Here is a 72,089-nt window from a genome sequence, read left to right as displayed (position 1 = left end):
GTGTTTGGTCTTCTTTTAATCAGAAAAATGTAAAGAATCTATTGGTAAAAGTTGGGTCTCGGAAAAATCAAAAATAAAAAAGTTTTATATTTGTATATGTACTGCTTCACGGATATACCCGACCCCGGATCATGTTACATTTCTCAGCGATCGAGCTTCAAGGCGTCTGAAGGGGTCTTCCGCCCAGTGGTGGGGATAACTTTGGTGCACATATCGTACAGATCATTTGTGCACATATCGTACAGATCATTTGTGCACATATCGAATATTTACTGTATTACCGTGTTTTACCTGATCGAGAGATCAGCAGGGTCGTAGGCTTCTTGGTTTTTTCATCAGAATATTTTTCTGTTCGAGGGTGTTTTATGATTTTACCTGGTAAAGTATCTAATGACTAAATACATATATCTATTGTTAGTCACAGTGGTCATTCTGTTTTGTGAGTTCGAAGTGTTCGTATCATGAATTTAATTTGAAAATATAGTGAAATTGGAAAGATGGAAACCAGAAGCGTTGATGAAATATATTTCTTAGGGCACGACGAAAGCCAAATTATTGGCTCCAAATTACCAAGCAACGGACAAGTTTTACATGTTCCGTTTCATAATGTACGTAAAGTTAAACTGGAGCTTCGTCGTAGTGCAGCAATAGTAATAAAGTAAGCGGAAGTTTTCTAGAATAAAGCACGCATTCCTACCGGAACAACGTACCACATCATTGATAAGTTATTAAAATTACATAATAGGGATAAGTGATGTATGTATTTGTTTAACTAATTTATACATTCAGGCCTGGATTAATGCATCAATTCCCGTAAAAGTGCCATTATAACATCTAAAATTCCTACAAAATTTATACTTGTGTTCTACAGTTGATAATAATATTGCCAGAATAGTGATATGCAAATTTTCCAACCATTTATAATACCTTACACTAGAGAACGTCGCATTATCCTTTTTCGATGAGATAATACTATTGAACACAAAAAGGAAAATTATTGAGACTCTAAAAAATGATAATCCGGAATATTCAATAAAGAAACTTGGAATACTTCCGGAAAACGCACAAAATTGTATAAATATGAATACTGATAGCTTCATTTCTACTGAACCTACAAAATGGTTTAACAGATACAATATACATACAGATTTCATAAAAAAAGACTCTCCCTTGTAGAAAAATGATATTTCATATCAAAACGGTTTAAAAATTGTAAGAAAAAGTGGTACACGATACTGCTGAACGTGGTGTTAAACTTATATCTGAATATGTATAGTAATCTGTAGACCAACAATAAGGAAGAAACACAATAAATTTTTAGAAGTAATTGAGAATGATAAATATCTGGATGACATAGTAATTTGCGCAAGTTCACTGCACGAACACGAAGTTAAATTCCACAAACTGATGGAGAAATTAAGAGACGCCAACCTTAGCCTGCAGCCTGATAAATGCGAATTTTTAAACAAAGAAGTAACATACTTGGGCCACATTATCGACGATAACGGGGTAAAGCCAGATCCCAAGAAAATAGATGCGGTGGAAAAATTCCCAGTACCAGAGACAGTGAAGAATACAAGGCAGTTTTTCGGACTCTGCGGATACTACAGAAGATTCATTAAAAATTTCTCAAAAATAGCCAAACCACTGTCAGACTTGACTAAAAAGGAGCGGAAATTCGAATGGACTAATCTCCAACAAGAAGCCTTTACGATCCTTAGGAAAAGCCTGTGTAAAGAAACAATCCTAACGCATCCAGATTTTACAAAACCATTTAATATTACTACAGATGCGTCAGGGATAGCAATTGGAGCCATTCTCAGCCAGGGTGAAATTGGAAAGGACTAGCCATCTCACGCTTCAAGAGTTCTTAACCCTGCTGAAACACGGTACTCAACTACGAAGCGAGAATTACTTGCAAACGTTTATGCAGTACATCATTTCCGCCCATACATCTACGGAAGAAAATTCTTCCTCATTACAGACCATAAACTGTAACGAGGCATATTTTCATCTAGTTGTTTAGCTTTTTTTTATGCCTCGTTACGAGGATCCCCGAATTGCCGGGCCCACTCCTCCGCCCAAGCAGACTCCTCGCTGCTGGGGCAGGAATGAGTGAGGAAGAGTGCTTTGTCTTTTTTCTAATTGCGCGCATTTTTTTTTCTTTTTTATATTTATTTGCCCGCCACATTTTTTTTCTTCCACAAGAAAAACATGGGATGAATGGCTATCACAAGCAATGTTTTCCTATAATACCAGCATCCACGAAGGTACTAGATTCACTCCTCATGAATTGATATTCGGAAGAAAAGCACGACAGCCATCGAATTTTCCAATAGAAGAAACAATATGCACATATCCAGATTACGTCGACAATTTCATTACAAAATTACATAATTTTCGAAACACCGCACGAAATAATCTTAAACAGACGAAACACCGTCAAAAATATTGCTACGATAAGAAGATCCGTCCGATTCACTACGAAACAGGCGAAGATGTATTCCTCCTAAATCTACCACGGAAGAACAAATTAGAGAAGGAATACTCGGGCCCCTACAAGATTACGAGAACCGTAGGAGACAATAATATAGAATTACGAATAGATCACAGGAACAAAAGGAGGATCGTTCATAAGGACCGAGTTAAGCGGGCCTATTTACCAATCATAAATCAGAGACCAACAATAAGATGAGCCCTAACGCGATCGAGAAATTTCGAATCACGATACTCATTCAATCCTTAATCACTAAAAGTTAGTCAGTCGTCAACCTTTGAATGGTGAACATAAAACCAAAAGTGCTTAGAAAATGGACAGCCAAAGGATCGTGCCCATCCAAGATGGAATTTGCGTAAGGGATTGGGAGTACACCTTCTCCTATAAATTTAATATAGAAGTCGGAAGACTATGCACGGCCTGCGCAACTAGCGTCTGCCAGGGGGCCAGAAGAGAATGGTGGAGTTTAGGCAAGGAAAAGAAAATTTCCTTGAGCATTGTCTCTAAATAACGGCGTGATCTAACATACATATGTACTTATTCATAGGCTTTCACCACTACGATATCAACGAGGCAGTGTGGAGGATAATGCGCTGCCTCCGTTGCAAGAAAAGGCTGGCGGATACCAGGCCGGCGATCGCGTGCACCACGTGCAGGAACAAAATCCTTGAGATGAACCAGCGAAGAAAACGAGGCTTTCGAAAGAGGAATGTTAATGGACGCCATAACGGAGCCAATAATAGAAAGCTGAAAGAACCGAAGCGATTCGAAGTTCTCGATTGGAAAGCGAGTATACGCCATTTGGATACTTGATCGTTGGGTTGGTTTAGCAGCTAGCGAACAGCAAGCTCCCCGTTCAAGCGGTCTTGTATCTGAAACTCCGTTAGGAGAGTGCTATGCTTAGCCCCAAAAAAGGCTAAGACATCAAAACGAGAGCTTTCAGCTACTCATACGTAATTTTTGTCGAATTACTAACTCGCCTTCAGATTCTCGGAGCTCGCTCTGGGTAGTATTGTAGCTAGCGTACAGCAAGCTCCCCATTTGAGCGGCTTGGTCTCTGACGCCCGTGTTTTTTGAGTGGCAGTTAAGTAATTACAATTTACAAGTAGAGTGAATTTTCGTATACTGTTCATCTGACTCTGGGTCGTTGGGTTGTTTTAGCAGCTAGTGAACAGCAGGCTCCCCAATTAAGCGATCTGGTTTTGGGTGTCAGTGTGCGCTCTGACAAAAAGGGCCATGGACAATTAGTTGTCGAGTTAAATTATAAAAAGAGTAATTGTTCCAATGAAATTCATTAACTTTCAACAAATTTTGGAATTTGAATTAATAAAAGAATATTGTTCTGTCACTAGCGTATTTTCCGAAGTCGACTACACCACGTTAGATAATAGATAAAATTATTAATCTCTCTAACTTTGTGAAAGCGTATTTAGATACACTTAGAGAATCACACTTAGGTCGCATTCCTCGCTGCGGTACACTATAACGCGGTAATATTATTAATTTTGCAAAAGCACATTTATATCAATTCGGAAACCGAATCACACTTGTTAGATAGGATTCAGTATAAATTATAAACGTATTAATCAAGTGAAATCTTATCATTGCGATAGCTTCGGAAAAGAGAATCGGATCATACAGAATATCAAATTTAGTTAATTTTATAAGAGCGTAGTTAACTTTATCCAAGAATCAGACTTAGGTACGATTTAACATAAAGTATTAACTAGCGAATTACACTTTGTTAAATACAATCTACATTCTCTAACTATTTCGTTTTGAGTTCTTGTTATTATCAATCAAAATCTGTTTAGTTTCTTTTGTTCTAATTAATCATTTATAATCTATATACTTTTCATTATTTTGTTGTTATTGTTATTTGTTAGTTTCATTTTTCTTATTGTTTTATTGAATAAACCTTATTGTTGAAAGATATTGACCTGTGGATTTCACTCATTAACCGTGCATCACACGAATCCCGCATTCTTTACATTTAGTTATTTGCGAAAAACGAGTCGTTCAATAGGTAAAAGCCGCTCTTTACCTCACGAGCGCTTGCAACATGTGAACCTAGGTTCCAGAGTCGTTACATAAGCATCACATCTCTGTTTATATCTGTAACGCACAAACTGCTTTGCCTATTTCTTCTCAGCAGGTACCTTTCCCGCCATAGGAAAATTGTAGAGAGGAGTACTCAACCCCTTTTGGTCAATTCAAGCAAAGAGATTCATTGCGCTCTAACGTCGTCTTCCACTATTTTTTCGTTGTCAGTAGTGCTGGCGACGGCGAAGCTCTATGTGTAGTCGGAAAAGGCACAACGAATTGTTCTGTGAGCGTTGATTGAGCCTTGCTCCGAAGTTTCTTTGGTGAAAGAGAGCGTCGTCTAACTACTGCAACTTCGCAGAAAACCTTCCCACATTTCGGTGACTGGAGTCGGTAATAGGAATACCCGGACAAGAGATATGGTCTCTTTAACTGTATCGTCACTTCTGGATAATGTAACTTCTTATACGCTATCAGCGTATATTCCGCCTCAGTTGTCTACTTATCAACCATCAAGATTAAATGGGTGCACTTCTTTGCCCCATTTAGAAGGGTTAGAACTAACCGATCCGGAATACTAGTCGTCCGACAAAATAAGCATAATTCTTGGAGCTAAAGTTTATGCTCAAATTATTAGACCTGGTCTAAGAAATGGGTCTTCTCTTGGCCCAATAGCGCAGGCCACCTCGCTTGGGTGGATTGTAACTGGACCTTTTTTGAAAGCTCGAAAGCAGAGGAAAAATAAAAGCCCGTAACTTCTTTGCAGTGCTCCACGGCTGAAAGCGAACTGGCGGAATCGGTAGGCAAATTCTGGAATATAGAGGAAGTCGTAACTACTCAGCAAGCTATGTCTGATGAGGAAAAGTACATATCGTGAGTGTTGAAAATAGCAAAAATAAATATACAAGTATGTCGGTAATTTGTCAATATGTCGGTAATAAAGTTTGTATATTTATCTACTGGCTATACGATACCGCTCGTTTAAACGAGACCCTCAAATGTTAAAATAAAATAATATCTAAAATATTAATTCTTCTCTGTTCTCATATCGATTACAAGATTGCATTCGCATATTAAGAGTTCTTGCATAAAGCTTCCTTCCTAGTTACAGTTTCATATTTATAAAATAAATTTGTTCAAAGTTTCAATGGTGTTAGTTGTGTTATATTTATATTAAATAGTTTTTCAATATCATATTTTAAAAACTATACTCCCATTTCTATCAGTGAGGAATATTTTCTCAAAACACACTGTTGCAATAAATCTGGAAGGTACATATGTGGTGCGGTTACCTTTGTCTACTTCGCCTCAAAAACTAGGAGAGTCCAAATCAGCTGCGTTAGCTCAATTTAAATCGCTCGAACGTCGCATGAAACTAAACGCGGATCTCAGAACAGCTTACGGAGAATTTTTACGGGAATACGAGCAGCTAGGGCACATGGAATTAGCTACCGATCAATCCTGCATTTCAGGACTTAGTTTTTTCCTTCCTCATCATGAAGTTTTACGCGAGTCTAGTAGTACAACGCGAGTAAGAGTTGTATTCAACGCTTCACGAAAAACGAACACTGGCATATCACTTAACGACATTTTATATAAGAGCCCTAACTTGCTTCCGGATATTTTTTCAATACTACTTCGATGGCGATTACACGCTATAGTTTTCTCAGCTGACATTGAGAAAATGTATCGCCAAATTCGCGTCGCGAAGGAAGATTGCGAATTTCAAAAAATTATCTGGCGGAGAAAACCAGAGGAACCCATTTCTGAATTTCGGCTGCTAACTGTAACTTGGGTTAGCATGCTCTCCGTACCTCGCTATCGAAGTTCTTCGTCAATTATGTCACGATGAAGGAAAAAACTATCCGTTAGCTGCTAGCTGCATAAATCCGGACGCTTACGTAGACGATCTAGTGTCAGGCGCTAATTCGATCGCGGAGGCTGAACAATTAATGACCGAAGCTATCGGATTGACCAGGGCAGGCGGCTTTAATTCGAGAAAATGATCCTCGAATACTCCTGAGCTATTACATTGCTTACCAGCAGACGTTGTCGCTAAACGGTCGGAGTTGTCCTGCAATTTTGAGGAAACTTCGTCCTTACTGTGCCTCAAATGGCATACCGAGTCGGATGCTTTTCTCTTTTCGGTAAAAACTGAGATGAAACAGGAACTGTTACAAAACGAAGCGTCTTCAGGAAAATCGCTAGACTCTTCGCTCCCTTGGGTTTACTGGACCCAGTTATAACTTTCGCAAAGATATTCCTCCAGTCACTTTGGCTCTTAAAACTGGGGTGGGACGATCCGTTGCCAAGCCTTCATGTTAACTTTTGGTTGGAATATCACGCTGAATTAAGTACGCTTTCTTCGCTGAAAATCCCTCGATGGCTCAACGTAAAGAGCAAAGAGCATTTGAACTTCACGGGTTCGCAGATGCTTCAGAAAAGGCATACGCCGCCGTCATTTACTTAAGAATACTGGGTAACTCTACTCCTCTGATCACTTTAGTCACTTCCAAAACGCGAGTAGCTCCGTTAAAACAAGTTTCCCTACTGACAAGACTTGAACTTTGCGCAGCAACGTTACTTGTTCATTTAATGCTAATTGTGAAAAATACGCTCAACTTATCTAGGTGCACACTGCATCTCTGGTCCGACTCCTCCATAGTGCTAAGCTGGCTGCAACGAAGTGGAAGACGTTCGTTGCAAGTAGGATGGCGGAAATACAAACTTCGTTGCCCGAAGCGTGCTGGCGTCACATTCGATCGGCAGAGAATCCGGCCGATACTGCATCGCAAGGGCAAACTGGAAAATTAATTTTAAATAATACTCTATGGTGAAAAGGATTGACTTTTCTTTCAGAACATTCTTACAATCTAGAATCGCACGTACTAAAAAATTTACTCACGAATCACGAACTTCGTCCGCACAAACTAACCTGCTTAGCAATATCCGGAATCTCGTTTTGGGAGGAATTGATAAACAGGTTCTCGTCAATGGATAGACTATGTAGAACAGTAAGTTGGTGCTTACGCTTCGCGAAAAACGCTAAAGGGTCGACGTCATCAGAGAAAAGCTCTGTTTTATCAGCACAGGAATTACATTCTGCTAGACTTACCGTTCTTCGCGTTGCTCAAAAAACGTGGTTTCCCCAGGAAAGGCAATCCTTGGCGCAAAACGTCTCCGTCTCCCGAGGTCCTCTTGCGTGGTTGGCACCATTCTCGACCCACAAGGGCTTATTAGGGTTGGCAGTCGAATTAAGTCACTCCTTGGTAGACGATCGCGAAAAACATCCCATTGTTCTACCAGAACACGGACAGATAATCATTTTATTAATACGAGAGGCACATTTTAAAACGCTGCACGGAGGAATTCAACTCACCTTGAGCACTTTGCGACAAAATTACTGAATTTTGTGTGGTAGACGTGCAGTAAGAGACTATATCAACACATGTACAATTCGCTGGCGTTGGCATGCTAGACTCGAGCGTCAACAAATGGGAAATCTCCCCGCTCCCCGCGTACAGCCTTCTCGTTCATTCTCGCATTCCGGTGTGGATTACGCAGGACCGTTTCTCACAAAAATTTCGGCTGGTCGCGGATTTAAGACGCGTAAAACTTATGTCGCGATATTTGTCCGTTTATCAACACGTGCAGTTCATCTGGAATTAGTCTCAGACTATACCACAGAGGCCTTTCTAGCAGCTTACCGTCGTTTCACGTCTCGCCGGGGTAAATGCACGTCCATCTATAGCGATCAGGGCACTAACTTCTTCGGCGCCAACAGAGAACTCCGTAGTGTAAGACAAGGTAGAAAATGAGTGAAACGCTAACTAAAAGTTCGATTTCAAAAATTCTATATATATTCTATAAGCCGATTCCGTGGGCGAAGTAGTGTCCTCGAGAGAAGAATGTCTTTCAAAAGTCTGTAGAAGAATGCCCTCCAAAGGTCTTTAGACGAATGTCATCTTCCCGTTTCCTAGTCCCCGCGAAACTTGAGGTCCCAGAGTTGTTTTATGGCCCGGACGACACAGCGTCAGGCCTCTACCCCGCGGTGGTCGTCGTAGGACGGCCATTATCCCTGCTATGCCCGTTATCCCTGCTTTATTGGGAATTTACTGGGAATTTTCTAACATTAGGCTTAGTAATTTTGTACTTTTGTTAAAATTACAAGTGCTCGTCGTGAACTGGTTATAAAATATGTAAAATTTGTGTAAAATCTACCTGTTTAACTCTGTACAATTTTGTGTTAAAAGGCTTGAGTTATTAAATTCTGTATTCGTGTTTTCTAGTAATTGTTTAATTTTGTTAATCATGTCCGAAGGATTGGCGCCTTATGCAAAGATTCAACCGAAACAACAACAATAATAAAATAATATTAAGATTACAATAATAAATTATTACATTACGGTAAAACAATAAATAAATCATTTTATTTACCGATGGAAATTGTCGAACATAGTCAAGAAAACAATACAAGAAAATATGATGAACAAAAGGAGGAAAAGGAGGGAAACCAGAAAAATGATAATAAAGACAGCAATAAAGAAGAGGCGCGGCCTACGGACAACGTAAGTTAACACATTGTACGCCGGCCCCGCGAAAACGCGGGATTCAAAGTCTATCCAAAGTCTATCGCTTGAGCGCCGGCCCCGCGAAAACGCGGATTTCGAGGTCTGTCGTTTCAGCGCCGGCTCTGCGATAATGCAACATTGTTTTGTTTGGTGATTTGTTTGCTGTCGTCATGACTACGCCGATCTGCATTTTTTATTACGTCGAAACAAAATGTATACGATGGTTCAGGAACAAGTACAAACAACAGTCACTCTTGAGCATCGTATTCCGTAGCCAGTACATCTTTCATACCCTTACGTTTTTAGTTGAACAGCATAATAAGCCTTCTTATTCTGTGCATTTTTACCGCTCTAATATGAGTGAATTTACTGACTATATTGCTGATCCTCTATCAGATTATTCAATACAATCAGAAGATTCTGATATAGAGGTCGAGGACAGTGATAGTGATGTGATGCCAAGAAGAAGATCGACAGCTGTTCCATTACAGTATTCCAGTGATTCCGATGGTCTGAGTGATAATGAAATGTTTACAGAATCACATAGTTATATTGAATCATGGTCAAATGTTGATAAAGTTCCTAATGTACCAGATTTTATTGCGCAATCTGGTCCAAAAGTTCTTCCTGCTAATAAGCAAAGCATAAAAGAAATTGTGGAAATGTTTATTGGCAATGATTTATTTCAATTGATGGTAAATGAATCAAACATCTATTATCACCAGAATAAGGACAAGATGTGTAAGGGTAAAAAAATGCCTAAGTGGAATGATGTTTCTCTAGCCGACATAAAGAAATTTCTTGGTTTGATTATATTGATGGGCCAAGTAAAGAAAGATAGAAAAGATGATTACTGGTCCTCAGAGTTTTATACCAAAACACCATCGTTCTCCACGATTATGTCGCGTAACAGATTTCGTCAGATTTGGGACACATGGCATTTTTCGAGTAATTCTACAACAGCTGGTTCTAATAAGCTCGAAAAGATTCAACTGATACTAAGTTATTTATTAGATAAATTTAAATCAGTATACACTCCCAAAAAAGAGCTTTCGCTTGACGAATCCATTATTCCGTGGCGTGGAAAATTGTCTATAAAAACGTACAATCCAGCAAAGATAGTAAAGTATGACCTGCTTTGTCGTATGTTATGTGAAGCCAGAAGTGGATATATTTGCAACTTGGAAATATATTGTGCGGACGGCAGAAAACTGGACCAAACTATAATGTCGTTGCTCGATAAAAATATAGGTTTGGGATATCATGTATACATGGATAATTACTATAACAATATTCGTACCGCAGAATTGCTTCTGAAAAATGGCACACGAGTTTGCGGTACAATTAGAGCGAATAGAGGTGTTCCAGAATCTATGAAGCATATCAGTTTAAAAACTGGAGATTATACATTTAAAAGAAAAAATGAAATTTTAGTACAGGCATGGAAGCCAAAACGCAAAGTCGTATACATGGTTTCTACAATACATTCGGGAGAATTAACAAACACAAAAAAAGTACATTGGAAAACAAAACAAGAAATTATAAAACCTCAATCGGTCATAGATTATAACAAATATATGATGGGCGTAGATTTGGCTCATCAGTTTTTATCATATTTTTCCATTATGAGGAAAACCGTAAAATGGACAAAAAAAACAGTTTTATTTCTTTTAAACTGCGCGTTGTTCAATGCATATAGATTATATGTTGAATTCAATGGTAACACTATGAAATATCAGAAATTTTTACATGCTGTTGCACTTTTGTGGATCGAGGAATATACAAGTACTCAAGATGTACCGAATGTTTGTGGCGAACAACCTTCTGTATTAGTTCCTACACCTCGCACGCCAAAATATGATCACCCTGAGAGACTATCGGGTGATATGAAGAAGCACAACGTTACTCGAATTATTGGATCCGGGAACAAAAACAGATATGTACGTCGTCCATGCAAAGTTTGCTCTGCTAGCAAAAAAAGAAGTGAGAGTAGCTTTATGTGTTCTCTTTGCCAAGTACCTTTACATCTTGGAAAGTGTTTCGAAAAATACCATACATCCATTAAATACTAATATTTTTCTTTGAGTTTATATTATATATATGTAATAACCAATCATCAAATAAAACAGGTGTATTTTTTTATAATAAATTAAATTTTTTTTATTTTGCTTCTATTTTTCGTTATCCTTAAATTGCATATAATGAATATGCAAACCAAATTTAGTATTTTACCATAATGTATAAAAATTTTACATATTTTCTTCACATATTCATTAGTCATCAACAAGCGAATCATGCCGGCGCCCAAGCTTTAGACGGTTGACACGGTGCCGTCGCTCAGACTTTGAATGTCTCAGATGCCACCGGCGTACAATGTGTTAAGTATTTGACATTTATTTATTACGATTTATTTATTTATGATAAATTAGATGTTCGTAGAATATTATTATTACTAACATATCGAATTGTGTCTGCAAGTGTATGTCTATGCTGTAACGAGGCATATTTTTATGCCTCGTTACGAGTGGCCACTAGGCCCGCCGGCCTCTCTCCTCCGCCCTGCCAACCCCTCGCGGCGGGGCGTATGCAAGGAGTGCGTGTTTTTTTTGTAGTTCTCGTTTTCTTTTGTTATTGGGCCCCCCCCCCCCCCCCCCCCCCCCCCCCGGCACCGGCACGAAGACCAGCGGCCCAGCGAAGAGGCATCCGCGGCCCCGGGCGCGGGGAAAACCCCAACCTGAGAGATGGAGGCGCGGGACGGGGCCCGAAGATCACCGCCGCCTGCTGACCGGTCGCCGAGCCACCCGTCCACCTCCGCGGGGGCGACCGGCAGCCAACACCGAGGGACGCCAGGCCTGGGGACGAGCCACCCCAGCTGCCACCCGAAGGGGCCCCAGGACCTGGCCGAAACACCACGTGGCCCATCCCTGCCGCCGAAATCCTCGGGGAGGGGGAACTCCGCGCACCGAGGACCCGAGCCGCGGATACAGAGGAAGAAGCCAGCGAGCCGTGGCGCGAACGTGATATCCTCCGTCTTCCGGATATATATATATATTTTTTTGAGTTCTTTTTATTGTGTGTGAGAGAGTGTGAGTCCGCTGACAGCCACGTACGCCGCCCAGGACAGGCTGAGAAAAGGTAGGATCTTTGCTTTTCTCTTTTTTGTTTGTGAGATCCAGAAGCGTGTGTGCGAGCGTGTGTGCGTGTGGGTGGTTCCTGGCGATAGGACCACCAGCCCCGGCGACGAGGACCCTAGAGACCGTATTCGCGGAATATCTTTGTATCGAATTGTGTTTTCCGGTTCCGCGATTCTGGGCCGCTGACCCCAGTTCAGGTCACCATTTTCCCTTTTTCTTGTATTTTGCTTTTAGGTCCAGCGTTCCCTTTGTTGTCCACGACCCCCAAGAGGGCGTGCTCCCTAAGGCGTACCACACTTTTCTTTTCTTTTTTTTTCCGATTTTGCATCACTTGCGTGTACCGTGGGCCCTCGTGTCGCGATATCCTCACCGCAATTAGCGAACGCGACCCTGTTCCTGTTCCGAACATTGTACCACGAAGGGCTCATTCTCGTTGTTCTCGAAGGGCTAGCTTCGGCCCACAATAAAGCCAAATTTATCGTAGCTACTCGCGGATTCTCTACTTCTTTTCTGTCCCCCCCCCCCCCCCCCCCGTGAGTACCGCTCCCGGAAGAGCTGCCGGAAGGGCGATTCCCCCGGACGCGTGCATTGCACTGGCGCCCCTTTAAAGAAATCGTCCGTGGATGTGCGTATCGGGTCGTGGAGGACCGCTTTCCCTGGCCGCCCTCCACCTCAGGGACTTTTCCTTTCGTCCCTCCCACCGATCCGTCATAATGCTGATTGCTCAACGAATTCGTGAACAAACGAAATAGTGGACAAACAGTTGGCAACAATTGTAGCAGAGTACTACTGGTTTTATATGCCATCAAGTTTGCACAAAATAATATTCCATGGTGCAGATATAATAGAAAGTGCTGGTTTGCCCATTGAAATGTTTTCTGAAGAAGCAATGGAGGCACGAAACAAAGATTTTCGAAATATTACAAGAGACTACACATGAAAATTTTCGCAATTAGAAACAATGACGGATCTTTTTCAGACTTTATTATATACGTCCGATATTTTAATATCTCCAATTTCAGCAGGAAACAGAAAAATTTAGAAAACACGTTCGCGTTTTAATATTTTCAAGGATGAAATAGAAAAATTAATGTTACGAGAAGACCTGTAAGACGATGACGATGATACATAAATGATAATAAATAAATTTTAGATTAATAAATTAATATATTGTAAAAACCTGCAATAATAACAGGGCTACAAGGCGGTTACACAAAATATTGTTGTTTTTTATGCGAGTGGGATAGTTGAGCGAAAAAGGAACATTATAAACAGAAAACTTGACCAACAAGGTAAATTTCCATTCCAGGCGAAAAAAATATAAAATATGAAACACTAATTGATTCGAATAAAATATATTTACCTTCGCTTCATATAAAATTAGGTCTAATGAAAGCGTTTGTAAAAGCTGTAAACAACAACAGACCAGTTTTTGAATATTTAAAAGTGAAATATCCTGATCTCTCAGAAGCAAAGATAAAAGAGGGCATTTTCGTGGGACCGCAAATTAGAACTTTAATCGGAAACGAAGATTTTTTTAATATAATGGCGCCATATGAGAAAAGAAAGTGGATAGCGTTTGAAAATATATGCAAAAACTTTATTGGAAAACATCGGTCCACAAATTATATACAAATAGTAAAAGAGTTAATAGACAGTTTTCATAAATTAGAATGCAGCATGTCATTGAAAATGCACTTTTTATATTCACACTTAGACTTTTTCCCGTGAAACCTTGGTAACGTGAGTGATGAACACGGCGAAAGATTCCATCAAGATATTTCCGTTACGGAAAACAGATATTGTGGCAAAGATAGTGCTGCAATGCTAGCAGATTACTGTTGGAATTTAATGATAGAATCACCTACACCTCGCAAACGTCAGTCCAGCAGAAAAAAATTCTAGGTAAGTTCGCAAGTTATAAATATTCGTTTTGTTTCACTTTTACTAGAAAAAATTGTTTAATAACAAATAAACTGACAGCAAGGAATAAATAATATAATATCAAGATGAACAATAAAAACAACAACAATAATAATATTAATAATAATAACTATAATAAACTGATGCAGCTTATTAAAGCGCTTGCATCGCGTTAATACGTATAGGCGCGATACGGAACGGCCGCTCTGATGCGGAGCACCACTGGCCTCGTCTCGTGTCGCGCGTTGCTGTTGTGCTTTCTGGCATCATAAAAAAAACGATATTGCAACTTTCTATGGGTGCATTTTAAAGGTGAAAATTTGCTCTATCGCGCGGTATAGCTCAATTTTCCACTAGACCCTTACTTCTTAAGATAAATTGAAAAATATACACAAAAGTTGGTGCAAAATTCGTGTCTCTCGGCGTTCAATGGCCATTTAAACATGTTTAAACATTCAGAATACATAAAACGCAGATATCGTTGTATTCGGGAAAGTCTATAGAATCTTTTGATGTAAACAGAATTTTAGTATCTTTTATAATTACCTCAAAAAATTGGTTCAAATTTTAAAAATGTGTTTTTTTTTCAAACTCAAATTTCTCAAAAACTGTACGTACTGGAGAAAAACGGTTTGCAGATTAGTAATCAGCGCGAAAAAAGCTATAAGAATCACTGAATGAAAATAGAAACGCCAATTGGCTGTTGGACAGTGTAATTGGTACACAATCGGTGACCTGGCGGAAAGATTAATTCATATGCATACACATTTATTGGGTACCCCACGAAAAAACCGGCGCGGCAATTCAAAAGACGTAGTGGCCCAAAAATTAAAACGTGGAGATGTTATCGCGCGAGAAAATAAAAATGAAGTAACTATGTTAAAATGAAAAGATAAAATAGATGTGTTGATACTAACTACAAAACATTCAGCAAAGTGACAACTATATAGAAAAGTAACTGTTCAAAAGAAAAGCCAGAAATGGTAGTTGAATATAATTTAGGGAAATCTTCAGTCGACTTATCTGATAAAATGATTGCTTATAGCTCACCACTATGTAGAACTATATAATGGTACAAGAAACTGGCAATGGAACTTTTACTAAATGCTTGTATTGTAAATTCAATAGTCTTATTAAAACAAGTAACCCGGAAAAATATGGCAATTCCTGATTTTAGGATGACATTAGCAATGTATCTAATGAAATGCTTCGATAATGATTGTATTTTTCCAAAAAAATGTGTACGGCGCAAACATCGTCATGAATTAAAATAAAATAATTTTCAGAAAAAAAATACACCGAAATGCACTAAAAAGTATAAAATAATTTCTATTTCCCAATGAAGTAATTTCTATTTCATTGAATCATACAATTACGTAACAGATATGAATGAAACCTACTTACTCGTTAGGTAGTATATTAAATACATTTCAACTTTTTCGGAGGCGGCGCAAAATTAAAAATACCTCAATAAACGTTCCTGCCAATAACCAGTTGATTGTGGTATGGCGTATTGGAAATTAATAAATCCTGAGAAAGAATACGAACCATTATAGATATATCTGGTAATATACGTAAATGTAACGACTGCATCTTCATTTCGTAACGTTTCTGATATAAATGGAATTGAATGCAGATGGGCTCTATCTTTATAGCATATGCGGCGATCGAGTCTTTCCGTCGCATACTCTATGAATCTATCCCTTTGCGGACTACCGCCGCATATATGCGTTCTGCGTAAATCATCAAATTGGCCGAAGAACTCATATATGCGTTTGGCGAAAACAATTGATTAAGCCGAGAAACGCATATATGTGTCCCACGTAAATGCGTGGCTATGGCCGAGAAACTTAATTATGCGTTCCGCGAAAACAACTGATAGAGCCGAGAAACGCGTACATGTGTGAATGCACGTAAATCTGTGCATGTATATATAATATGTCCAGAATTTGACTTGGATTGCTATGAACGAAAACCGCGTTTAAACAGAAACAACATGCGCTGGCAATTTTTAATGACTATCCTGGCAGGAGCTCGGCCCCGCGGTACGGTTCACTTCGAACCGTCCCGTCCGCAAAGGGCTAGATAGACCATAGTTACATTCTATACGCACTAACACCTACTTCGCGGCGTGCTGCCGAGTTATATGTATAGAAAAAGAAATAGCTATACAAGCATTGCCTATGTTCGGCTGTCCAAAGGTTGACATGTTCAAGAAAAGCTTTTAATTTTGCGCCGCCCCCGAAAAGGTTGAAATGTATTTAATATACTACCTAACGAGTAAGTAGGTTTCATTCATATTTGTTACGTAATTGTATTGATGAATGAAATAGAAATTACTTCATTAGGATATAGAAATTATTTTATACTTTTTAGTGCATTTCGAAGTCGGCGTATTTTTTTACTAAAAATTATTTTTACAATTTCATGTATAGTGTCCTCAATGTTTATTGTATGTCGATGGGTCTTTCCCTCTCCTTTTGGGGTCCCCCTCCTTATTCCTGGTGGTGGGGATGATTTCTTCGCGTGTCGCTTATATTGCGGGTAGGGGCACGAAACAAAAATCATTTCTGCGTCAAGCGTGGTACGGGTAAGTACGTCTCCGACATTTCTATTTATTCTTCCACTTATTTCATTTAATTTTTATCACGGCATTATCCATAGCGTATTAATTAAATGATCTCTTTTTCTTTTTTCAGAAAATAATAACAATAGAAAAAAAAATTAGAAATGGAACCACTCGGTGGAAATGGTAAGAATATTCGTTTACATGTATTTGCAGGAGGCCAAAAGCTGATGAAACATATTGTAAATTTATATTGAATTTTTTATGCAGATGAAGTATACAGGCCAAGGCCTGAATGGTGGCCGCCGGGAGCCTGGTGGCCAGTGCGCCCTGGTTGGGTGCCGCAGCCGCCGCCGCCGCCACCAGCAGCAGAAGCGCGTCCTGCGGGACCACCGCCACCGTTCCCGGCGGGACCGCCCCCGCCCCCGGCGATGTGGTTGCCAATGGGGGGACCAGGGGTGCCACCTCCGACCCCGTCCCCGGCCCCCGCCCCGCGCCTGCCGCCAGCACCGGCTTCTGTAAATTGAATAACAATTTCTCGTCGCGTTTTTCTCATTAAGGGGTAACACCACTCTACGATTTTCAGAAAGTCGATTTTTTTTTTCTTTGCTAAAACAGTACTTTAGGATCTTAAGAACAGAATGCTGTTTGATTTATAGTGGAAAACAAATTTTAAATGGTTCAATTATCAATTTTGCCGCAGGGCCTCAGAGCGCACACTGAGTACTCGCGCGGTATGTTGCAATTCATCGCTTTCGTATTATTGTTATTATTTAAAATAATAAGTTTGCTTGGTACCTACCACACAAACAGAAGTATCCAGAAAGCTACAGAAGGTGGCAAACACTGATCTGGATCGCCAAATGTATAGTACAGGCATTGCAGATTAGCGGTGGCTAGAGAATTTAAGGATCAAAATATTCATAAAACTTCAAACGCGTTTTTCTCGAAATCAGTTTCTTCATACTGGGAGGACGGATTTCTCGGTGACTATTGTATGGATTGAATTGAAATTCTTACTGTAGCTTCACAACAATATTGTCTTTGGAAGTACGTAGCCGTTTTTTGATTGAATAAAAACTTTTTTTTTATAAACAATTTAGTGCTCATTTTTCATGCAAAAAGTCGATTCATTCCTTAAAAAACGCATAACTTCCACAAAAATTGATTAATCAAAAAACCTCTACGCACTTCGAAAGCCAATTGTATATAAATTATAAATTCTTTTGATTTTTTATCCCACGACTCATACATAACGAGAAATCCGTTCTCCCGTGGCGGTGTTTTTCCAAAACGTGTTTCCGACGATGTGCTCTGTCGACGCCATTTTGTACGAAACTGACAATAAAAGAATATTTTTTTGTAGTTCAATATGTGTTAAATAAACTCTCTGAAAAAAAATTCTTTTCCGTTTGTAGTTCTTCCAAAATAAATTGTCAAAGTTAGACCTCTTTTTCGGGCTCTAGAGTGGTGTTACCCCTTAAAATGCCAGCAAACATGATATAATGGAGATCATAATTATTTAGAAGTCAAGTTAGAATAAATTCGTAACAAGTCAAGTTAGAATAAATTCGTATCTCTGCAGTAAATGTACAGTTTGCCGTAAGTGTGAAAATCCGAAAATTGTGTGGTTTACCACACAAGTAATTATTGTCGTAAATATATTGTGCTTGGTGTCATTTTAATCAGGAAAATGGAACGAATGCGATTGTAACAGTTTTTGTGTTGCTATCCTTTTCTACGTTCGGCTCATTACAAAACATGTACAGTATTCTCTCCGTAAATGTTACTTTTGCCGGTCTCGATTGTAACATTTACGGTAGAGGTCCTACATTCTTTGTAGTGTGCCGAACGTAAAAAGAGACAACCATACAAAAGACAAAGAGGGATAGAGTTTCGAGCGTTCGGCAAACATGAACGACTCGTGCGTGTTCTGTCTTTTAAATTTAAAAATAAAAATTCTTTATTTTTGGTTTTTCGTCAATAGAACTTTTACCATCGTATTTGTCTCGTTTTTCTTATTAAAATGACACCAAACACGATATGATTACGATCGTAATTACTTATGTAACAAGTCATAAAAGTTTAGGATGTAACATTTACGGTAGAGGTCTTTTTAACATTTACGGCGAGAATACTGTAGTACCTATTGTATAAATGTGAAACTCCAGACCCAAAAATATGTTTACACCTCATTATTTTTATCTTGTTGCAGAAGAATAGGCGCCAAAGACGAAAGATGGCGTCCGCCTTGCGACGGGCAGCAAAGCTTCTGCCGCCGCCGCCAGCTGATCGGCGGCACCCACAGCGCGGCGGTGGACGGGGACGCGGTCGGGGAATCCCTGGTTTCCCCAATATCAGTAGCAAATATTTCTCAATAAACAATTATAACTAATTATGACTATATTATTTGCGCGTATACCTTCCCTTATAATTAAGTCGTTAGAAATAAGTATAAAATAAATATAATAAAATAATTTTCAGAAAAAAAATACACCGACTTCGAAATGCACTAAAAAGTATAAAATAATTTCTATTTCCTAATGAAGTAATTTCTGTTTCTTTGAATCATACAATTACGTCACAGATATGAATGAAACCTATTTACTCGTTAGGCAGTATATTAAATACATTTCAACCTTTTCGGAAGCGGCGCAAAATTAAAAGATTTTTTTGAGCATGTCAACCTTTGGACAGCCGAACATAGGCAAAGCTTGTATAGCCATTTTTTTTTCTATACATATAACTCGACTGCACGCCGCGAAGTAGGTGTTAATGCGTATAAAATGTAACTATGGTCTATCTAGCCCTTTGCGGACGGGACGGTTCGAAGTGAACCGTGGGGTCGAGCTCCTGCCGCGATAGTCATTAAAAATTGCCGGCGTATATTTCTGCCTAAACGCGGTTTTCGTTCATAGCATTCCAAGTCAAATTCTGGACATATTATATGTACATGCACAGATTTACGTGCATGAACACATGTACGCGTTTCTCGGCTCAATCAACTGTTTTCGCCAAACGCATATATGAGTTTTTCGGCCAATTTGATGATTTACGTAGAACGCATATATGCGGCGGTAGTCCGCAAAGGGCTATATTCATAGAGTATGCGACGGAAAGACTTGATCGCCGCATATACTATAAAGCTAGAGCCCATCTGTCGCAAATTTGGTAATTCCCGCGTCGTGGGCTCCGTTTATAGGTTCTTAGATCCATGGCTTCTACACGCGAACGAAGTCGATTCAATTTCATTTATATCAGAAACGTTGATCAAATGAAGATGCAGTCATTACATTTACGTATATTACCAGATATATCTATAATGGTTCGTATTCTTTCTCGGGATTTATTAATTTCCAATACGCCATACGACAATCAACTGGTTATTGGCAGCAACGTTTACTGAGGTATTTTTAATTTTGCGCCGCCTCCGAAAAAGTTGAAATGTATTTAATATACTGCCTAACGAGTAAATAGATTTAATTCATATCTGTGACGTAATTGTATGATTCAAAGAAACAGAAATTACTTCATTAGGAAATAGAAATTATTTTATACTTTTTAGTGCATTTCGAAGTCGGTGTATTTTTTTTCTGAAAATTATTTTATTTCACGCTTTTTAGTGGAATGGGAAGAATTGTATAGGATACTGTGAGGCAGTTCTTCCGGGCTTTTTTTTTGTTTGCGTAAATGCCATGAACATAATTAAGTAAAAGACAACATGGATATTCGTTTTTCAACTTTTTTTGCAACAATAATCCTTTGCAACTAAAAAATGAAAAAATTTTTAATAATCGTATCAATGGGGAGTTTGACTCCACAAGATGCGAAAGGCTTTGTTCCGATCGGACCACCCACCTAGGAAAAACCGCCGAACATGCATAGAAAAAATAATCCTTGCAACTAAAAAATAAAAAAAATGTTTGTTAGAACGGTAGGGAGACTGTACCAAGCAATGGGAATAATACACCAACGTCAACATGAACTCATCTTGCTGCATAAGTTGTGTGTCAAAGCGGCAAAGCTTAGTTAGTGTTTTGGTACAGTGCATTGTAATTGCACTTTCTTGTCTTTCCCGTGCATAGCACGGGGCGTTCCACTAATCATAATAACAATAGTTATTCGCTAATATCACGAAAACTAAAGTTTTCCGTCAATTATGCATAAGGAAAAACTCGTTTAGAATCATGCTACTAATAACGTATTAGAAGGACATAAAAATCGTTCGAAGTTGGCTTCAAAAGTTAACAACAATTTCTGTAATATCTCGAAAACAAAAGCTTTCCATCAATTTTGCAAGAGGAAAAAGTTGTCCAGAACAACGCCCCTAAAAACATATTCAAAGGACATTAAAATCGTTCGAAGTTGATTTCAAAAGTTAACAACAATTCTTGCTAATATCTCGAAAACTAAACATTTCGGCGAAATTTGTATATGAACAAAATTGTTCAGAACCATGCCCCTGACAACATATTAAAAGGACATTAAAATCGTTCGAAGTTGATTTCAAAAATTAATAACAATTTTTTTCGCTAATATCTCGAAAACTAAACATTTCCGCGAAATTTGTATATGAACAAAATTGTACAGAATCATGTCCGCGATAAGATATTGAAAGCGCACTAAAATCGAGAAAAGTTTATTTTAAAAGTTGCCGGTTTTTCTGCAATAACAACACTTTGCAATTAAAAAATGAAAAACTTTTTATTATGGTACCAATGGGGAGTCTGAACCCACCAGATGCAAAAGGCTTCGTTCCGATCGGTCAACCCAGTTAGGCGAAATCGGCGAACATACATAGAAAAAGAAAAAAGTTGCCGGTTGTTTTGCAATAACAACACTTTGCAATTAAAAAATGAAAAATTTTTTGATAATGGTACCAATGGGGGGTCAGCACCTACCATATGCAAAAGGTTTCATTCCGATCGGTCCATCCAGCTAGGCGCAATGCGCGAACATACATAGAAAAAAGAAAAAAGTTGCCGGTTTTTTTGCAATAACAACACTTTGCAATTAAAAAATGAAAAATTTTTTGATAATGGTACCAATGGGGAGTCAGCACCTACCATATGCAAAAGGTTTCATTCCGATCGGTCTACCCAGTTAGGCGTAATCGGCGAACATACATAGAAAAAAAAAAAAAAAAAAAAAAAAAAAAAAAAAAAAATATACTTATCGAATTGAGTAACCTCCTCCTTTTTCGAAGTCGGTTAAAAATACAAGCTAACTTAACCGGAATTGAAGTAATTGTAGGATATATATATCAAGAAAGGTTATTGATAGGGTATCAATAATTCGTGGGCGATTTTAAAGTAAATGACTGCGATTCTTTTACTGACGTTTTCACGACGAAAGTCAATACAAGAGTGCCTTCATTGACACGATCCTGTCTGGAGGACACCCCCGTCAGCGTGACTGTTTAGGGCACTTGGGCCCAGCGAAGTTCCCTGAGGGAGGGGAAGTGCAATGACAAAGAGCGGATGGCCTGTGTCGACTGTTCGTTAATTTCTATTTTCTAACATAATTTTAAATAGATTCGCATTAATAATTAATAAAAATTATATATTAGGTAAAGTAATAAAATTCATTTAATTAATTTTACATCGTCGTCGGTTATGTGTCGGAACGTAAGACACTTTTCTAAGTAACTAATTAGGCAGTAGGTTAGCAGTCCTGCCTCGTAATCTCTGCAACTTCTTTGTCGCAGGTTCGAGTCCGCTGGACTTGGTTTTTTACATGTTACGTTTTTCATTTTTTATTATTATTTTTACGGTGTCACTTCGTTAACTTATTAGTATGTTAATTTCATTGATTGTTCGTTATAATTTCCTATCCGTTTAAAAAGAAATAATTATATATCATAGAATAGATCGGGCAAATTGTTAAAAAAACATAAAACATAACTAATTTATTATATATTATTTCTGGAATTAATATTTTGTGTTTGCACATGATACATTTGAAAAGAGAATATCATGATACGATTGTTATTAGTTTTGATGCAAACTGTTTTTTAATGCTGGGCCCTTTTAGCGATACCCTGTGGGGTGCCATATGTATGTACGTATAGCCAGGCCTGAACCCAGTCAGCATCAAGCAGCGCGATATCCCAGCGGCCATGTTGTTATTCAAACGGTTTGGATGTATTGAATTACGCTTGCCAAAACGCCTCTGCGAAGAAGTAATATTTCGACATGATTTCTTTTGCATACTATTGTCAGAAGTTTAATCTAGGTCGGTCCGCGGGCCGATTTTGCAATTTTGTCCAAAACAATTTTATGCACTGAAAACTAACATTTCTTATAAAAGAAAATTTTTCACGTCCCTTTTTTCCAAAATCGGCCCGCGGACCGACCTAGATTAAACTTCTGAGAGTAGTATGCAAAAGAAATCATGTCGAAATATTACTTCTTCGCAAAGGCGTTTTGGCAAGCGTAATGCGTGTTTTTTCGTAACATCATATTTACCGTCCTTGTCTCTCTAACCAAAAACACAGTAAATAGACAGAGAACATTCGACGAACTTCACACCATTCGCTTGCACTCTATGAGGGCGCCACGATCGTTTTGGATAGAGGGGGAAGCTTCAAAGAATATGTTGGAGAATTTCCGTTTTCCCCTATGCGCCACGTGGTTGGCATGCGTCGATAGCGCCTTTAGGCTACACCGATGCCCCATTTGGTGTCGGACGTTTTTCCGAACGTGCCCCCCGCGTTTTTTGTTCTTACGCCATATTGCGACGGGTCTCTCTTCAGTGTGCCCGCACAACATTCGCCACGCATTACGTGTTCATGAATAGCGTATTTTCTTCCACGCGTCTGCTCAACAGAATAGGGCTATATTTTTTTTAAATTTTAACTCTTTACGCCCCTCATTTAGAAAAACGCAAAAAAAGAATTTGTTTAAATTTTCCGACACTTTGTAACAAACTGACAAAGTAAAAAAATATTTTAAAATACCCCAATCCTTCATAAATAAAACAAAAAAACATTGAGCTAAATCGGCTGAGTAGTTTCTGAGAAAAAAATTTTTAAGTGAACCCTATTTTCGCCAAAATGCCAAAAATTACAAACCTTGAAGGTTTGTCATTTATTAACAAACTCGAAACCGACAAAATGATGACTTAAACCCCACCTAATTCCACATGGACTACATATTTGGATTAGTAGAACAAAATCGGAGATGGTGACTTCCAAAAGTGATCGATTCGGCGTGGAATGACCCAATATTCTGTGCTAAGAGACAAAGTCACGTTTATACTGCGAATATAGCTTATTACACTGTACAACAGCCAACTGATTTCGTAACGGCTACTATGAAATTCTTATAGATTTTTGCGAGCTGAATACGAATCTGAAATCCGTTTTTCTCTAGGACGTACAGTTTTGGAGAAAATTAATTTAAAAAAAAATTGCAAATTTTCAACTTTGGAAATTTTTTGTGCTTTTACCGTAGCAGCTATTCAGTGGCTTTTTACACGAGAAGAATCTGTGAATTATCCTGAATAAAACTATATAAATTGTTATTACATTGTAAATATTTAAATACGTTTAAATGATGATCAAAGTAAGAAAGACACCAAAAACGCACCAATTTTTTCTGATATTTTTCAATTTATTTAAAAAACTATGGGTCTAGGCGAAAATCTAAGCATCCCACATGATAGAGTAGACATTTCTGCAGAAGAAAGCATCAAGCGAAGTTACAAAATCACTTTTGCTTTCCTTTTATAAAAAAAATAGTTTAGCAAAACACGCGCCGCTGTCAGTGATACTCAATGTTGGCGCGGCGCGGCAGTCGCCCTGCCGATTGTCTTGGAGTAACGAAATAATTATTTTGCGACTCCCGCGCCGCGCCAACATTGAGTACCACTGACAGCGAAAAGTACCGCCTCCGAAAAAGTTGAAATGTATTTAATATACTGCCTAATGAGTAAATAGGTTTCATTCATATCTGTTACGTAATTGTATGATTGAATGAAATAGAAATTACTTCATTAGCAAATAGAAATTATTTTATACTATTTTATTTTTAGTGCATTTCGAAGTCGGCGAATTTTTTTTCTTAAAATTATTTTATTATGAAGTAAACAAATTAACTAGTACTAGTGAATTTTCAGTAGAGACTAAACAATGTTTAAAAAATTCCATAGTACGCTTCAAGGCAAGGTGGGATGCTTGTGTCAGAAATTATTCAACTTTTAAAAATAAATATCACACTTGGTTAGGACAGACCATAACATTTCCGATTGGCACCGTTCATACTTAAACTGGAAGACCGCTCGCTGAATTCTCTGAGGTAAGTGAAAAATGGAAAAGACGAAAAACGGAAAGTCTTCGATCTAGTTTCAGTCCACAAGAATTAGCCTATGCCGCACAAATGCAATTTTGAAAAGATCACATGACAGATACAGTTACGATTATAAAGGACGTATTTACTTCGCCTGATCGTGCCACGGAATACATATAGAGAATACATATGATACAAATAGCAAAATGACTGATGCTGTAATACTATACTCGCATGATGAGGCATTGTCAATAGTAGTCAAAGCGAAATTAACGAAATTTCAATATAACGTTGTTCTAATACTGCTGCTAGGAAAAAGTGTTACCACATAAATATACTTGTTACTGAATCCATCGCTAATGTACCTTTGCAAACCTTATTAGATCATACAACTACAAGGTCAATTCAAATTGAAGAAGTGTCAGATATTATAATTTCCAATAAAACAAATAATCTTTGTGTTAGAGTTTCATACAGATAAGGTTTACGACATGACGAGAGAATGGTCACTTTTGAACCCTATATTTTAGTATCCGTGCCATCTGCATGCTAGCACTACGATGGTACGTGACAATTTATAGTTTTTAACAGATTTATTTATTGCTGCACTAGTCTTTACAGATTTTGGCTTGAGTGACACAGGCCATGTCATAAACCTCGCAGCTTAGAAGGTCAGAGAGCGACCTGGCCCTTACAGGTAACGGTTCCCGCAGACCGGGAAGGACGTCACGAGTTTTGGGAAAAACCCAAACTCTCCCCGGAACGCCGTCCTCTTCCGTAGGAACTTCTGTTCCCCTTCCAGGAAAGTACCACGCTAAGAGCGCAATGGAATATGAAATACAAGCAAAAATTTATAGATCCTAATATTTCCGATGCTAGTATATTTGTTAACTCTTTTGTTCCCGTGCAATTAGTATCCAGAGATCCAATTTCGAACGAAAAAATTATAGTGTGGCAGAATCCTCGTCCTTCCTTTCCCAGATATTATGTGACGTGGTATTTTATACCCGTCACAAGAAACCTCCTCGGGGGACCGGACAGTCATTGCATTAGGGGCAAAAACTAGTGGGAAGACAATACCAATGTAAGTTCTTTGTTTCTAAAATTCTGTACAAAACGTCAGTTGGTTGTCGATATTCGAACGGGTGTGCTTAGAAGAGAATGGTGCACATTTCAAACATTATAGTAAATTTAATATTGTCGGTAATACGTGTTGTGCGATCGCAATAATACATCTTGCAATAACTGATTCTTTTCTTTGAATCACTCATCGCGCATAATGTGTAATGTGTACATGCCGAGGAACTTTTGTAAACGAATTGATGTGTAAAAAAGGTGGATATTTTTAACGTTTCGATACTAAGGACTAGACCAGGGATACGCAATTGGCGGCCCGCGGGCCGGATCCGGCCCGCGAGGCTCTTCAATCTGGCCCGCGACGTCCAAATTTGACTCGCAGAAAAAAATGAAAACTAAACTAATTTCACAAAACTAAGCCAAGACGGAAAAGCTCACTTTTCACATTAATATTAAAATACATATTAAAAAAAATAAAAGACAAAAAAAAATAAAAAATAAAAAACAAAAAAATTAAAAAAACAAAAAAAAAATTAAAATTAAAAAAAAAAACAAAAAAAAATAAAAAAAATGGGAATCGACTTTGTCTCACCTCCACGTGGTGATTCCTGGATAATTCAAAGAAGACAAAAATATAGGTTGTAAATTCTTAATTTTACTGTTGTGGCCCGCGATATAACATTCAAATTTTACATTTGGCCCGTCGAAAAATCTAGTTGCGTATCCCTGGACTAGACAATCGTGGTGCTTGTGTGATTGTGTGTTTGTTTAGTGTGGGTTCCGAAAATTGTACTATTATTATACGGAAAACATCAAATATGACAGTCACCATTTTTACTTGACAATCCCATAGAGCGGGTATTGATACACTCTTGTGGATTTTAGCGAGTAAATAGGTATCTTGTCATACGACGATGTACTTCAAAATTAATGAAGAATTCTCGCATCGTAAATTCACTCATGAGGTAAGCGTCCGAGTATTTTTTAATTTTATGTCGTTAAACAAATAATCAATTTTTTTATCTAAAAAAACTGCGCTTGATCTTTACTTTTATTTTCGCTTAATCCATATAATTAGTTTCGTTAATAAATTTATACTTATTAATAGTTGTGAATTTTATAACTACTTACCGACTGACGTATTACCGATGATGGTAACTATGTTACCGATATCGCGCGATTTGTTTGTTCACGACCAGGGTCAACCGTCACGCTTGCACCCGTCGCTCTCGCATCTGAGCGCGCGCTATTCTCGCGCTCTGATTGGTCAGTGTTTTTCATTAATAATTCAAAAACTAAGGCTTAACCAGCATTTTGGTAAAGGAAAAAGTTGTTCGGAATCACCCCAGCTACGACCCCCTAAAATTATGCCCACCAGTAGCCGAACACCCTGTATACCGGATATAATAACGCGAACGTTGCACCCAATAATATCGCGAAGGGAGAAATCGGAAAATGTTGGAATTGCGATAAGACGGGACATCGCGCAGCCAACTGCCCTTATCCGCAACGGCGCTATTGTTATCGATGCCGGGAAAAGAAATGAAACGGTAGAGACGTGTGATAGGTGCGCGGGAAACCCGAGACGGAGTCGCCGTTGGGGGCCCACGCGACTCCACCTGAGAACGTCCAACGAGCCCCGGCTCCCGTGTTTGAACCCTCAGAGTATTTTTATAATGCTTTTACGCATACCAATGCGAATTCTCTATATTTTATCGAACTGCAAATCCGTCGAAATATCCTCCGGGCGTTAGTGGATTCAGGCTCGAGTCGAACTTTTCTTAGAAATACCGCAATATCACGGGTCAATCTCCCAAGTCGAACATCTTGAACATGTAGGATAATGACCGCTACGGGTCAGGTGGAGGAGACGAACACGAGTATTATCGCGTCAATTACGCTAAAAGACCAAGTTCGCACTCTCGAAATATATCTTTTGGACGGTCTTGCCGTTCCATGTATCGTTGGAATGGATTTCTTACACTCATTCGCAATTGTAGTTGATTTTTCCCGCGCCGCGTGGTATTTTTCCTCCAAGCCTGCGACTGAATTTTCATTCGATATAGAAACTAACGTGCAACGTGCCGTGGCAGATTCATCATGTTTAGGAATTTTCGAAATTACTACAGAACAACGAAAGGAATTAGACCGATTTTGAAAGACCGAATTGCCTCCACCACCGCTCCGACCTTCGTGTACCACCTTAACGGAGCATAGAATCGATGTAGGAAACAGCAGGCCAATTAAACAACGTAATTATCTCGTTTCACCAGTAGTACAGCAAGCTATTTATGCGGAAGTAGATAAAATGTGAGAAGATGGAATTATCGAACCGTCACATAGCGAATGATCCAGTCCTATTGTAATGGTCAAGAAATCGACGGGGAAATATCGGTTGTTTAGATTTCCGGAAAGTAAATGAAGTTTTGAAAAAAGACGTGTATCCCCTGCCGAATATGACTGGAATATTAGATAAATTACGAGCCGTGCACTATTTGTCCACCTTAGATTTGAGTCAAGCATATTTTCAGATTCCATTAGAAAAAGAAAGTAGAGAAATCACCGCTTTCACAGTACCGGGCAAGGGACTTTTTCATTTCGTTCGTATGCCATACGGTTTAACGGGAGCCCCTGCCACCTTTCAGCGCTTATTAGATAAATTGATCGGTCCGGAGATGGAACCCTACGCGTTTGCTTATTTAGACGATATTATTATAGTTACAGAAACGTTTGAGGAACACCTGTCTTGGCTAAGAATAGTACTTCGGAAAATTACGACCGCTGGTTTAACAATTAATCCGGACAAATGCGAATTTTGCCGTGCCGAAGTGCATTATCTAGGTTTTATCGTCGGTAAAGAGGGTCTCCGAATAGATCCCGAAAAGGTAGCGCCGGTATTGGAATACCCCGTCCCGAAAAATCTTAAACAATTACGAAGATTCCTAGGAATGGGTTCGTGGTATCGTCGTTTTAATCCGCACTTCGCTGCCATAACGGAACCCCTAACGCAGCTATTACGTAAAGACGTGCCCTGGAAATGGGGAGAGGCACAACAAAAAACATTCGATTCCGCTCGTTCGTATTTAACCACCGCGCCCATACTGTCTTGTCCGAATTTTTCAAAACCGTTCTCGTTAGCCACCGACGCGAGTACCGTGGGGATTGGCGCGGTTCTAACACAAGAAATAGAAGAAAAAGAACATGTTATAGCATACGCGAGCCGTTCACTTTCGAATGCCCAAAAGAAATACAGTACCACCGAATTAGAGTGCCTCGCCATAGTATGGTCGATCGAGAAATTCCGTCATTATCTAGAAGGTTATCGTTTCACGGTCATCACTGACCATAGTAGCCTTCGGTGGCTAAGGTCATTAAAAAATCCGAATGGTTGATTAACTCGCTGGGCCTTGTCACTCCTAGAATATGACTTTCAGATAATATATCGCCAGGGCGCATTGCATCGCGTACCCGATGCCCTGTCTAGACTGTATGAGGACTCGGGGGAGGAAACCGAGACTCTTAACACCGTTATCGAAATCCCAGAATGGTATTCACGGAAATATACAGATGTCGAAAAATATCCATCCCGCTTCCCGAATTGGAAAATTTTGGACAAACAATTGTACGTAAAGAAACCTAATACCAATATTTCGGATATAACGGAAGACCTTAACGAATGGAAATTAGTCGTGCCGAAAGAACAACAAGCCACGATTTATCAAGAGGCACACGACCAACCTCAAGCGGGACATTTAGGGATCGAAAAAACTTACGATCGCGTAGCCACACGGTATTATTGGCCCAGCATGTATAAAGATATCGCGGAATATGTACGACGCTGTGCCGTTTGTCAGCGCGCGAAAGTAGAACAGCTGGCGCCTGCAGGGTTAATGAGATACCGTGTCGCGGAAGAGCCATGGGATATTGTCGCCGCGAATATTATGGGACCGCTCCCGCGAAGTCGATCAGGTTTTACGTACTTACTGGTAGTCCAAGATTTGTTCACAAAATGGGTGGAATGCTGCCCGTTGCGGAAAGCAACGGGGAAAAAAGTGAAAGAAGCAATAAAAGATCTGATTTGCGTCGATGGGGAACGCCGCGCGCATTAGTCACGGATAACGGGACGGAATTTAAAAACCGGGAAATCACCGCCCTCGCGTAACATTTCGGTATTCTCCACTCGACCACTCCACCGTACCACCCACAATCGAACCCGGTCGAAAGAGTAAATAAAGTATTAAAAACCATGGTAGTCTCGTATATAGAAAAAGATCATCGTGATTAGGATCTTCACTTATCCGATTTCCGGTTCGCGTACAGTACCGCACATCACAAGGAATACCAGTATTACCGCAACCAGGAATACCAGTTTGATCACGCTTAAAGATCAAACTCGCACTCTCGAAGTATACCTTTTAAACGATCTTGCCGTCCCGTGTATCGTAGGAATGGATTTCCTAAATTTATTTGGTATCGTAGTGAATTTTTCTCGCGCTGCGTGGTACTTTTCTTCCGATTCCGAAATCGAATTCTCGTTTGATGTACAAAACAACGCGCAATATTCCGATCCCGATCCGTCGTGTTTAGGAATTTTCGAAATTACTCCCGCACAACGAGAAGAACTCGATCGATTTCTAAATACCGAATTGCCGCCACCCCCTTTTCGACCTTCGTGCACCACACTAACGGAACATCGGATTGACGTAGGAAATAGTAGACCGATTAAACAACGGAATTATCTAGTTTCGTCGGTTGTACAACAAGCCATTTATACCGAAGTGGATAAAATGTTAGAAGACGGAATTATCGAACCATCGCATAGCGAATGGTCTAGCCCCATTGTGATGGTTAAGAAATCGACGGGGAAATATCGGTTTTGCTTAGATTTTCGGAAAGTGAATGAAGTTTCAAAGAAAGATGCGTATCCATTACCGAATATGACGGGAATATTAGATAAATTACGTGTCGCGCATTATATCTCTACTCTAGATTTGAGTCAGGCATATTTTCAGATTCCGTTAGAAAAGGGCAGTAGGGAAATCACTGCTTTTACCGTACCGGGAAAGGGGCTTTTCCATTTCGTTCGTATGCCGTATGGTTTAACGGGAGCCTCCGCCACCTTCCAACGCTTATTAGACAAATTGATCGGTCCGGAAATGGAACCCCACGCGTTCGTGTATTTAGACGACATTATTATCGTAACAGAAACCTTTGAAGAACATTTGCATTGGTTAAGAATAGTGCTCAGAAAAATTACTACCGCGGGCTTGACAATTAATCCCGAAAAATGCAAATTTTGCCGTTCCGAAGTCCGTTACGTGGGTTTTATTGTCGGTAAAGAAGGCCTCCGAATAGATCCCTAAAAAGTAGCGCCGGTGTTAGATTATCCCGTTCCGAAAAACATTAAACAATTAAGAAGATTTCTGGGAATGGGCTCATGGTATCGTCGATTTATTCCGCATTTCGCAACAATAACGGAGCCCTTAACGCGACTATTACGTAAGGATGCAACGTGGAAGTGGGGGGAGCCACAGCAGAAAGCGTTTGATTCCGTCCGTACATATTTAATTACCGCTCCGATACTGTCTTGTCCCGATTTCACAAAACCATTCGTGCTAGCAACGGATGCAAGCACTGTAGGGGTCAGCGCTGTTCTTACTCAACAAATAGACGAGGAAGAACGCGTAATAGCATATGCGAGCCGCTCATTATCGCTTACCGAAAGAAAATATTCCACTACCGAACTGGAGTGTTTGGCCATAGTCTGGTCAATAGAAAAATTCTGCCATTACCTAGAAGGTTATCGTTTCACGGTCATTACTGACCATAATAGCCTCCGGTGGCTAAGGTCAATGAAAAATCCAAACGGTCGACTAGCTCGCTGGGCCTTGTCTCTTCTCGAGTATGATTTTCAAGTGATTTACCGACAAGGCGCGTTACATCGTGTCCCCGACGCTTTATCTCGAATGTATGAGGAGTCGGTTGGAGAAGCCGAAACCCTTACCGCAATTATCGATATCCCGGATTGGTATTCAAGAAGATTTGCCGACCTAAAGAACTTCCCGTCCCGCTTTCCGGAGTGGAAAATTCTGGACAACCAGTTATACGTGAAGAGACCCAATACTGATATTTCCGATATTACCGTAGATCTTGACGAATGGAAACTGGTAGTACCGCAAGATCGAAGACCCGAAATTTATCGCGAGGCACATGATCAGCCTCAGGCCGGACATTTAGGGGTGGATAAAACCTATGATCGCGTAGCCATACGATATTATTAGCCAGGAATGTACAAGGATATCGCGGAGTATGTACGACGCTGTACCGTTTGCCAACGTGCCAAGGTCGAACAGCTGGCTCCGGCAGGGTTGATGGGATATCGAGTCGCGGAAAAACCGTGGGACATTATCGCCGCGGATATTATGGGTCCGTTTCCGCGAAGTCTTTCCGGCTTCATGTATGTACTGGTGGTCCAGGATTTATTCACGAAATGGGTTGAATGCTGCCCCTTACGGAACGCAACCGGGAAAAAAGTAAAAGAGGCGTTAAAAGACCTGATATTGTGCCGATGGGACCGAGATCTTACCGATTTCCGTTTCGCGTATAATACCGCGCATCATAGCTCTACTAAATTCTCTCCCGCTTTTCTAAACTTTGGTAGAGAACCTAGACCGATTAATTGTTACCACGAATCATCCTCAAAGACCGAGGGGATAGTACCGTCAACCAGCGATGCGTGGAGACGAAAAATGGAGACTTAAGGCGTAGAGACGAAAAATACCGCATAGGTGATCTAGTATTGCGTCGTAATCACGCATTATCGTCAGCGGAAAAAAATATCACCGCGAAGTTAATGCCGAAGTTCCTAGGCCTGTACCGTATCGTTCGTAAGATTTCACCAATAGTTTATGAAATACAGGGAGCGATGGATCGCCAACCAGTTAAAGCGCACGTACAAGATTTAAAGAAATGTTACGGTGAAAGACCGAAATTGGTGAATGTCGACATTCACCGGTGAATGTCCGAAATATGTATGCCGAAACATGTATGCTAACTACTTTTATTTCGGACATTCACCGGTGAATGTCGACATTCACCAGATTTCGGTCTTTCACCTTAACAGAAATATATAATGTAAACTACTCCCGTTTCAGCAGTACCGTACCGACAACCATCGCTGCCGAGGCGAAAGCCGAAATAGAAGAAAATACCGATTGAATATTTATCGCCCGAGAAGATGAGAAGGGACGCAGCAACGAACCCCTGGGACCACCTCCGGCCGCATCTCCGGGCGTACAACCGGTTCATAAGGGAGAATCTCGCAGCATGGGCTGCCCTCCGACAAACCAGCGAGGACGCCCAGGCATACTTTTATACGACCACCGGGGCGACGGTACGTGAGGTACCGCCGCATGTCAACTTCGGGACACAGACAGTACCATCTCGGACTACATCAACCGGGGTGCAGGTCGGAGGTGGCGACCCCAGTATTCCGGGGCGACCTTCTCGAAATATGGCAACCCAGACCTGCCCTATGATGGAGCCCACCACCAGAGGAACCCAGACGGAGCAGGTTCAGACGCTGACACCCCCTACGGTCGACAGGGCGGTGCAGACGGGGAAAGAGGAGCGGGTGATAACACCGCGGGTACCGGCCCACAGCAAGCCAGCGGCCCAGAAGCCAGAGTCCAGCACTCCAGCTAGCAGCTCCTCTCTCTTTCCATTAAAGAGAGAGACTGCGGAGTGCTGGAACTGTGGAAAGGTGGGCCACCGATACTCACAATGCCCGAAGCCGCAGAGCACCCCGTATTGCTACCGCTGCGGCCGTAGAGGGGTGTCACTCCGCATGTGTCCCAGATGCGCGGACGAGTGGAGGGAAGAAGAGGTCACCAAAGAAGCATTGGCAAGAGGGTGCCGACGCGAACCACAACCATCACCTCGTACCGAGTGCCGGCGTGAGAGCCCACGCCGAGTGCCGAAGGCGTCATCACGGCGCGAACCCTCTCCCGAAATACTGTACCCCGACTACCGGCGCGAACAATTCGGGCAACCGCCAAGCGCTTCGTTCCGGCGCGAACCCAAGCGGAAAAGGCCGCCCTCCGCCTGCCGAGGCGAATTACCGAGATGAAATTGAAAAACTTTGAAATTCCGCGGCAAGTGGCCGCACAAATGCCGCGGCGAACATTATTAAATAAAATAGATTTTATTTTGATTATCTGGAGTCTACAGCAACATTATTCGGTACGACGGTACTGCTGGCCCCCTACCCTTTCTTGTTTTTTTTTATCTTCTTCCGTATAGATATCGATAGTAAACAGGCGATCCGTGCGCAGCGAAATATCCCGCAGAGCGTTAGATTAGGTAATACCGGGTGGAATCGCGAACGATAGGTATAGGAGCAGAGTAAGGCGAAGGAGGAGAAGCGGACAAACACAGTAAGTGATGTATTAATGTATCGTAACAATTCTGGTCATATGGTAATTCGGGTACGTTTCTTTTCATTTTTTTTTTCTTTTCCTTTTATTTGGTTATTGTGATTGTCCAATAAAAGAAGTCCGCTACCGCACTTTTGTTCTCTCCCGTGAGGGGTTGCCAGGTGTTCGTTCGACCGTTCCGGTCTTCCGTGGGGGGGGGGTTAGTTGTGACGTGGTATTTTATACCCGTCACAAGGAGCCTCCTCGGGAGACCGGACGGGTCATAGGTCGTGGTCAGATACCGTCTAGAGAGAGAACGAAGCGCATATAATACCGTAAGAACAAATTCTGCCGTTATAGTATTTTATATGTACCGCCGGAGAATGACGTCATTGTCAACGAGGGAGCGACGTACGTCGAGGGAACACGCCGCTGCCCCGCTCGGATCCTCCGATAGACGAAGAGAAGCAGCGGAGTAAGAGGAAAGAACCCAGCGAGAAACCGACGTACGCCGAAAGTGCCGATTCCCTGCAGCTTCCCCGCTACGGCCCTACGATAGGAGAAGAGAGACTGTGGAGACCGAAGAGGTCCTGCCGAAGAAGACTTCGATAGAATTCGGAAACTCCAGCAAAGGGTGGGGGAAGGCTACGAGGTGTCCTAATACCGGCGCAAGGGCTCGCGGATTTTTATTCTGTATCCGGCACTTGCCCAAAGTTTTTTTTCGTTAAATTAGTAGTATCGTTCCGAGAGGAAAAAGGATTCCGCGTCCTACCGCCACTTGTTCGGACAACTTGGTAAGCCCCCTCAATTACCGATATATATTTGTAAAAGAGCGCGAAATCGAGATTGTCATATCGTGGGTTGTAGACCACCTGGCTTGCCATTCACGGGCAGGTTCTGCAAAGTGTGACCGGAGTGGCTTTGTATCGTAGGGAAATTACTTTACGTTAGAAGGGTAAAAACCCGGGGGCCCCTGTCCGGGACGGTCGCGGATCCCGACGTCCGGACTTTTTCGAGAACCCAAACCGGTTAATTGTTATCGCGAGATAGTTGCAAAAGATCAGGAAGTAGTACCGGCAACAACCGATAACTGGGAAAAGCGTTTACAACTAAAATTAATTCAGGATTGGATAATAAGAAATCTCGACGAAGCAGTATGTAAGCAGGCATCTCGCTATAATTTAAGGCGTAGGGATGAACAGTATCAAGTAGGAGACCTAGTATTACGTCGTAACCATACACTATCGTCAGCGGAAAAGAATATCGCCGCTAAGCTAATGCCAAAATTCCTAGGCCCGTATCGAATAATTCGAAAAATCTCGCCGTTAGTTTATGAAATACAGGGAGCAACGGATCGCCAACCGGTTAAAGTACATATTGAGGACCTAAAAAAATTTAATGCATGATATAATAACGTTTCAGCACTAACATACCGCTGTAGTACCGCGGCAACGAGCAGAAAGAAGGGGCAGAAAAAAAAACTTAATAGAAAAACTCCCGCCATGAATCGCGGAGGACCCCCGGACCCGTGGAAACATTTACGGCCCTATCGCTGGACCATAAGCCGGATCATCCAGTATGAGCCTGGCCTTTGGGAGGCCATGAATCGAGCCATGGAGGAATCACGCGAATATTACCGCGCACAGCAAAGCAGCGAGGAGCCAGCGCCATCACGCCAAAATATCGGGGTGCAAACCCCGCAATTCCCCGCAGTACAGACCCAAACCCGGGCGGTACAAACCTGGAACTGGGAACCGGCCCACTCAAGGGGGACCCAAACCCCACTGGCTCCCCCGACAGTGGACCGGGCCACACAGACGGGCGAGGAAGAGCGGGTAATCCTCCCCAAGATGCGGCCAGCGGGACACGCCGATACACCTACGATAGCGCCGACACCGTCAACAGATCGGGCCGGACCAGCAGCCAGCAGACACGGACCACCCCCAGTGGACTGCTGGAATTGCGGTGGCTATGGCCACCGGTACTCCACCTGCCCCAAGCTGAGGACCAAGCCGTACTGCTACCGGTGCGGGAAAAAGGGTGTGTCACTGGCGACCTGCCCCAATTGCGCCGCCGAATGGCGCGAGGAAATGGCGGTCTTGCCATCTCGGCGCGCTCCACCAGAAGAAACCAGGGGTCCACACAAAAGGACCCGAAAATAGGGAAACACAATTACCGCGCTCGTTGCCGCAATACCGCAATACAATGAACAACACTTTAAGTTTTCGCGACAAGGACAAAATTGTACGGCGCATCGGCACGGGCAAATGTTTTTTTTTTTTAACCGACTTCGAAAAAGGAGAAGGTTACTCAATTCGATCAGTTTTTTTTTTTCTTTTTTCTATGTATGTTCACGCATTGCGCCTAACTGGATGGACCGGTCGGAATGAAACCTTTTACATATGGAAGGTGCTGACTCCCCATTGGTACCATTATCAAAAAATTTTTCATTTTTTAATTGCAAAGTGTTGTTATTGCAAAAAAACCGGCAACTTTTGAAATAAACTTTTCTCGATTTTAGTGCGCTTTCAGTATCTTATCACGGACATGATTCTGAACAATTTTGTTCATATACAAATTTCGCGGAACTGTTTAGTTTTCGAGATATTAGCGAAAAAAATTGTTATTAACTTTTGAAATCAACTTCGAATGATTTTAATGTCCTTTTAATATGTTGTCAGGGGCATGGATATGGACAACCTTTTCCTTATGCATAATTGACAGAAAGCTTTAGTTTTCAAGATATTAGAGAAAAAAGAAATTGGAAAACGAATATCCATGTTGTCTTTTACTTAATTATGCTCATGGCATTTACGCAGACAAAAAAAGGTCCGGAAGAACTGTCTCACAGTATCCTATACAATTCTCCCCATTTCACCAAAAAGCGTGAAATAAAATAATTTTCAGAAAAAAAATACACCGACTTCGAAATGCACTAAAAAGTATAAAATAATTTCTATTTCCTAATGAAGTAATTTCTATTTCATTCAATCATACAATTACGTAACAGATATGAATGAAACCTACTTACTCGTTAGGTAGTATATTAAATACATTTCAACTTTTTCGGAGGCGGCGCAAAATTAAAAATACCTCAGTAAACGTTCCTGCCAATAACCAGTTGATTGTGGTATGACGTATTGGAAATTAATAAATCCTGAGAAAGAATACGAACCATTATAGATATATCTGGTAATATACGTAAATGTAACGACTGCATCTTCATTCCGTAACGTTTCTGATATAAATGAAATTGAGTTGACTTCGTTCGCATGTGGAAGCCATGGATCCAAGAACCTATAAACGGAGGCCACGACGCGGGAATTACCAAATTTGCGGCAGATAGGCTCTATCTTTATAGTATATGCGGCGATCGAGTCTTTCCGTCGCATACTCTATGAATCTAGCCCTTTGCGGACTACCGTCGCATATATGCGTTCTGCGTAAATCATCAAATTGGCCGAAGAACTCATATATGCGTTTGGCGAAAACAATTGATTGAGCCGAGAAACGCATATATGTGTCCCACGTAAATGCGTGGCTATGGCCGAGAAACTTAACTATGCGTTCCGCGAAAACAACTGATAGAGCCGAGAAATGCGTACATGTGTGCATTAGGGTGGCCCTTATGTTTCGACTTCCGATTTTTTTTGGTCTCACCCCCTAAAATTGTGACACTTGATGAAAAAATGATAATGTCAAAGTTTCAACATGATTGGATAACAGGAACCCGTGCCGCAATCGAGTTGAAATTTGCACGATTTCAGGTTATCGTCGAATATGTTAGTGGTCTTTTATTTTATAAGTATCAGTGAATATTTTATAATGAAAATATCATTTTTTACATATATAATTTTAGTGTTGGTATATTTTAAAAAATATACAAAAGATTAATGAATCTTACCGCTAATGTTAGTATGAATCTCATTCTGTAGTTGCTGAAGAGGTCATCTCGAATACGAAAACTAATCTCCTTATCAGTTAGCCATTAGAGATCTTATGTAAAATAAAACAAATATTTCAGTATTAAAAAAATGTATAGTAGGTGCTCTGCATAGTAGATATACAAAAAGATTCTCGGCAGTGGTGAATATTACCGAGTTTTACCTGACCAAGGGATCAGGTAAGAAGTACCGCTTTTTAAAAAATTTCAAAAAGCTTGGCCTAAGATTAATTTATCAAATTTTAAGACATGTATACAAGATTCTTATGTTTATGGAAAGCTCCAGGATGTAGAAGAAAAAATAAATTTTTGCTTGTACCATTTACGACAAAAGCAGTCGAGAGATAATTACAAAGAACTTTTGAAGTTGATGATAATTTTTCTTGGCGGATCTCTTCCACGAGCAAATACTTTTCATGTCCCTGGAGCTTTTCATCATGCTAAATGGATGGCTAAAGCAATTTACGTATTAAAAATTTATTTATTCCGACAAGAATTTTATTGAATAGTAACGAAATCATAGGGATAAGTGATATATCTATTTTTTTAGCTAATTTATACATTCAAGCCTGGATGAATGCACCAATTCCCATAAAAGCGCCATTACAAGATCTGAAATTCCTACAAAATCTATTGCTACAAAATCAAATCTACAATTGATAAGAATATTGCTAGAATTGGAATACGCAAATTTTCTAGCCATTTATGGTACCTTGCATCCGAGAACGTGGCATTATCCTTTTTCGATGAAACGATACCATTAAACACAAAAAAGAAAATGATTAAGGCTCTAAGAAATAATAATACAGAATATTCAGTCAAGAAACTTGTAATACTTCCGGAAAACGTACAAAATTATGCAAACATGAATATCGATAGCTTCATTTCTACTGAATCCAAAAAATGGTTTAACAGGTTCGATATACCTACTGATTTCTTAGATAAGGACCCTTCCTTGTGGGATAATGATATTTCATATCAAAAAGGTTTAGAAATTCCAAGAAATTTAAAAGTGGTAAACGATACCGCTGAACGTGGTGTTAAACTTATATCTGAATACAATAATCTGTTGACCAGAAATGAAGAAGAAAAACAATACATTTTACAAATAATTGAGAATTATAAAAGCTTTTATCCTGATGTAAGCAAATCTACATTAACACAGAACATATAATAAACGCTACGTACAATTTAATAATAGGCTAATTTATGAGACATAACTGAAATTCCACTAAAGAATATTTTGCTTATAAGTATTTAAAAAAATTTGTTTATAAGTGTTAATACAGTCGAGATTATTAAAAAATTTATCAACTTTTGTACAAATTATATACAGCTCCCAGTTGCCCAACCGTCGCATTCTTCGATAACTTAAAAGTTACGTTTATGTGTAAATGTATTGTATGTAAATATGTATGTGTTGTAATTGTATGCAAATGCTAGTATTACACGTGTAAAAAATTATATTTTCATTATAAAATGTTCACTGATACTTATAAAATAAAATACCACTAACATATTCGATGATAACTTGAAATCGTGCAAATTCCAAAACTTCAACTCGATTGCGGCACGGGTTCCTGTTATCGAACCATGCTGAAACTTTGACATTATCATTTTTTCATCAAGTGTCACAATTTTAGGGGGTGAGACGATGAAAAAATCGAAAAAAAAAATCGAGCTCTATAGCTAAGGGCCACCCTAGTGTGCATGCACGTAAATCTGTGCATGTACATATGTATAATATGTCCAGAATTTGACTTGGAATGCTATGAACGAAAACCGCGTTTAAGCAGAAACATACGCTGGCAATTTTTAATGCCTATTCTGGCAGGAGCTCGGCCCCGCGGTACGGTTCACTTCGAACCGTCCCGTCCGCAAAGGGCTAGATAGACCATAGTTACATTCTATACGCACTAACACCTACTTCGCGGCGTGCTGCCGAGTTATATGTATAGAAAAAGAAATAGTAAATGTATAGTAATGTATAGAAAAAGAAATACTACCTAACGAGTAAGTAATAGAAATTACTTCATTAGGAAATAGAAATTATTTTATACTTTTTAGTGTGTGACGTGGTATTTTATACCCGTCACAAGGAGCCTCCTCGGGAGACCGGACGGGTCATAGGTCGCAGTCAAATACCGTCTAGAGAGAGAACGAAGCGCGTATACTATCGTAAGAACAAATTCTGCCGCTATACTATTTCATATGTACCGCCGGAGAATGACGTCACGGTCAACGAAGGAGCGACGTACGTCGAGGGAAAACGCCGCTGCTCTGCCGCTACCCCGCTCGGACCCTCCGATAGACGAAGAGAGGCAGCGGAGTAAGAGGAGTGATTCCAGCGAGAAACCGACGCACGCCGAAGGAAAGTGCCGATTCCCTGCCGCTTCCCCGCTCCGGCCCTACGATAGAAGAAGAGAGGCTGCGGAGACGGAAGAAGCCCTGCCGAAGAAGACTTCGATAGAATTCGGAAACTCCGGCAGAGGGTGGGGGTAGGCTACGAGGTGTCCTAATACCGGCGTAAGGGCTCGCGGATCCTTATTCTGTATTCGGCATTTGCCTTAGTTTGTTTCGAAAAAGTCAATAGCGTTCCGTGAGGAAAAAAAACTACTTCCCGCATCCCGAGCTGCCGCCACGTGTTTGGACACCTTGGTAAGCCCCCTCAATTACCGCCATATAGTTGTAAAGAGCGCGAAATCGAGATCGTCATATCGTGGGTTGTAGATCACCTGGCTTGCCATTCACGGGCAGGTTCTGCAAAGTGTGACCGGAGTGGCTTTGTATCGTAGGGAAATTAGCTTAAGTTAGAAGGGTAAAGAAACCCGGGGGCCCCTGTCCGGGACGGTCGCGGATCCCGACGTCCGGACTTTTTCGTGTCGTCGAGAGATCGCTTCTCGATCTCTCGAATCGCCACTCGGCCGGATCACCGAACCTGTACCGGGGAATGGTACAGCGTAAGCTACAATTAAAGTATCGTCTCGAGTAGGCCTTTGACAATATTGTACCCTCCCACGTCTCGATTTCGCGAACTCTTGGTACGGGAGTAGAACGTAAAGTGTATGTTTGTCGTACCGGACATTTCTTGTTTGTCGCGTAACTTCTCGCTTTCTCTCTCTAGACGGTCGCCGATACAGAATCGTTCCGCGTGTAGAATTAAATCGCGTCTCGTATAAAACTAAGTGCGTTAGATTCCGTTGCGTTTAGTATAATTGCGTTACGTCGCATCTCGTCGCGTCCCGTCGCGTCTCGTCGCGTCTCGTCGCGTTTCGCCGCGTTGCGTTCCGTTAGAATAATTGCGTCGCGTTTGGTTAAGTATTTGCGTTGCGTTTCCGTTAAATTAGTTGCATCGCGTACCGTTCCGGGAATCGAGGAAATATCAAAGATTGTATTCCGCTTAGGAACTTGCATATTTCGCTTCCGTGGTTAAAATCTCGCGGAGATCGTATCTCGGCCTTCCGCCGAGAACGTTACGGTCAAATCAAATTCCGATACTGGATCACACTGTACGCCTAGGTTACTTAGATATTAAATAAAACACCGCTGTTAACAAATACCGCTAACTTGAGGTTTCTCGCGAATTATCCCGAATCACGTACTCTCGTCCGCCTCCGCGTCTAGCTCCTTTACCCTTAAAGAATCCCGCCACTCTACCCTTGCGTTCGGATACTGAGCTACCGAGCCGTTCCGCCGCCGATTCGAATCTTCCGCGTTTTTCCGAGATCGACATAAACGATTTTCCCATCTTCCCGCTATAGAGTCTCGTTTCGCGTCTAAGTTCTTTATCGCGACGCTGAGAAGCGTCTGGCGCCCAATTATCAAATAAAATAAAGCGATATCGAACGGGTTCGGATCGGGCGCCGAAGTGCTACGCACTCGCGAATCCGCGGAGGCGCCGCGGCGGTCATCGTCGCGGGCACGGTCAAGAGGGGCCGATCGAGAATTCGCGAGCGAAGCGGGGTCGCGGGCCGTTACCGAGCTAGCCGCGAAATACCGTGTAGCAAGTGCATTTCGAAGTCGGCGTATTTTTTTTCTAAAAATTATTTTATTTCACACTTTTTATCGGCCGGCAAGACGTGTTTGTAGAAACAGTAGAAAATCGGCGACTGCATGTTGACTCATACACCACCAGAGACACGGAGGCATACGTAGAATTCAATATATTAGTAACAATAGTTTTTCGCTAATAACTCAAAAACTAAAGCTTCCCTTTAATTGCGGATAAGGAAAAAGTTGTTCAGAATCTTGCCCCTGATAACATATTAAAAGGACATGAAAATCGTCCAAAGTTGATTTCAAAACTTTTCAACAATTTTTCGCTAATACAGTAAAGACTGGATAACTGCAACAAAATCGGGACCCAAGCGTTGCAGTTATAGAGTCGAGGTGTCGATTTTGTGTTTACATTTGGCTCGAGCCGAGCGCCGAACGTAGAAAAGGACAGAGACTGAAAGAGAGAGAGGTCCGAGGAAAGAAAACAATCGGCAGAGACGTATCGATGTGACAACACTAATGCAACAGTAAAATTTTTTTATTTTTTGGTTTTGCTAAATATTACTTTTACCAATGTAATTGTGAGATTCTCCTGATCAAAATAAGACCAAACACGGCATAATTTGAACAACATTTGTTTATGTAGCAATATTGTTTGTTTTTTCGAGTGTATTGAGGTGCGATTTTATATGGAACCAAAAGACCATTATGCACCCGACTTTACTAAAAATTTAATTTTTAATTCGCTCTCTGTCCTTTCCTACATTTAGCGGTCGACGCGAGCCAAATGTAAACAAAGAATCGACACCTCGACTCGATAACTGCAACGCTTGTTCCCGATTTTGTTGCAGTTATCGAGTCGAGGTGTCGATTCTTAACTTTTAAATAGCCTCTCTCGTTCGCTCTCTGTCCTTTCCTACGTTTAGCGGTCGACGCGAGCCAAATGTAAACAAGGAATCGACACCTCGACTTGATAACTGCAACAAAATCGGGAACAAGCGTTGCAGTTATCGAGTCGAGGTGTCGATTCTTTGTTTACATTCGACTCGCGGCGACCGCTAAACGTAGGAAAGGACAGAGAGCGAACGAGTGAGGCTGTTTAAAATTAAATTTTTAGAGAAGTCTGACGAGTAATAGTCTTTTGGTTCCATACAAAATCACGCCTCCATACACTCGAAAAAACAAACAATATTACTACATAAACAAATGTTGTTCAAATTATGCCGTGTTTGGTCTTATTTTGATCAGGAGAATTTCACAATTACATTGGTAAAAGTAATATTTAGTAAAACCAAAAAATAAAAAAGTTTTACTGTTGCATTAGTCTTGTCACATCGATACGCCGGTTCGGATTACATTACATACGCTGCTCGCTCGTCAAGTGTCAAAATTCAAGGGGGATCCCCCTAAGTGGTGGGGATAGTAACGTTGCAGTTATCCAGTCCATCGTTTGTCGCAGTTATCCAGTCTTTACTGTATCTCGAAAACTGAACCTTTCCGCGAAATTTGTATATGAACAAAATTGTTCAGAATCATGTCCGTGATAAGATATTAAAAGCGCACTAAAATCGAGAAAACTTTATTTCAAAAGTTGCCGGCTTTTTTGCAATAACAATACTTTGCAATTAAAAAATGAAAAATTTTTTGATAATGGTACCAATGGGGAGTCAGAACCTACCAGATGCAAAAGGTTTCGTTCCGATCGGTCCATCCAGCTAGGCGCAATCGGCGGGCACACATAGGAAAAAAAAAAAAAAATATACTGATCGAATTGAGTAACCTCCTCCTTTTTCGAAGTCGGTTAAAAAGAACAGAATAAGAAAAACGAAAGAAAAGAATGGAACCACTCCGGTAAGTATATACTTACTCTGGTAAGTATATTCTTCTGCATATATTTGTAGGAGGCCAAAAGCTACGCAACAGTTATGTTGCGTAGCCACCCCCACCCCTCCCCCGCGCCCAGCACCATCAGCGGCAGCAGCACCACCTGCTCCCGTAAGTTGAATAACAATTCCTCGTCGAGTTTTTCTCATTAAAATGCCACCAAACATGATATAATGGAGATCATATTTATTTGTGTAGCAAGTCAAGTTAGAATGAATTGGTATCTCTGCAGTAAATGTACAGTTTGCCGTAAGTGTGAAAATCCGAAAATTGTATGGTTTACTACACAAGTAATTACATATTGTCGCAAATATATTGTGCTTGGTGTCATTTTAATCAGGAAAACGAAACGAATACGATTGTAACAGTTTTACTTACGAAAAACCAAAAACAAACAATCTTCATTTTTGAAGTTAAAAAACAGATCTCGCACGAGTCTTTCATGTTTTCCGAACCTCAGTCTCTCTTTGTTTTTGTGTTGCTATCCTTTTCTACGTTCGGCTCACTACAAAGCATGTAGTACCTATTGTATAAATATGAGACTCCAAACCCGAAACTATTTTTACACCTCAGTATTTTTATCTTATTGCAGATAAACAGGCGACAACGGAGGCGGCTGGTGGCCGCATTGTGGCGGTCGGCAAATTTGGTGCCGCCGCCGCCCCCGTAAAGACAACGAGGACGGGTACGGGGCATCCCCGTCTTCCCAAACATTAATACAAAATACTTTGCAATAAATTCATATAATTAATTATGTCTACATTATTTGCGCGTGTACCTTTCCTTAGAATTAAGTCGATAGAAATAAGTAGAAAATAAATAGAAAAATATAAGCTAACCTAACCGGAATTTAAGTAATTTTAAGTGATATTAAGTAATTTTAAATAGATTCAGAATTAATAAAAATTATATATTAGTTAAAGTAATAAAAATCATTCATTAATTAATTTTACGTCGTAGTCGGTTATGTGTCGGAACGTAAGACAGTTTCCCAATTCCCAACTAACGAATTGGCTAACAGGTTAGAAGTCCTGCCTCATAATCTCTATATCTTTTCTTTGTCGCAGGTTCGAGTCCACTGGACTTGGTTTCTTCCATGTTACGTTTTTCATTTTTTTTTCTTTTGTAATAATAATATTAAAATAAATTCAGTGTTTTTAAATAATTGTTATACATTTCCATACTAGCAAGATACAAAACATCTGCAATTAATGGTATGCATGTAAAATAATATTTAATACATGTAATAGAGATCCTATATCACGTACAATACAGTGGATATTCTATGTACAGTAAATATTCGATATGTGCACAAATGATCTGTACGATATGTGCACCAAAGTTATCCCCACCACTGGGGGGAAGACCCCTTCAGACGCCGAGAAGCTCGATCGCCGAGAAATGTAACATGATCCGGGTTCGGGTATATCCGTGAAGCAATACATATACAAATATAAAACTTTTTTATTTTTGACTTTTTCGAAATACAACTTTTACCGAAAGATTCTTTACATTTTTCTGATTAAAATGAGACCAAACACGACATAATTTGGGCTATATTTACTGGTTTAATTGACAATGAAAGTTTTTCACGTCGAAGAGGATAGCGAGTCAAAAAGAAAGAGACACTACGATCGTGGCTGTCGGCAAAGATCAAAAGTCTGTTCAATTGTTCACAATCCTAATACGTTGCTAACTTTTTTATTTTTTATCAAATTTTTATAAAACTTTCTCTATCATGTTCGTGACATTTTCCTGATTAAAATGAGACCAAACACGACGTAATTCGAGTTATATTTACTTGCAATATCTTATTAGAGTAAAATCATCGATGTACGCGTAACACTTGAAATTACAAGTAAATATGTCTCGAAGTATGTCGTGTTTGGTCTCATTTTAACGACAAAAATGTTACAAATATGATGGAAAAAATTTCACAAAAAAAAAATAAAAAATAAAAAAGTTTTATTCTTGCATTAGGAGTGTCCTTCTGGTAGGTCACTGTTTGTTTACGTTCAGTCTCCTTCGCTCGAAATGTAGGAACTGTACGATATCTGCACCAGTTCGGTCTCGAGAATGGTGCACATATCGAATATGTACTATACATAGTCTAAATTATTTAGTGTTTAGTCTTATTTTAATCGGAAAAGTAGGAAGAATACATTAGTAAAAGTTGGATAACGAAAAAATGGAAAATAAAGAAGTTTTACTCATTAGTATTATCCCTTAGTATGTTTCCGTTTGTTTACATTCGGTATCCTTCGCTCGCTGTCCTTTTCTACGTTCGGCAAAACATCAATCAACGTAGGAACTGTACGATATCTGCACCAGTTCAGACCCGAGAATGGTGCACATATCGAATATTTACTGTATAAGCAAATCTTTCGGGTCTAAGGTTTTGCGTATATCGTACAGGTCCTATATTGATTGATGTCTTGCCGAACGTAGAAAAGGACGGAAGAGAAAAATATCACGGTCGCCGTTTGCGTATATCGTAAAGGTGCTACATTTCGAGCGAAGGAGACCGAACGTAAACAAACTGTGACCTACTAGAAGGACACTCCTTATGCAAGAATAAAACTTTTTTATTTTTTATTTTTTTTTTTTTTTTTTGTTTAAATTTTTTCCATCATATTTGTAACATTTTTCTCATTAAAATGAGACCAAACACGACGTACTTCGGGACATATTTACTTGTAATTTCAAGTGTTACGCGTACATCGATGATTTTACTCTAATAAGATATTGCAAGTAAATATAACTCAAATTACGTCGTGTTTGGTCTCATTTTAGTCAGGAAAATGTCACGAATATGATGGAGAAAGTTGTACGAAAAAATGGATGAAAAATAAAAAAGTTAGCAATGCTTAAGCATTGCAAACAATTGAACAGACTTTTGATCTTTGCCGACTGCCACGATCGTAGCGTCTCTTTCTTTTTGACTCGCTATCCTCTTCGACGTGAGAAACTTTTATCGTCAATTAAACCAGTAAATATAGACTAAATTATGTCGTGTTTGGTCTGCTTTTAATCAGGAGAATGTAAAGAATCTATTGGTAAAAGTTGGATCTCGAAAAAATCAAAAATAAAAAAGTTTTATGTTTGTATATGTATTGCTTCACGGATATACCCGACCCCGGATCATGTTACATTTCTCGGCGATCGAGCTTCTTGGCGTCTAAAGGGGTCTTCCCCCCAGTGGTGGGGATAACTTTGGTGCACATATCGTACGGGTCATTTGTGCACATATCGAATATTTACTGTACTTCGTGGGGACCGAGCATTTAAGGTTTTCTCCTGCAGTGGTGGGGATATGTTTTGGCGCATATCTATTAGTCATTTTCACTTATGTCAAGTGGTGTGTATCTGTATCTTTCCTTGCTGCATCTAAGCTTAGGAGGAGGATTTTTCAGTATAGAGTCAGCAGTCTATCGCGCCTAGTCGTACAGAAAACACAAGTACGAGTTTTAGCGGCGCTTTTTCTGCAATTCTTATACATATGTTTTTTCGATTTTGTTCATTTTTTTTGTATTTTTTTTTAAATTTTTATTAACGCGTTTTTCAATATATTTACTATTCAATTTGGCGTGATATTCATTAGATGTGCGAAGTGAAGTACATTGTGAACACGTGATACTGTTTGTGAAATTAATAGTTTACAATGCCACGAAAAGCAAAAGTGGAACATAGTGAAATCTTCGAAGCCGTGAAACAATTAAACTTCTTTACTCATGAAAGTAAATTGCATTCCTTATCAAACAACGTGTGGGATGTTGCATGTTGCCGCTTAAATGGTGCAGCAACAAAAAAACATTTGTATTTATACATATAGCAGAACAGATCTGGAATACTGGATAAGTTGAAAGCTCTGTATAATGTGAACATTTACAATGGTATCAGTTCACATCATGCTGCAAATGAAAATGACGTTTCAAATACATCGAATTGGTCTACTGGCAATTTGGGTAGAGTTATGCCTGAATTGCGCATAAAAATTAATATAGAAGAATGGACAAAAATTGCACCGAAGAAGACTACTTACAAAACCCGCGAATACATATTTCGTTTTAGGAGATGGTTGGGCAGACGTCATAAGCCGGCAAATATGATTGAAATTAAAACTTCCTTGTTGATTTGCATTTAAATATGCTAAATGTAACAAAAGCGACAATGGATTATTTTTAAAAGTACAAGGCAGACGTATTGAATGTCAGAACGATTTAAACTTATACAGTGTTAACGGTCCAGACGAAGATGGACTATTATTACACATCTCTACGTGCGATTCCAAGTACATTGTGCACAACAGAAGAAGACAATTATGAGGAGCCCAATGTAAACGCATAGTGAAAGAATTACAGGGAAAAAGTGCGTATGCACGGATCAGGGAAGAAGCCAACAAGGAAATGGAATTTGGAGATGCGATATCATCGCATATTTATAAGCCTGAAGTTCTATGGAAAGCCAAACAGCTTGAAGCAGATAAAGAATTAGGTAATAATAAACTTTCTGACCCATTATATAATTTATTAAAATTGAATGAGGAAAATTTGGAAGTAATGCGTACTATAAATCAAATAGGAATTAACGACATATTTATAATGTATTGGAGCCCAGAACAGGCTTATTAAAAAAACAGACGGTTCTAGTATAAAAGGAAAAATTAAAAAAACAGACGGTTCTAGTAAAGCAATATTGCTATATCAAGCAGTTGTACCATTTGAAAATCAAGTTCTCCCAGTTTTTAAAATGACTTCCGAAAGACATGACACTAATGTTATAACGTTTTGGCTAAGGGAATGGCTACAATCAACAATGGTTTCAGTTCCGTCCAATATTGTAATAGATTATTCTCTCGCATTACTGAATGCCGTAGTTTTAACATTTAATAATGTAGATTTAATAACATACGTAGATAATTGTTTAAATTATTTAAAAACTAATAACATCGCATTAAAAGCAAAGAGCATAATTAAAATAGATGTTGCACACTTTATTAAAATGGTTTGTCGATGGAAATGTTTCCATCATAAACCTAAAAGAGTGAAAGATTTCTATGTACGTTGCATTGGTTTATTAACATCATGCGATAATATAAATTTGTTTCAAAATATTTCTGAAGACATAGTGATAGTAACCACGTGCCAAATATAGAATACAATACATGTTCAATTGCACAACAAAGGTTGATCAATTTAATTAAAACGTATAAAATAGAAATCAGCTATGATGATATAGATGATAAAAGTAAATGTAATGTCACATTAGATACCGACACCAGTTACAGTAATGATTTAAGTAATTTTTTTAAATTCCTTAATGTGGAAAAAGAAACATCATTTATTGATGTTTCTACATCTGATGGATTAAATCCGTACTGGTGTCCTGATATTCTTCCAAATTTTCATCATATTTGCAAACATTTCCCTCTTTGGACATCATTGATATCAAATCCAAATCATGTACCAACTTCATTTTATGTAGAGGAATATTTTAGAGAATTAAAACAAATAACTTTAAAAAATTGTGAAAATATTCGCGTAGATAAATTTATATTACAACATATTACATCGATAGCAGGGTACATGAAAATTTTAAATGCCATGCAATTAAGTAAAAACCAACAACGTAATATAGTACCTTTCAATAGTAGCATAAACGAAATTGGAAAAAATAATATAATCCGCGAAAATAACGCGTTATTTTCTTTCAATTCTGAGCAGATAGATAATAGTGTAACTGATACCTCAATACCCTCAGTTGGTAATGATTTAAATAAAAATACAATAGACACAGTAGTAACTAAAAGGAAATTTATTAATATAGACAAGAATAATAAGGAAAATATAGATTTTAATCATTCTGACGATATGTACGAGTCAGACCACACTAATATTTTAAATGAAATTGAAAACTGGAAAGGAAAAGTAAAAGAACCAATAAAAAAACGAGGAAAATATTTAACTATTTGTCCGGACATTAACGATATACATCTAAAACCTAAATTAAGTAGGAATCTACCAATGTTAGAGAATGGTATTTTACTAGGGCCACAGTTAATTGTATCAAAACACGTATCAATGAGAAATACGTGCGCATTTGATTCTTTTGCACAAGCACTCTTACAATAGTAGCATACCGTGATTGGTGCTCATATAATACATACATGTATATCAATAAATCGGAAAATGCTTTGTTCGTATTTATAAAAAATTTATCTGCACTTGGCATTTGCAAAAAAATATATAAAGAACGAGCCATAATACTCAGTAGCATACTTAAATCAGAAGGAAATTATATAGATTGTACATGTAATATTAGTAATTTAATTAGAAAACATTTATTGTAAAAAGAAAGTTCATATTTGTAAATATGTAAATATTTAAAGGAAAAGTCTGAAATCATTGTAGATGTCAATATACGACCGTTTTATGCGAACGGTATACAGGTTTTGAAAAATTCATTTCATAATATAATAACATTTAAAGAGTCAACTCTATGCACCAAATGCAATAATAACACCGCTGGTACTAAAATTATACCAGGGTAACAAATTATTTTTGACATCGAACCACTGACAGCATAATCATTTAGCCTTAACAGAAATTGGGAAGGTACTTTTACATTATTACAAATACCGGATGAAATAATAGTAGAAAATATAAAATTCAAGTAAGTGTCAGCGATCGAATATACAGGAAACACGAATTCCCAAAATGTAGGCCACTACATTTCTCATTGTAGAAGAATAATAGGAAGCTGGGAAATATACAATGACCTGTCACAGTCAAAAAAAGGTGCTATAACTACATCCAGGCAATTATTACAGAAACGAAAACTCTCCCTATTAATTTACATTAAATCTGATAATTAAGGACGTAAATTAATAAATAAATTGTCCAGTGTCGCACTACACTGCAAAGCATAGCTCATTGCTAATTATATTTGCTAATTGCAAAAGCAATTGTACTCGCAGACCGAAAGGTTATGCGAGTTGCACGACGTTAATAATCATTATGATCATCATAATCATCATACTCATTATACTCATACCCACCATAATCAACAAGAGAAAGAAGCAGAACAAGAAGAGTATTACGCGCATAGGAAGGGAAATCACGATTCAGGTAACGTTTTACAACTTCCGAATATACTGTTGTAGCATGTAGAATAATGTAACATAGATGTATTTAGAAAAGTAAGAGAAACGCCGAGTACCCGCGACCGATGTACGAAGCGAGGCGCAGGCAATGTCATAAAACCCTTGCGCTCGGAGTTAGGCTACGCTGATTGGGCGGGCCTAACCTACAGTTTTCATATAAAAGACCAGCATTTTTCCACAAAAAGTGAGAAATACCCAGCCTTCCTAAGAGAGAAGACGACACCACGAGCTGCTCGGCACTCCCTTAGTTTAGGCATTTTCCCAAAACCGAACAAGCGAGGAAGACGTGTTTCACGGCACCTTATTTCCTTGATTCTTCTAAAAAGAAGACGTCACCTACGGTGTACGGCACTTTTTAGAGAACATCTTTTCCTTATTCTTTTAAAAAAAAACTTCCTTCGTCACCGAATAAATTCCACAAAACACTTGGATTGTACCGCGGTTACTTAACGTGTCGAGTCCACCATGCACGTGGAAACACGCGCACTTATTTATATTTTGTACACTGTCTGAATACAAAATAAACACCCTACTTTAATCGAACTCTACACTGTATAATTCATTTCATTAATACGTTTGCAAATTAATAAAACATTTATAAATTATAAATTATTTATTTTACGAAATAAGTAAATAAACGAAAATTACTTTTCAGTTGTTGCAAGAATGGAAAAGAAGAAATTCTCATTTTTAAACCATCAAACAACGCAAAACATTAACCACGAGACAAACTGTCTGACACAATTTCTTTGCTGCACTGTTCGAATGGTATGTAATTTACGCTTTTCTTTTATTATTGCAATTTTTTAATTTTAATACTCTAAATGGCACATAATATTTCAGAACAAATGTACTTAAAGGAAACAGTGCCCGCAAGAAGACCCGAAAAATCTCCAAAAATGGTGAAGCGTACCCTATGGGATTTGTTCAAAAGTCGCTACAAACGAAGCCTTAGAGATACAAACGGAATTAAAGGCGTTTAACATCCTGGTCGATTCAACACGGAAGAACTTTGATGTAAATTTTTTATTGAATTGAATTCACTTATATTTATATTTTGTTCTGCTCCGAAACTTGTTGATTTCACGAAATTATATTAAATAAAATACATATATTTTTTATATTTTTTAAATAATAATTGTTAATTGTAATACTCATGTTTACCATTAATTAATTGAATAAAACTAATTATTGAAAGGTATTGACATGTCAGTTACACACCAGAACCACACATCCACAAATCCCACATTCCTTTTAGACATAATTATTGTAAAAGGAAGTCGTTTCATAGTAAAAGTCGTTCTGCACCTCATTCGCGCTACTAATTTCTGAATTCAATACCAGAAACGTTATAGGTGGTATAAACGGGTATAAATGATTAACAAACACCACGCGCAACAAGATTTGAAAAATCTCAGAAAACTGTGGAGTGGCCCCTAGCGGATTTTTCCACAAGTCGGTACGAATGAACCCCTTGAGGTACAAACGAAAGTAAAAGTGGTACAAACCTCTAGAGACGAGTAGGAAACAGCACCCCCAAGAAGATTTGAAATATTCCCAAAATTGACGAAGTTACCTCTAGGTGATTTTTTCAAAAGCCGGTACAAAGGCACCCCTTGGGGTACAAACGAATGTGAGGGTGGTACAAACCTCTATGGACGTCCCTTTTTATGATGGCTTTAAAAGAAATAAAAAATGTTAAAGTGGGTGCTGGGGTATTTTTCAGCCCCTAATAACTTTTCACCCTTAGGGTACAAACGAAAACAAAGGTGGTACAAACGGGTACAAACGATGCTAAATACGATGCAATTGAAAGAAATAAAATTTTTGAAAGTCGGGTGCCAGGTTCAGGTAGGTGAAAATTAATTATATCCTTTTTTTACAGATTCATTTTACTGGCGCATCTTTCCTGTCAAACTGCCTTCCTGTGAACTGAAGATTTCCTATTGCTTGTATATTTATTATATCGTATATATTTTATATATTATTGTGTATTGTATATGTATAATTTATATAGTATTATTATCTTGTATATTCTATACACTACATTACACTTAAATAATGTTTCGTTTGATTGTTAAATAGATTTATTAAAATTGTAGATAAAATTGTTCCTCAAGGTATTAATTAAACTAGCCATTAAATTTAAAAAAAAAACCAGGCTAGCACTATAATTTCAGAAAATATATTTTTCGTAATACTCCAGAATCGCTATGTGTTAGAATGAAAAAACAATACACTTATTGCACTTAAATAATTTTTCCATCAATTTTTTTTTATTTTTGTTAAATAAATTAATTAAAATTATAAATAAAAATGTGCCTCAAATTATTGATCGTTGTCAACCATTAGATTAAAAAAAAAAGCATATTGATATAATATAATTTTGAAGAATATACTTTTTAAAATACGATAGAATTGCCATGCATCAGAGCGAGAGAACAATATTGTATATGTTCTGTTCTCTTTCCACTAAGCTGTCCGATCGACTGTGAAAATTTATGACTTCTTCGGTTTCACTCCTTCTCGTATCTCTCACTCGGCGGCGGACTTCAATCAAAGAAATGGGGATAAAACCCTGCTAATTACAAAGCTTGAAACTGTAGCTTGTTTCGAAACAATACTGTACCGTGTTTTATATGAACTTTCAAACGACAATTCCGAGGCCTCTTTGCAACCTAGCGTTTGTTTGGAAGTTAACTGAAAAATATTATTTTTCCACGTAAAACACGACCAGTGCAGTCTGCGAGCAAACGAGACACGTGAAGAGTCTGTATTTTATTCTAAATAATACTCGAGATACAACGATCTATTGACGTAAAAAATCGGTTACGTAAGCGGTTAATAATTCGAGAACGTGGATCAATTCTTCGTAAAGCGGATATTATATTTCAAATTATCTATTTATTCGGTAACGGTCGACTCTAAGCCAGTGAAGAATGTGTTTTTGCGTGAAGTATGTTTGTTTTATTTGTATTCCGGGTACCGAATTCGTTTTCATTTCTTATATCAGTTTTGTGTACACGTGCGCATTACTTTGAATAAATACGGTTACGATAGTATATGTTAACTTCTGGGAATATTTATTTCGTAATAGGGTGGACGGTTACAATATAAGTACAAGTACGAGACGTGATGTTAGTTCTAATGTAAATTACTTAAGGATTTTTCAAAACTGTTACAGCGAAATACATTTTAAATATACGTTGCGAATGCTAAAATATTTATATTCAACAAGAAATCTAAAGTTATGTTATAAAAAGAATAAGAATTGTGAAATAGATTGTTACGTAAATGCTGATTAGGCAGAGGATAGTTTAGTCAGAAAATTTATGTCTGGATATATAATAAGACTGTATGGAAATATGATAAACTTGAAGTCGAGGAAATAAAACTGTGTAACAAAAGTGTCGACTTACGCAAAAAACATCCTTTAATCGGTTACACCAATTCCGCTACAGTGTCCATTATCTCGTTTTCTAAGGCAGCCATCGCGTGGCCGCGAGACTGGGCAATAATTAACTTCACCAATGTTCGTTCGACGTGCACTGGAATTATTTTGCACATCCACGTAAAAGTCAGAAGTGACGGAGATGCAAATATCAACGCGATGAGTAAGTTCACTGTGTCTCTGCACTGGCCTTTACGAATTTACTTAATGATACCGTACTTTTACCACACTGTTCGTGTCCAACACGTCGTAATTTAACGAAGGCATCACTCGCGAAGCACTTCCAGTGTCTGAAACACCATGTCTATTGTTATCATTGCCGATCCAAAAGTTTGTTCGAGAAACTTCCGTTCAATCCCAGGCGCTGCTTCCTTCTATCCTTTTATAAAAGAAGAAACACTTGCAAGAAAAATGATTGTACCGAAATAATGTAATCGGATTTAATGACTTATCGCTATGTCCGCAAGCAATGCTCGATTAGCAGTAATATTCTCGACAGTGTGAAACCACCTTCGCAACAACTGGCGCAAATGATTTCACAGTGTCAGAAAATTCTCAAACGTGCACAGAATACGTTAATATTTTTTCTCTCAAGCAGCGAAATTCGCAACAGCTAGCGGTCGTCACCATTTGGGAAATTGAAGTAGTTCTGCTTTCAATCGCACGTATACTGGACCGCTGAGACGTTTACTCTGTAGCCTGAAGCGCGACTGAATAAGCGAGTTCCAACCGCCGCGCCACGCGCGTCCTCCGTGACGCGCGGTACAGGTAGTGCTAGTGTAGGAACCGGCGCGTTAGGAGAGTGTTCGGTGCGGCCATCTTGCATCAGCATCTGTCTCACTCCTGCACCTTCGAAAATTCGACTTTATTAATTATACGGTCTTTATTGCTGTCTAAAAAGAACAGAGCAGCCTGTAGTGAAGTCGACTGATGGGTACTGTACAAAAAACTTCATTTTCGCAATATTCGAGCGTCACAGTCGAATCTACGAAAATCAACTCGTCTCTCTCACACCAATGCGATGTGCGAATATTGTACAATACATACGTATATACAGGGTGGCTCATCACATTTTTCCATCTAGATTTTCGTCATTATTATTATTCATAGCAAACAATGTTTTAGATGAAGTTGAATGGTTTTGAGAGGGGCATATGCTGATGGTATTTTTTTGTAGGTGGTCGTGTGAAGGACATATGAAGGTCATATTTTTTAGTGCATCAGCTGATAGTCCTTCATATTCTTTACAAAAAAGTATTAATCTTTTTATGTGGAAAAATCATTAGTTTAGAAGATATTTTACATTTTTTCAAATCCAATAAAGGTTTTGCCAGAAAAGCAAGAAAAAAGTGTAAAGAATGTTATAAGAAGTTATACAAAAAAAAGAAAGAAATTATGCCACGTATAAGACAAAGAGGGTACCAACCTATTGCAACAGTTGTGAGGGACAGTCAACACTTTGCTTAAAATGTTTCAAAAAATTACATAGTAAACATAAACAATAAGTTAAGTTAAGATTATAATATTTCATTTTAAAAATTAATTATTATGTTTTTACAATCGAATTTTTATTAGTTGCATTTATAATATTGTTGACTCGTGAGCAAAATAGTTAATTTTTATATTGAAAGCTACTTTCGAAAATGCTCACTTCACACGCAGACTTCACGGCGAGTGAATATTTGAAAATGTTGGATAATGAATACTATGATAAAGTTCCATGTAACACTTATTATATTTACTAATACAACTATGAATATTTTAAAGTATAAGTTTGTGAATTTTATCGGACGGCACGTAGAAGATTATTTTAATGTTGTTCGTATGCTGATATGTTTGTATCTGAGCTTTCTCGCAAAATTTTCTGTCGACATTAACTTGTTCTTATAGTGGGGGCTTTTTCTAACAACGGTTCTGATTGGTGATTCGAAATTTTCTTGAGTTTGGGGAAATGACATACATTTGGCGGGGACTACCGTTAGCCTCAGGTAAGTTCTCTGGAGCTTCTATGTTTAGGGCGGTTGAGATTGTAAATTTTTTAACTTTCCTAGGTGTGTAAACCGGTGACCTTTTTTATGGCATCTGTAAGGGTAATCATGTATATTATTGAACTTTTTGACTTTATGATTTTAGAAGGTTTCGTCGAAATATGTTTTTCAATTGCCCTATCTGGATGGTTAATTTTTGTTACCTTGAGAGGTCACAGGTCACTTTAACGACTTACAAATATTATATTTAATGTAGTTTATAATACTGAACTGTAATGTTTTTATTTTCGAATTTTTTATCATTGTGTTTATAATCTTATGTTTAGTTATATTTATAATATTCAGATCAAATAAAGTAACTCTAACTGTTATAAAATTAATATACCGTACATTTCTATTATTGAAATTTTCAACTTTATGGAAATTTTTTCTACTTGGTCTTTTTCGCCGTCTGATGGAACATTCGAGTGTATACCACCGGTGGTACGCGCAACTCCATGGCAGAATCAAGCGCAAGCCACCGGTGGTACGTGTCGGCGTGAACGTATTAAACAAGAAGATCAGATAGAATCTATAACACAAAAAGGGCAACTAAAGAATGGATATTCGTGAAGAAAGGAAAATAATAAGAAAAATAAAGGTAAATCCTTTATTAAATGCTGCAAAACTAGCTGATGAACTTTTAATAGAGACTGGGAAGAAGGCGCACTCCAAACCATATGCAGGACACTAAAAAGAAATGGTTACACCGGAAGAGTTGCTCGAAGAAAGCCATCATTTGTAAATGAAGCAAAGTGAGACACACGCTGATGTAGGCAAGCCAGATGGCCGTAAGCTGTGAAATATAATTCAACGATTATCCGGTAAGAGAGAGAGAGAGAGAGAGAGAGAGAGAGAGAGAGAGAGAGAGCGAAAATTAGACGTTGTTTAATACGTATTATTTAACGAATTGTGGATGTAATGTATACAAACATGCGTAAATATTATACCCTATTCTCATACTGTTTTCGCAAGTATGAAAAAGATCTCTTCCGTAAAAGTAAAAATTTTAGCCCCACTATTGGTGAGACATATACTAATGCAATCAAAGGAAAAAATAGCAATTTTCTTATTTCTTACTATTTTTTCATGAAACGTTTACCATCATACTCGTCTCGTTTTCCTGATTAAAATGACACCAAACATGATATAATTACGTTAATAGTTACTTGTGTAGCAAACCATAAAACTTTCGGACTTTCACACTTACAGCAAACTTTACATTTACGGCAGAGATACGAATTCCTCCTATCAGTTTGCTATGCAAGTAATTATGATTTTAATTGTACCGTGTTTGGTAGAAATTTTAATTCGAAAAACGAGACAACTACGATAATCAAAGTTTCATTCACGAAAAACCAAAAATAAAGAATTTTAATTTTTGAATTTAAAAGATAGAACAAGCACGAGTCTCCAATATAAATATGCAACTCCAGACCCTAATGTTTTCACTCGGATAGAGAGAATACTGTACCTAACCGTTTATATTTTTGCCAGTTATGAACAAAATTATAGTGCAACAAAATAAAAATTTTGTGGTGTCCGAATATTAAAGTTACTCACTACGTCCTATGGTGAAAGCAGGGATGTTCGTCCATTGGATATTGATGGCTGATTGATATTGACGTCAATATCAATAATATTCGTACATAAACGACGTCGCTTTTCGCGGCATGTACTTGTAAGGTAATCAGGAATGTTATTAGTGAGGTATACCAAATAAACTTGTCGACGATTTTTAAAAGTAGACTGCAATGCTTTACTAATGAAGTTTCGCGGCAAAAGCCAATACAAGAGTGTCTTCCTAGACACGGTCTCGTCTTGAGAACACCTCCGTTAGCTGGCTGTTTAGGGCACTTAGGCCCAGCGAAGTTCCCTGAGGAAGGGGAAGTGCAATGATAAAAAGCAGATGGCCTATGTCGACCGTTCGTCAATTTCTATTTTCTAACACACTTTTTTTTGAAAATCTCCTCGTCTAAGGGAATAACTTTCTGTTCTGACTTTTCACTGCCGCCTCGTGGAGTATCATTCATTTTTACTTTTATGTATTTCAAAATTATTGAAAATCGCTGCACGTAAAGCAGTAATTCACTGAAAAAATTAATGCACATGACGCACTAAATCGTTGAAAAAGCTAATGCACGCGACGCACTGAATCTGTTAAGTTTTAGAATACACGTTTTAGAAAGAATTAGACCTCAGGCCACGTTTGGACACAATAGTTTACGATTTTTAGGATCCTTTAGAAAGAGTTTGTTAATTTCAACAGCTTTTGACTCGTAGCAGAAATAGGACCCAAAGAGTCATTACATTCTAGCGAGTTTTTTCTGGATTTATTGTAAGTTACATCTGGGGTCAGAACCCTTAGCCGTAGTCGTAGTCTTATGTTTGCACATTTCATTCATGTCGAGGTTCTCCTTAGGTTTATTACTCGCTACGGTTATTTCGGGAAAAACTCAAACTTGCATACGTCATTTTTTGCCATTTCCACTAAACACGTGTAAGCCAAAAGAAATCATCGATTTGTAATCCCTTCCAAGTTTGAATAATTATGTTTGGAATTCCGTCGTGTTTAGTCTCATTTTTATCAGGAAAATGTAAAAAATCTAATAGTACAAATTTCTGTGAAAAAAATCAGAACTAAAAAAGTTTTATTCTTACATTAGGATTGTCCCACCGATATGTTTTCATTTCTTTACGTTCGGTATTCTTCACTCGCTGCCTTTTCCTATGTTCAGTAAAACATCAATCAATGTAGGACCTATGCTTTAGTTTTTACAGTTAATAAAGCGAATATAAATCCGAATGTAGCTCGATGGGTTTTAAAATTGCAACATTATACTCTTAAAATCATTCATCGCAAAGGAGAAAAAATGACACATGCAATGCCTTGAGACGTACCGTTGCGCCAGTGGACTCAATTCCTTTGTATGTCTTTGGTCGGATAAAATCTGGGAAATTCAGTACATAATTAATAATACATATCATTCGAGCATTAAGAATTCTCCGTCTAAGTTATTGTTGGGTTACGAAAAAAGGAATCACTTAAACTCTCAATTATCTAACTTTCTGAATGAAGTGTCTAAATCTACTTTAACTTCTGAAGACATGGTCGCAGATCGTGATAAAGATCGCGAAATTGCCATGTAAGCTACCAGTAAATTGCAAGACTATAATAAAGATTATTACGATAAACGTCACAAGAAACCGTCCAAATACAAGGCTGGTGATTACGTTTTGATAAAAAATACTACTGTTAAACCCGGCGAAGAAAAGAAGTTTAAATCTTCTTACAAGGGACCATACTTAGTTGCCACAGAGTTAAACAATAATAGATATGTGACAAAGGATATTCCTGGTTTCAACGTTAAAAAAAGGCCGTATGATTCGATATTATCTCCAAATTAAATGAAGCCTTGGATAAAACCAATAGTCTCCTAGTTGAATATTTCTCTTTTTCGACGTATATGTACTTTGTATTGTGTAAATTTTATGTTTTGATATTTAGTTCATAAGCATTCCTATGTTTTATTACTTCAATTAATATTATAAGTTTTGTGCATAAGTTATATGTGCAATTGTTTCTTTCAGTTAAATGTACTTTTGTTTTTGATATTCGGCTCGAACAATATTTCAGCTGGCTGAGCTATAAGGCAGCTTCTCGCTCATCCGTTACATTAGGTTAAGATTACGCTCCGCGACACACAGATGGCGTGGCTGTACTGCCAACTGTGGCGACACCTACTTCCGCTTAGCCGTTCAGCCGAAGGGTACATTTTTATCCCGCGTAAATTTTTACGTTTTTCCTGGAAGGGGTTTTCCCTCGGGAAGAGAAACTCATTTCCCTGGAAAACGCCCTGGCGAATAGACGTGTCGCAGCGAAAAAGTTTATATTTTAATCGCGAACTATTTTGTATCCATCTGTGAAATAGTAAATTAATAAGAATATTATATTATCGACATTACAAACAATTTTGAATAAACTCTTTTTGAACCTTTTTCATTCATAAATCGAGTGAATATTTCTATTTAATTACCTATAGTCGATAAAGTGGGAGTCCTGCTTTGTTAAAGGCCCCCACACAACTATGGTGTCACCTACTTCCGGTTCGAAAGGGCGGCGGAAAGTGCATTTCCGCGCGTGGAAGAGCCCCATTCTCTCGTGAAATGTTTAGGCGAAAAGACGTACGATTCAGGAAATACAGTATAGTTTAACTTCGTAACCATTGTAATAATGCGCGACCACATTGTATACAGACTTTTGAACCTGCGCTTTTTCTGTTATAGTTATTGTCATCAAATATATATATAAACTCTTGTTGTTAATTTAAACGCAGTGCAAAGTTATTTATCCCTTACACGTCGGTAAAGTAGAGTTTCATCTTGTATATCCCGAAGAATAACTTTACAATTGGTTACTCCGACGTGGTCGCAAACATAAAGGGAGTAAAAAATAAGAGTTACTTTACGGTTTTTTTCCAATTAGTAGAAGCAAATAAAAATGCCACTTACGCACTCGCCATCAAGGGAAAGTGCCAACATGGCAGATTTAGAGGGGGCGCATCAGCCCTTACAAGGAGCCTAAAACAAGGCAGTCATTGTGTCAGCTACGCTGAAAAAGTTGCTGCCATTGTGGAGGGAGAATCCGAACGTGTGGTTCATTCCGGTAGCAGCATTATTTCAGCTCGGAAGAAACACCAGTGACGATACTAAATATAGGCATGTAATTACACAACTGGGTTAAATAGTTTTGCCGTTTGTGGCTGATGTATTAACTTCACTTCCGCCTTGGGGAAAGTACGAGGCAATCAAGGAGAAACTTATAAATGCTTTCGATGAATCTTCGGAATCGAAATTGCGCCAGGTTTTGAGTAATATGGAGGACGAAAAGCCGTCCCATTATTTACAAAAAATACGGAACCTGGCCGGGAATCAGATAAGCGAGACCGTCTTGCGCTCGATACTTCTGGAGTAACTCCCGGAAAACGTACGGAGCATTCTCGTGATTAGCGAGACCCGGGATTTGGCCAATTTGGCGCTCCAGGCAAACAAGATCCTGGAGATGCACTCCTGCTATGTTGCAGCACCATCTCGGGAGCTTCGTCGAGCTCCTCCGACAATTGACCGACGAGACGACTTGTGGGAGCAAGTGGAACTGCTTGCGCGTAAGGTCGAGACGCTGCATAGTGGGGTATTTGAACCGAAAAACCGGACAAAATTATTTTAGTGTCGTTCATAGGTTGAAGGTTATAACATAATGGGTCGTTGAATTCGTCTTAACGTTGGCTAGAATATTCTGAAATTAAAAATAAATGTTAATATTTAAAAAATCAAAATGACCTTGATTTTTCGAAAAACAATACAAATTTTTGAAATATTATATACTAGGAGTACTGCTCAGAGTGGAGTCTAAGCGAGGCGAAGCGTAACTGACGCTGACCGAATAAATGTTTTTGCAAACTTACTCCCGGTTTATCAAGAAAATATTCATTTTTTAAACAATCAGTGAGGGCGCTACTGACAGCAAGACTTTAATAATAAATTAAATTCACTCAAAGCCGACATACTGTCGCTTCGATTCATCAGTCTAATTAAGGCAAACAATATTGAATTTACTTATCTAGATAAATTTTTCTATTAACTAACAATTTTTTACTATCCCCTTTGTTCTTCCTCAGAGCTCCATTTTGATTTAATAAACTCAATTCTCTGTTTAAATCCTCTTTGCCTTCTTATCAAGTCAAGACGCTCCCAAGATGGATATGAGAGTAGTTCAATGTCTTTGAGCCTTTCTGCTCTTGAAAATGCGACATATGTCAAGCCAGGGGACATTTCTCCTTCACCAATATCGACTGATATTTTATCTTGATTGTTTATTTGGATCCGAAAAAATTGTACAAAAGTCGAATCCAGCCTTTATTATATCAGGATAGCAGCGTTTGCAATTTTCGCAGGTCATTAACCTTATACTTGACATTTCTTCTTCAAACTCATGGACTACTTCAACCATATAGACTCTTCCTGTCTTTGCCGATGAGCTTGCACCCGTCGTTTATTAGCTTCGATTCTCTGGGCGATACTTGTTCTCCTCAGACGTGGCATACTTAGGTTTGCTTTTATGCAATGGTTTTTGGCTAAAAGAGAGCTTTAAGAAAGAATATTTTATAATAAATAATCATGTGAAGAAAAAATACACTGCTCAAAAGAAATATGGCATAGAAAAATTTTAGGCAAAAATTGACCAAATTGGACTGATGATAACTCCACGAAAAATCATCGCAAAGTCATGCTCTTTTTTTCAAGTTAAAGCTTGAAATCTCTAGTTTAAGACCCTGTAGTTTGATTTTAGATTTGATGCATCACTACCACAATAACACCGTAAATGTGAGATCATGTTTGCTATATTGAATATTACAAAGTTTGACGAAATGCATGGACTTGCCACATTTTTTTTTGATGATACTGTTTAGAGCAGCATAAAGTACAAACCTTCATCTTTAATTTCCAGTATGTGAAAAACCGCTACCATTTTTTCCCGCAAAGATACAGAACTTTAAAGAAACCCTTGCATTTATGGCATATACCGCCGGCATTAGCATTATCCGACGTGCACCTCGGAGAGGTTGCTGGACAGATTTTGCACATCATATGGCTCTGACAAGAGCCTTTTTTTGTACGTATTTATGTTTGAGTATCTATGTGTCCAATAACTCCCATTAAAATAAAAAGAGAAGATGGGAAACTTACAGTAAGTAAAGTGCGAAAACCAAGGATAACAGAAGAAGTAACAAGCTCTGTAATCGAAGTGAAAGATCATCTCTGGACAAGAAAAGGACCAATAGCAGTATTTTGGGACTCCCAAGGAATTCCTCTGGATTCCGAGTCGGAGTTATTCATCAAGAGGAAGAAAATCAAACCAGCATCTGAAAGGGAGATAACTCAATTTAAATTGAAGAAGCAATGGATTTTCGGCGTAACTATCATATCAAAAAAGGAATTACCTCAGACCCTTAAGAAACTCGCGTTACTCCTCCGAAAAAATAAAATTAGTGACCTTAGCTTACCAGATAACAAAAATCTAAAACAATTAATACACTTAACTTTTGCTGACATGCCTATACGTATCACCATTTGCACCGGGGATATTAAGACTCCATCGTTCGGGGAAAGAATCTCTATAATTCAAGAAAATCATATAACACCCACCGGGGGGCATAAAGGAATAAGAAAAACTTACCATCGCGTCAGAGATAATTATTATTGGAAGAATATGAAGAGAGAGATAGCCGATTTTGTAAAAACCTGTATAGACTGTCAAAGAAACAAATTAGTTCGCGTAAAAAATAAAGAACCTATGGTAATTACGGATACTCCCCTAGATGCATTCGATAAAATCTCGATGGATGTATTAGGACCCTTACCATTAACCTCAAGAGGATACAGCTATATGTATATTGACCATCCAAGATAATTTAACTAAATATTCAGTAGCAGTACCCATCGCCTCAATGACCGCAGAAGACGTAGCGAAAGCATTCACTGAGCACTTTATTTGCACATTTGGCTCTCCAAAGGCGATTTTAACTGACCAAGGGGCATGTTTCATGAGCGCTTTAATGAAGAAGTTAGCTAAAATATTCCACATACGGGCATACAGAACGTCGTCTTTCCATCCGCAGTCAAATGGATCCCTAGAAAGAAGCCACCAAGTATTAATAGAATATCTAAAACACTTTCTCACAGTAGAAAAACAATGGGATGAATGGCTACCACAAGCAATGTTTTCCTATAACACCAGCCTCCACGAAGGTACAAGATTTACTCCTCATGAATTAGTATTCGGCAGAAAAGCACAACCGTCAAATTTTCCAACAGAAGATGCGATATGCACTTATCCGGACTACGTCGACAATCTTATCACAAAACTACACAATTTTCGAAAAACCGCACGGAATAATCTCGAACAGGCGAAACACCGACAGAAACACTACTACGACAAGAAGATCCGCCCGATTAGTTACGAGACCGGCGAGGACGTATTCCTCCTTAATCCGGCACGGAAGAATAAACTTAAGAAGGAATACTCAGGCCCTTACAAGATTACACGTATCATAGGAGACAATAACGTAGAGTTACAAATAGACCGTAGGAACAAGAGGAGAATCGTACATAAGGATCGAGTTAAGCGGGCCTATTTACAAAGGAATAATTGGAAATCGACAGAAAGATGAATACGTGCGTAAAAGTATGGCTGAGGGAATAGTCTCATAACGCAAAAGTATTGCGAGCGTACAAGACGCGTCTAAGAAATTACGCTGTCCAACAAGAAGATCCCAAGGACAAAAATGGACATTGGAAGACGAAACCACCAGCTGATGACGGCACTCTGCGTAAAAGACATCGGTTTGGTATTTTCATACAAATTTAACCCAACTTTGGGGAGACTATGCCTACTTTGCATGGCACCCGCCCAACCCGAAGCAAAAAGACAGTGGTGGAGCGCAGGCAAGGCTCAAGGTTTTCATTTTATTTTTATAACTCGATAGAATAGTTAAACAAATAAATAATTGCGCACAGGATCGCACTTTTACATTAAGAGAGACCACGCCCTGGGGAAAACCCGTTGCCTCAGGTGTAAGAAGAGGCTGGCACATACAATGCCAGCTATAGCCTGTTCCGAATGTACTAACAAAATACTCCATATGGACGATGAGGATGAGGAAGTGTTTGAAGCCGGAGTACTATTAAACACCGAAGATACTTTCCGCATCACCGAACTCGAAGAGGCGGCATCCGGAACCAAGCGAATAAACTTGAAAACTTATTAAATATGAAATATACATTCTATTTTTCTATTATTAATATTATTATTACTTCTAAGGAAAATTAAATAAACTTTTGGGTTATTAATGGTAAACAGTATACAACATTATTAACAGCACCCCTTCCGCTAAGAAAGAAATAATAATAAATTCTAAAATTAGCACAAACCGTTACGTAACCGCGACAATCAGCGACGCCATAATTAATCGCGACATAATTGATCACGCCATAATAGATCCTGTAGTAGTAGACAACGAAGCACATAACAAGTAACATGGCGCGACGAGCAGGGCGACGAAATTGGATAAGGAGGCTAAAATCTAAAGTATCTATATCAGCAAGACAGGTAAAATATATACATATATATCCCGTACATACGTAACTAAGGAAACACCTAATTGCGGCTTGACCAGAAGAAAACGGCTAACGAGTGGAAACTGACCAAAATCGACATACCCGAACCCCCCTTCAAGGACTACAAACAAATAATTAACTACGAAGACCCAAGGCGAAAACACTGGAAAATCTTATGGCTCTTTGGACGAGATGCAGCATCGCCGAGGAACAACGAGGGTACCTCCAAAGGCGAAAGTGCACCTCCACCTGAGCCTTCAGCTAGAACGTCTCTTGAGGACAAGAGACCATCATAAGGGGGAAGGTGTAATGTCCGCGGGAAGAATTTTTTTTTTGTTTCATCATCACGACAATCTTGGACCCACTGACTAGAATAATCAATTATCGACTGTAGTTGCCAATTACCGACAGTATGTCACGTATCGATTATCGATCTATCAAATTCGACAGTCGGTAATCAAAATATATATATTATCATTATATTAATTATCTAATGATTTTGATTTAGAGTAGGTAATATCTTCCATAAAAGTAATTGAATATTGAGTTAAAATAATTAAAACAAGATAATATATTATTCCATTTTATTTTTCTAATAAATAGTTTTGTATACGAAATTTCCGTTACGCTATCATGTGCCTACGTGCCGCGATGCTCGCCCGAAATCCTTGAGATCAGCGCTAATGCTAGAAAAGGATGGAGCTACGATTTCTATTTACGGCATTATCAAACATTAAATTAATTAATTAATTAAATCAATTTATATACGTAAAATCAGTCTTTACTAAACTACTCATGGCCGAAACCACAATTATTTTCTTCAATTAAAAAGCTGTAAATTGGAATAGATTCAGCCCTCGTAGAATTCGTACGCAGTTAATTAGAAAAGGACAGAAAATGTATTTTTCGCTAAAACATCATTGTACTACTATTTTAATATCGAACTGTTAGCCAGAAATTAGAGAGCGACATTTAAAATACAATTAAACCGTTAAATTTTACAATTAATGTATAATAACGAATTTATATGAAAATTTAGATATTCTGACGTCACAGAAATTCCAGGAATTCGGCGAACCTGCGAGTATAAAAGGGCAAGCGAAACCCGTCTAAAATCAGAACAGTTTTCGCAGTCAAGCTAGTTAGAAGTCTCATTGCTAAGAATTTGAATTAATAAAAGAATACTGTTCTCTCTTAGCGTCATTTCCGTAATCGATTACACCGCGTTAGATAGTAGTTTAATCTGTCTAATTTTTGCGAAAGCGTATTTAGGTGCGTTTAGAGAATTTCGCTTAGGTTGAATTCCTCGCGGCGGTGGATTACAAAGCGCTAACATTATTAACTTTATAAAATTTCATTTATATAAATCTAGAAATCAAATTACACTTAGGTAGGATTCATTATAACTTATAAATGTGTTAATCAAGTAAAATCTTGTCATTGCGAAAGCGTCGAACGCAAAAATCGAATATCAAATTTAGTTAATATTACGAATACGAAGTTTGCTTTATCAGAGTCCCGATTCAGATACGGTCCAATATAAAGTATTAAATAGCGAGTTTCATATCGTTAAATTCACAATTATCAGTCACATATTGTTTAATTTATCAAATTCTATTATTATTCTTATATCAAGGTCTATTTAGTTTCTCTATTCTAATTAATCATTTATAATCTATATATTTTTCTTTATTGTTATTATTATTTGTTAGTTTCATTTCTTATCGTTTTATTGAATAAATCTAATTGTTGAAAGATATTGACCTGTGGATTTCACTCCTTAACCGTACACCACACGAATCCCACAATCTTTATTTACAAAATCGAGTCGTTTAGGAGTAAAAGCCGCTCTTTACCTTTTAGCGCTTGTAACTAGCTGAACTTAGGTTCCAGGGACGTTACACATGTTCAAAATGTATGCCGCCTTCCATCACGTAATATTCCGGTCTTTTACTTGTAATATATGTAATATGTAATATATGTTTTGAATTCGTCTCGATGTCTTCTAAAGCTATGAATAAAAAAAAACGTGTGTTCCTATTTAAAAAACCCAAGGTGACCTTGATTTTGCCAATATAACAAACTGTTTTCAAAATTTGCTTTACTAATATCTATTGTGCACTTCATACCTTGCAAATATTGTTGTAAACTTTTTTCCGTAAGGTGGCTGCAAGTGGGAGAAAAATCGTGAGGAGCGTTACAGGTAACACCCTGTATACAGGGTGTTCGGCTACTGGTGGGCATAATTTTAGGGGGTGGTAGCTGGGGTGATTCTGAACAACTTTTTCCTTTACCAAAATGCTGGTTAAAGCTTAGTTTTTGAATCATTAATGAAAAACACTGACCAATCAGAGCGCGAGAATAGCGCGCACTCAGATGCGAGAGCAACGGGTGCAAGCGTGACGGTTGACCCTGGTCGTGAACAAACAAGGCGCGCGATATCGGTAACATAGTTACCATCATCGGTAATACGTCAGCCGGTAAGTAGTTATAAAATTCACAACTATTAATAAGTATAAATTTATTAACGAAACTAATTGTACAGATTAAGCGAAAAGAAAGGTAAAGATCAAGCGCAGTTTCTTTAGGTAATTCAAAAAAATGATTATTTGTTTAACGACATAAAATGAAAGAATACTCGGACGCTTACCTCATGAGTGAATTTACGATGCGAGAATTCCTCATTAATTTTAAAGTACATCGTCGTATGACAAGAAACCTATTTACTCGCTAAAATCCACAAGAGCATATCGATACCCGCTCTATGGGATTGTCAAGTAAAAAGGGTGACTGTCATATTTGATGTTTTCCGTATAATAGTACAATTTTCGGAACCCACACTAAACAAACACACAATCACACAAGCACCACGATTGTCCAGTCCTTAGTATCGTTAAAAATATCCACCTTTTTTCCACATCAATTCGTTTACGAAAGTTCCTCACCATGTACACATGACACATTATGCGCGATGAGTAATTCAAAGAAAAGAATCAGTTATTGCAAGATGTATTATTGCGATCGCACAACACGTATCGATAATATTAAATTTACTATAATGTTTGAAATGTGCACCATTCTCTTCTAAGCGCACCCGTTCGATTATCGACAACCAACTGACGTTTTGTGCAGAATTTTAGAAACAAAGAACTTGCATTGGTATTGTCTTCCCACTATACCCTCCACCCCCCTCAGGCTGATCATGTTACATTTCTCGACGAGCGAGCTTCTTAGGTTATTGTGGAATCTTTTTCCCGTTGAGAGGGGGTCACTGTTTCGCTTTTCTTTTGTTGATGTTTGTTCGTTCTGAGACTATTGTAAAACGTTCAGTCAAAATACGCATCTGTGCATATTCGTTAAAAGTAATTCGTGTCGTAAAGATAAATTTTTCGACGCATAAAAATAAATAAAGTAAATTTAATATTGTCGGTAATACGTGTTGTGCGATCGCAATAATACATCTTGCAATAACTGATTCTTTTCTTTGAATTACTCATCGCGCATAATGTGTCATGTGTATATGGTGAGGAACTTTCGTAAACGAATTGATGTGGAAAAAAGGTGGATATTTTTAACGTTTCGATACTAAGGACTGGACAATCGTGGTGCTTGTGTGATTGTGTGTTTGTTTAGTGTGGGTTCCGAAAATTGTACTATTATACGGAAAACATCAAATATGACAGTCACCCTTTTTACTTGACAATCCCATAGAGCGGGTATCGATATGCTCTTGTGGATTTTAGCGAGTAAATAGGTTTCTTGTCATACGACGATGTACTTTAAAATTAATGAGGAATTCTCGCATCGTAAATTCACTCATGAGGTAAGCGTCCGAGTATTCTTTCATTTTATGTCGTTAAACAAATAATCATTTTTTTGAATTACCTAAAGAAACTGCGCTTGATCTTTACCATTCTTTTCGCTTAATCTGTACAATTAGTTTCGTTAATAAATTTATACTTATTAATAGTTGTGAATTTTATAACTACTTACCGGCTGACGTATTACCGATGATGGTAACTATGTTACCGATATCGCGCGCCTTGTTTGTTCACGACCAGGGTCAATCGTCACGCTTGCACCCGTCGCTCTCGCATCTGAGCGCGCGCTATTCTCGCGCTCTGATTGGTCAATGTTTTTCATTAATAATTCAAAAACTAAGCTTTAACCAACATTTTGGTAAAGGAAAAAGTTGTTCAGAATCACCCCAGCTACCACCCCCTAAAATTATGCCCACCAGTAGCCGAACACCCTGTATATTAGCTGTTCATCAATTTCCGTTATTGAAGCCTGTAGCGTACAGGAATAATTGTAAAGTGCGACAAATAAATTAATTGTATTCAAAGAGAAATCAGACAAGAAAATCCTTAGAATTCCCTTGCGAAATATAATAGAATAGATGGAAATAATATTTAGCGTCGAGAACATTCGAGAAAAGCGAATACCTCAGACTAATCGAAAATTCTGTCGCGATGCGAGAGTTCGTAGGCCGCTCAGCGGAGAGAGAGGCAAGGCGCGACCCGCGAGCCGCGAGCAGCGATCACGGAACTTGGCGACGCGTTGTTGATAGCTCGGCCGCAGGATAGCAACCGGCCTATATAAAATAGAGTCGCGCGCCCGGAACGGGCCTATTTGGCAGTCTGGGAGAGAGGACGAGGTAAGTACCATCGGCCGCTCTCGGACTAGCCTAGGGACTCCGGCAGGAGAGACCGGCGAAAATACCTGGTCGCCTGCTGAAGAAGGAACTTAGCTGTTAGGGAACTCCGGCAGGAGAGTTCGGCGACCAATACCTGGACGCCTGCTCGGAGAATAGCTGTTAGGGACTCCGGCAGGAGAGTTCGGCGACCAATACCTGGACGCCTGCTCGGAGAGTAGCTGGTAGGGAACTCCGGCAGGAGAGTTCGGCGACCAATACCTGGACGCCTGCTCGGAGAATAGCTAGTAGGAAACTCCGGCAGGAGAGTTCGGCGATAATACCTGGACGCCTGCCCGGAGAGTAGAAGTAGAGGAAGCTCCAGCAGGAGAGTACGGCGAAACCCTCCTGGACGCCTGCCTGGTGAATAGGGGGAGAGTACGGGAGTTTGTTCCTAGACACTCGGTCGACATGGAGAGTTCGGCGAATATTCCTGGACGCCTGTCGACTGAGAGAGGACAGAGCATCTCCTGGACGCCCCAGGTAAAGTACAGGAGAATACGGGAGAAAACTACTGGTCGCCCGTTCGGAATGGAGAGTTCGGAGAGAATACCTGGACGCCATTCGAACGGGAGAGAACAGAGTTACTCCTGGACGCCTGGTTGACGAAAGGAAAAGATTAGATAGAGAGTAAAATATAGGGAAGGAAAGAGAGAGAAAGAGAGAGAGAGAGAGAGAGTTATGTAATCGTAGGTTCTTTACGTGAATTGCGAAAGAAAATTTGTAACTCCGTTAATTCTTGTATGCCTCTCCTAATATCCTCGAATAAATATTCCTATTTTCCAGAATTCCTGATTTCCTTACGATTTCCTACTGTCCGAATATCCTATCCTGCGTAAAAGATGGCTACAAATCTGGCGCCCAACGGAGAGGCTCTGAGCCGCGACCCATCCGAGGCAAACCTATCGGCAACTTCCATCCAGCTATCCGGATCCCAACTTTCCCAGATCCTGGAATCCATCCACCATTCCAAATCATCGGAGGAGGGAAGTTTTGCGAGGTGCATGGCTCGCTTCGACGGTCGGCAAAATTACAACTCCGTCGTTGAATTTATTTCAACAACATCAATTTTTAAGGACATCGAGCACATCACGGAAGAGAATGCTCTCCGTGGTTTGCCCCTTCTTCTAGAAGGTCATGCGGCGACCTGGTGGAAAGGCGTTCAATCAACGGTAAAGTCTTGGAAAGAGGCCACCGAATTGATTCGGGCAACGTTTGCCCCAAGAAGACCTGCCTATCAAGT

The 72,089-nt window shown here is 38.9% G+C and overlaps 2 protein-coding genes and 2 long non-coding RNA genes across 5 annotated transcripts; 1 reads left to right on the top strand and 3 right to left on the bottom strand.

Moving 5' to 3' along the window:
- Nucleotides 1–5,423: 5,423 nt before the first annotated feature.
- Nucleotides 5,424–9,378, bottom strand: LOC143265835 (uncharacterized). Of its 2 annotated transcripts, XM_076540125.1 has the most exons (4): nt 7,920–9,378; nt 7,656–7,839; nt 7,476–7,542; nt 5,424–7,342 (listed from the first exon to the last, which is right to left on the bottom strand). In XM_076540125.1, exons 1-4 carry the CDS (start codon nt 8,011–8,013, stop codon nt 7,208–7,210), a joined length of 480 nt encoding a protein of 159 aa, XP_076396240.1. In that variant the 5' UTR covers nt 8,014–9,378; the 3' UTR covers nt 5,424–7,207. The 2 variants fall into 2 exon arrangements, with proteins under 2 accessions (XP_076396240.1, XP_076396236.1); XM_076540121.1 differs by lacking the exon at nt 7,476–7,542.
- A 7,481-nt stretch (nt 9,379–16,859) lies between these two features.
- LOC100876636 (uncharacterized) lies at nt 16,860–19,129 on the top strand. Its single transcript, XM_076542069.1, has 3 exons — nt 16,860–16,920; nt 17,005–17,252; nt 18,950–19,129. The coding sequence occupies exons 1-3, from the start codon at nt 16,899–16,901 to the stop codon at nt 19,127–19,129; spliced, it is 450 nt and encodes a 149-aa protein (XP_076398184.1). The 5' UTR covers nt 16,860–16,898.
- Nucleotides 19,130–53,317: 34,188 nt separating this feature from the next.
- LOC143265836 (uncharacterized) lies at nt 53,318–55,847 on the bottom strand. Its single transcript, XR_013040591.1, has 2 exons — nt 55,577–55,847; nt 53,318–55,328 (listed from the first exon to the last, which is right to left on the bottom strand). It is a non-coding gene; the product is annotated as an uncharacterized LOC143265836 (long non-coding RNA).
- Nucleotides 55,848–62,999: 7,152 nt separating this feature from the next.
- Nucleotides 63,000–65,054, bottom strand: LOC143263991 (uncharacterized). Its single transcript, XR_013037299.1, has 6 exons — nt 64,747–65,054; nt 64,214–64,667; nt 63,978–64,151; nt 63,724–63,899; nt 63,466–63,641; nt 63,000–63,121 (listed from the first exon to the last, which is right to left on the bottom strand). It is a non-coding gene; the product is annotated as an uncharacterized LOC143263991 (long non-coding RNA).
- Nucleotides 65,055–72,089: the final 7,035 nt, after the last annotated feature.

The sequence above is a fragment of the Megachile rotundata genome, chromosome 2 (genome assembly GCF_050947335.1).
Source record: "Megachile rotundata isolate GNS110a chromosome 2, iyMegRotu1, whole genome shotgun sequence".
Lineage (NCBI taxonomy): Eukaryota > Metazoa > Arthropoda > Insecta > Hymenoptera > Megachilidae > Megachile > Megachile rotundata.
This window is presented reverse-complemented; position numbering and strand designations above follow the sequence as displayed.

Excerpts from the sequence above, each read along its gene's own strand:
- LOC143265835 (XM_076540121.1), bottom strand. The coding sequence starts at position 8,013 with ATGCCAACGCCAGCGAATTGTACATGTGTTGATATAGTCTCTTACTGC. Across the intron at positions 7,840-7,919 it reads TTTGTCGCAAAGTGCTCAAG|AACAATGGGATGTTTTTCGC; the intron begins GTGAGTTGAATT and ends GTGTTCTGGTAG. Across the intron at positions 7,343-7,655 it reads TTTGAGCAACGCGAAGAACG|TTTGCCCTTGCGATGCAGTA; the intron begins GTAAGTCTAGCA and ends TTAATTTTCCAG.
- LOC100876636 (XM_076542069.1), top strand. The coding sequence starts at position 16,899 with ATGGAACCACTCGGTGGAAATG. Across the intron at positions 16,921-17,004 it reads GGAACCACTCGGTGGAAATG|ATGAAGTATACAGGCCAAGG; the intron begins GTAAGAATATTC and ends TTTTTTATGCAG. Across the intron at positions 17,253-18,949 it reads TGCCGCCAGCACCGGCTTCT|AAGAATAGGCGCCAAAGACG; the intron begins GTAAATTGAATA and ends ATCTTGTTGCAG.